The 71,499-nt window shown below is 32.8% G+C and overlaps 6 protein-coding genes and 2 long non-coding RNA genes across 20 annotated transcripts; 5 read left to right on the plus strand and 3 right to left on the minus strand.

Moving 5' to 3' along the window:
* Positions 1-12,262: 12,262 nt before the first annotated feature.
* LOC107945218 (uncharacterized) lies at positions 12,263-15,483 on the minus strand. The gene is made up of 4 exons (XR_001696458.2): positions 15,302-15,483; positions 14,494-14,643; positions 13,379-13,455; positions 12,263-13,295 (listed from the first exon to the last, which is right to left on the minus strand). It is a non-coding gene; the product is annotated as an uncharacterized lncRNA (long non-coding RNA).
* A 1,304-nt stretch (positions 15,484-16,787) lies between these two features.
* Positions 16,788-19,949, plus strand: LOC107945219 (glycine cleavage system H protein 2, mitochondrial). The gene is made up of 3 exons (XM_016879110.2): positions 16,788-17,253; positions 18,856-19,115; positions 19,541-19,949. The coding sequence occupies exons 1-3, from the start codon at positions 17,175-17,177 to the stop codon at positions 19,667-19,669; spliced, it is 468 nt and encodes a 155-aa protein (XP_016734599.1). The 5' UTR covers positions 16,788-17,174; the 3' UTR covers positions 19,670-19,949.
* Positions 19,950-24,760: 4,811 nt separating this feature from the next.
* Positions 24,761-28,910, plus strand: LOC107945220 (chaperonin 60 subunit alpha 2, chloroplastic). Of its 8 annotated transcripts, none has more exons than XM_041108348.1 (9): positions 24,761-24,950; positions 25,028-25,202; positions 25,684-25,805; positions 25,903-26,110; positions 26,188-26,351; positions 26,872-27,181; positions 27,577-27,827; positions 27,941-28,141; positions 28,295-28,910. In XM_041108348.1, the coding sequence occupies exons 1-9, from the start codon at positions 24,909-24,911 to the stop codon at positions 28,580-28,582; spliced, it is 1,761 nt and encodes a 586-aa protein (XP_040964282.1). In that variant the 5' UTR covers positions 24,761-24,908; the 3' UTR covers positions 28,583-28,910. The 8 variants fall into 8 exon arrangements, with proteins under 8 accessions (XP_040964282.1, XP_040964283.1, XP_016734600.1 ...); XM_041108349.1 differs by having other exon boundaries at positions 24,762-24,950; positions 26,875-27,181; XM_016879111.2 differs by having other exon boundaries at positions 24,762-24,950; positions 26,206-26,351.
* Positions 28,911-29,148: 238 nt separating this feature from the next.
* On the minus strand, positions 29,149-30,637 carry LOC107945222 (sulfiredoxin, chloroplastic/mitochondrial). Of its 2 annotated transcripts, none has more exons than XM_016879120.2 (5): positions 30,496-30,637; positions 30,178-30,335; positions 29,755-29,788; positions 29,465-29,558; positions 29,149-29,374 (listed from the first exon to the last, which is right to left on the minus strand). In XM_016879120.2, the coding sequence occupies exons 1-5, from the start codon at positions 30,563-30,565 to the stop codon at positions 29,359-29,361; spliced, it is 372 nt and encodes a 123-aa protein (XP_016734609.1). In that variant the 5' UTR covers positions 30,566-30,637; the 3' UTR covers positions 29,149-29,358. The 2 variants fall into 2 exon arrangements, with proteins under 2 accessions (XP_016734609.1, XP_016734608.1); XM_016879119.2 differs by having other exon boundaries at positions 30,143-30,335.
* On the plus strand, positions 30,612-34,105 carry LOC107945221 (uncharacterized). The gene is made up of 7 exons (XM_016879118.2): positions 30,612-30,907; positions 30,989-31,093; positions 31,339-31,425; positions 31,741-31,888; positions 32,185-32,302; positions 32,387-32,472; positions 33,478-34,105. Exons 1-6 carry the CDS (start codon positions 30,612-30,614, stop codon positions 32,452-32,454), a joined length of 822 nt encoding a protein of 273 aa, XP_016734607.2. The 3' UTR covers positions 32,455-32,472; positions 33,478-34,105.
* A 5,014-nt stretch (positions 34,106-39,119) lies between these two features.
* Positions 39,120-47,874, plus strand: LOC107945223 (uncharacterized). Of its 2 annotated transcripts, XR_005922298.1 has the most exons (4): positions 39,120-39,480; positions 39,599-39,709; positions 45,368-45,452; positions 47,691-47,874. It is a non-coding gene; the product is annotated as an uncharacterized lncRNA (long non-coding RNA). The 2 variants fall into 2 exon arrangements; XR_001696459.2 differs by lacking the exon at positions 45,368-45,452 and having other exon boundaries at positions 39,126-39,480.
* Positions 47,875-51,520: 3,646 nt separating this feature from the next.
* Positions 51,521-52,245, plus strand: LOC107947428 (heavy metal-associated isoprenylated plant protein 47). The gene is made up of 3 exons (XM_016882091.2): positions 51,521-51,572; positions 51,658-51,790; positions 51,881-52,245. The coding sequence occupies exons 1-3, from the start codon at positions 51,567-51,569 to the stop codon at positions 52,105-52,107; spliced, it is 366 nt and encodes a 121-aa protein (XP_016737580.1). The 5' UTR covers positions 51,521-51,566; the 3' UTR covers positions 52,108-52,245.
* A 10,352-nt stretch (positions 52,246-62,597) lies between these two features.
* Positions 62,598-66,963, minus strand: LOC107945224 (coatomer subunit delta). Of its 4 annotated transcripts, none has more exons than XM_016879121.2 (12): positions 66,834-66,963; positions 66,459-66,522; positions 65,753-65,792; positions 65,419-65,642; positions 64,876-65,118; positions 64,625-64,793; positions 64,208-64,512; positions 63,805-64,003; positions 63,559-63,712; positions 63,288-63,350; positions 63,093-63,189; positions 62,598-63,009 (listed from the first exon to the last, which is right to left on the minus strand). In XM_016879121.2, exons 2-12 carry the CDS (start codon positions 66,459-66,461, stop codon positions 62,920-62,922), a joined length of 1,587 nt encoding a protein of 528 aa, XP_016734610.2. In that variant the 5' UTR covers positions 66,462-66,522; positions 66,834-66,963; the 3' UTR covers positions 62,598-62,919. The 4 variants fall into 4 exon arrangements, with proteins under 4 accessions (XP_016734610.2, XP_016734614.2, XP_016734613.2 ...); XM_016879125.2 differs by having other exon boundaries at positions 66,659-66,883; XM_016879124.2 differs by having other exon boundaries at positions 66,644-66,883.
* Between the last annotated feature and the right edge of the window lie 4,536 nt (positions 66,964-71,499).

Here is a 71,499-nt window from a genome sequence, read left to right on the forward strand (position 1 = left end):
GTTGCATATTATTCACATAATTATTCTCGTAATTGCCATTTCATTCTTACTTTTGCTTTGCCTTAGTATTTTCCAATATTAGTTAGCATACATTTCGCACTCAATCTTATTAATTTATTTTATCACTGCATATTTAACTCAGTTTTTCCATAACATAACATTACTCACACTTTATTATAACAACTTGACCAATTCTATACCTAATCTGATCCCTGTGGAGACTAGCTCACTTATCACTTTAATACTTGATTCGACGTGTATACTTGCACAATTCGTTTATCATATTCACACGCGACACGTTCAAACTTAGTATTTTCATTGTGCTCAATTGCCTTACACCGTAAAACCAACTGATCTTCCATAGCTTTCCTCCAAAACCTCCGAATCAATATTAATAAAAAAACATTTGATGTTCTTCCTACCATACGTTACCTTTTTTACCATCAATAATCAAAATTAGGTTATCTTTATCATCAAAAGCCAATTTCATAACTCTTGTATCACTAAGCCCTATAACAATATTACTAGGTAAGATTAGTTGAAAATTAAATGGACCCATACCCTTCGCCTTCAGAAATTGATAATGAGTGACAAAGTTCTCACCCTGACCGCTACTTATCCCTTCCTTTTCCTTATCTAGTCTCTGATCCACGTTCATGTCTACCTTCCTCAGCCACCGACTAATTATTGGTGCCCCTCTTCTCGACGGGGCTCTTAACGGTATATCCTAACCAAATGTTATCTTGGATGGTTCCACCGTTACCTGCAGTGGGCAAAATCTCCCCCATGTCCAAGCTTGCCATAAATGAAACAAAACATACTAAGCTTCTCATACTAAAATCAGGCGTACATAACCCGATTTCCCCCCAAAGAAATCTTTTTCCTACGTTTTAGTGGTAATCAAACATCCAACCTAACTCGTATTTTCATAAACCTTTTCATACTTGAGAGGATTATTTTTGTGTTGTAATCGAGAAAGCCCCCTAAGAAAGTCCCAAACTGTCTCACCATTGACTTTGACATATAAATTTTGCATAAATCATGTATCTAAACCCAAAATTTTGCATAAATTAATGGGAAGATAAACAGATCTTCACCCGACTAGATCTTATACAATAGGAGCAAATGGTTATTAACGAACCATGGTGACCCTTCCAAAACCATGTTCATATCCACCTTATAGAAGAATCAAAATAGGTATCTTTTATCACCAATATCTATGATTGAGATACTCCTTATAGGATGCCATAGATTGGCCACTGTATTCCTCATTGAACGAAAATACATTACACTTGCTGCCAAATAACTCCCCACCAAACACAGTTTATAATCCTCCTTCAACGTCGATTCATCTTCCTGAGCCTGAAATGGATTCTCCTTCTTGTCTATGATGCTTAGATTACCCAACTCCTCCTCCATTGAGCCCCCACTGGTTGGCTAAACCTTGCTAAACAACAGACCAAAGAGTGACAATCGGCAAACAACCTCATGCCAGGCGACAGACTTCTAACCTTAATATATATTTACTTGACTTTAAAAATATTAAAGATAAGTAGCAAAAATTAAATTGAAGTGGAGCGGGGTGGAGTAGGGATAGATGCATCCAACATCCATAGAGGTGGTAGTGGATTTCAAGATTATACATCCACAGTGGAGCGTGGCAGGTGGTGGAGTAAAGCGTGTGAATTGTGAAGCGGTGGTGGATTTAGGAACATCCATCTCTACCTCACTCCATTGCCATCCCTAAGTAGTGGTCAGGGTTTGTTGAAGCCTTTACTTGCATAAAGCTCGTTGCCCCACTTGAGGATCTTGATTTTAACATTTAAATCATTCATGATTTTTAAGCCCCAACTTTCACTTCATTTTCATGTCATCTAGCTGTGACACACTTGAGTTGTCTACACCTTATCCTTAATCCAAGATTCTTCTATCAATGCATTGACCAATATTAAACTTATGTATAATCATAAATTTTGTCTCTTAATATTATATTTTTTGTTAATTTAAATATTATTTTTGTCTAAGTTAAGTTTTACCCTCAACTTTAAAAAAAATCAAATTTTACCATCAAATTTTTTAAAAAAATTGTTGAATTGTCGTTTTTAACATAAATACTAATTAAAACGTTATATTGTTAAACAAAATAGGTTGCATAGCAATCCATGAGTACTTCATTTAATTTTTTTTTAAATTTTTATTTTTTTAATATTTTATTTTTGAATATTTTTATAATTTTTAAATTATTTGTTAACGTGACATATAAGATAAATAGTGACATTCCAACATGAAATAAATGCGGACTACCATGGAGGTATCATGCCAACATTATTAAAATAATTAATGTTTTAGTTTGCATTTCTCTTAAAAAATGATTTGACTCTTTTAAAAGGTTAATGTCTAAATTTAACTAAAAAATCAATTTAACTAAAGATGTAAATATTAAAAACTAAATTTATCATAATACCATAAACTTACTTAACATTTGCTTTTACCTTTTAGAATGTGAACTAAAATATCTATTATCATCCACAAATTACATACTCCACTAAGTTAACTAAGTAAGGTTAAATGAATTTTAAGGTTAGAAATAAAGTTAATTATTTGAGGTTTGAGTTTGACAATAATTTTTAATTTAAGGTTTAATTTTTTTTTAGCTCAAGGTAGTTTCTAATTTTTGTGATTATTTTTATATTGGGGCTTCAACTTGTATGAAACGATAGTTAAAACTCTTTTAAGACACTTATTTGGCACTTGTTCGAACCATATTAATGCTTATCCTATTATATATCATAAACATAACTAAAATATCAAATCCTACTAAAAATTAAGAAAGTAATGGAAGTGTAAATCCCAAAAAAAAAAGTGTGTAAAAGTAATGGTTAACTTAAAGTAAATTCCCCCATAAATAAAATATATGTGGATGACATTGAAAAAGGCTTGGTCCACTAGCTGATCAAGTTCCATGGGACGTGATTGATGTGCGATTAAGATCTTGGCGTCTCTATTCTTGCTGGGTCTTTCATGAGTATGAGTTTTGAGTTATTTTTCATTCCACACATATCTAAATACTCAATTGTTTTCTCTCTCTCTTTGTCTTTGAATATCAACCTCTATTGCCACACATGTAACCTTGTGTCCGCTGTTAGACCTCCCTTGCAATGTTCATTGGACCATTCTTTCGATTTCATTTACATGATACAATAACACTTATATTTTTTAAATAAATTGATTTAATAAAATATCAATTATGTATATTAATATTCTTTGTATATTGTCCTCAACAGTTTTTGCAAGTTAAACAAAATGAAAATAAATGTTCACTCACCAATTATCTAATGTTTAACTAATACTAAACGATATTACGTTGTTGAATTGTAATACAAAAAGACAAATTGTATTAGTAGATAAACCTAAACATGTCCTTAGTATAATTGGAAATGAACAAACTAATTGAAAGACTAATATGCTGTTTATCAAATCCAACTGCAGAGATGTTTTATCTTGAGCATCATAACAGAGGATTCCAAGAAGATAAAGACATATATGTGATTGATTGGATTGACAGTACATTAGATAAGACCCAAGTAGAATAGATCCTAGATCCGTTTATGGATTTATTCACTTGTGACGTTCAAAATGTGGCATGCCTTAATCCTGAGTGGATGATGAACTATGTATGCGTGACTTGTATACTTTGACATAAGTAAAAACCTGATCTCAAATAGATAATGAACAGAGAGCTAGCACGTTGGGTATACGGCTTCTATAATATGTAGCATCATTCACAATAGTGAAATTCATAACCCAACTAACGGGTAAATGATATCCTTTCATCGGCGTTACATGATATATGAAAAGTAAACGTGACCACGAGTCATTTGTCTTTGTGATAAATGCCTTAATTACTATTTGATAGTAATTTACTTTTCATAAAGGAATGTGTAATGATTACTATGAGATAAAAATATGTTTATATTGGGAGAACTAATTTATCCCAAAAAGATTAAGAATATCCTAGAAGGGAAACACACTTATAATAATGTCATTAGACGAACACTTATTAAGTAGCTTTCATAATGGTATATAATTAGAGAGAGCTTAGTGAAGATACTATAGTGGAATGGCTTTGTGACTAAATAAATTTATAATTAATAGGAGAAAAGATGAAACTTAATAATAAATTATTTAAGCCTTAATTATAAATTCCAATTAGTCTCTCTGCTAACTCGTTGAAACTAGAAATGAATTGCGTGTAGGACTAAATGAACATAAAAGAATGAAAATGATGAAGTTATAGATATGAGTTGTACTAACAAATGAATGGAAATGATGAAGTTAGAGAAATGAGTCGTATTCACAAATGAATGCATTTTCTCACTAAGTACAAAAATAACTTGAGAATTAATTTAAGTTTTTTGAATTATTATTTAATTAATTATAATTAAATAACTGAAGTTTGAAAATAGATTTAAATTAATTATTCATTATGAATTCATTGAATAAAGAAATTAAATATATTTCCTCATAAATTCTTTTACGGTAAAGTTGTCATAATTTCAACGAAATTAGAATTGAGTTGAAAAAATTATTCAATTGAGAAATTAATTTAGTTAACTGAATTAATTAATTAATATTTATTTTAGAAAATAGAAAATAAATATTGGGTTGGATTAAATTATAGATTGCTAAGTTAAAAGTCTAGGAAAAACATATAATTGGACCCAATGCATAAGAGGCCCAAAACCCCTAATATCATAATTGAGGGGTGACAACCCTAGTATTATTACTAGGGTGTTAGACTAGAGGAGTATTTTCTATTTCAATAATATTATTTTACAATGGCTTGTTCAATCAAGACTCTTCTATCTGTCCTTATAAATAGATGTCACTAGTTGATCTAAAATCATAAATTTTCATACATCGTTATTCTACCAGAAAGTCATGAGAATTTATTAAATAAGAATAAATTATATTTTCTAGAAATTACGATCTTTACCAGTTTCTATTAAGAGAAATTACTTTTTGTTGAAAGCAATAATATTGTTTCTTGTTATGTGATTGGTTCATGTTGCTCGATCCCACACTCGACGCAATTTAGAGTACAAGGATAGCGGAAAATGTCATTTGGTTGAAAGTCGGGATTGACTTGAATCCGTCTCACACAAAGTTAATGTACTTTTTGCTAAAAAGTTTATTACTATAAATATTACAAACAGGCTTAGTTTTGAAATTTTAATTTTTTTTCTATAACCGTAAACTGTTTTTCTAAATGGATTTTTCCAGCACAATGAAGGTAATAGTAGACTAGGTAATGTATATGTTGCCAAAAGTCACTTGAAAGTTGACTGAGATCTTACAATGAGATACCTCGTAAATAAATCATAAGCAAATATCAAGGGCGGGAACCTCATATCTCTTCGTTCTTTTGTGCACTAGCATCCCACTAGTTCTTATTTCCCACTCGATTTCTACTTCTATGATTGTGGACGATGATGTGTTCTTTGAGCTTTCACTCATTCTGCAATTCACATTGGATTTTATCTTCATCATTTTGGTGTCAAACTAAAATTCTGTTGCGAGAAAATTTTCTTAGCTAAATTTGTAGGAGAAAATAAAGGAAAAATATCTCTAAGACATTGGATCGAATAAATGAGTTTAGCTTTCTTTACTGATAATGAACACGAGAATTATATTTATAAAATGATAAAAAATGACAAGAATGTGTATGTTGAGGCAAGTTTTTCAAGTAGCTTCCTATGTGCTAATAGAAGTGACCACTCCGGTTATCATTGTGCTAGACACATAACTTGCCCTATTTGTTGGCATGTTTGACCGAAATACTTTGAGTATTTACTTGCATCTTTTTGAATTTTGTACAACCAATCTTGTGTTTAGTTTTGGAGAAGAGACTAGATCAAGATTATTTTTCAAAGATTCTTATGTGATCTACTTCCTTTATATAATGAGATATGCAATCCAAGAAGATATGGGTTGACTTTATGATATTTTATATCCTGGATAATTGATAAATTGATAAGATTTGGGCAAATCAAGATGGATTAAATGTTACTTTGTGAAGATGAATTCATACTCTAAATATAAAAAGATTGATCAACCTTGAAAGAGGTTTTATTATTAAAGAAAGTTTTTTTAAGTGGCTGTTGAAGTTCTAACGAAAATGGCCACTTCAACTAGCACTTTGATAGGTAGCATAACTCGCATTATTTAAAGTTGGAAATCTTTTCAACCAAATTAGTTGAGCAATGGCTTAAATATTTTGTGGACGAGTGTGGGTTGATATTTGAATATTCATCTTGTAAAGCAATAAGCCTTTGAAGATTGGATCTAATCGAATCAAAAAATCGAATCCCTTGAAATAACAAGATTAGATCAGAACTACATTGAAAATTTATCTTGGAAATCTTTGATTTATTCTAGACTTTGTGAGGATATTTTTATGGCATCTTAATTGTAATTGACCTTTATCTTAGCAAGTCTTATACTATTATATATTAGAGGCTTTTGTAAGTTAGAACTAACTAGAGTTGATAGCACTTATATTGGTCATTGATGAACTTTCATTTAAGAGTGCATTGAGAGTGTAAAACAAGTTTGTTGTTTCGTTTTACAGCCCAAGTTCTCTACTTAAAGGTGATAAATATAGTTTTTTAGATATAAAAGTAAGGTTGTTATATTGGGGTGTGATAGGACATAAATTGTACAACCCATTTTTAATTTGTGTCAAAAATTTGATTGCATCTAAAAAATAATATTGAAACAAGCATAAAAGTAAACACAAAAGAAAATGAAAACATACAATGCATCAAATTCCACCAAGGATCAGTTTGAACAATTTTATCACGTATTCATGCAAAAAAATACAGTAGAAGAATTAGTACCTTGAACGAGTGTGGTCACCATTCTCATTCAATTATTGCTCCGATTTTGTACGAACACCGAGCTCGATTGTCGAAAACCAACAGTTGCCCAAATATTCAGCCTCTAACGATGATCCACATTAGGAATTTAGAAAACCTTTTAAGATCGAGATTCGCTTTTCAAAGATAGTGCTAGCTATTTGATCACGCATATCCACACCCCTTTCGGTCTTAATCTCAATATTGAAAAGAAAATTAGAAGCAAAAATTCAAAAAAATAATTTTTATTATCTTTTTGCTTTTCCATGAGAAAAGGAGAAACCAAAAGAAAACAACAACTAGATATGTGTGGCTAAGTTAGAATATATAGGCTAGGTTTTTAATCAACTTTTGATTAATAACACTTTGGCCCTTGGATTTTGTTGAACTATTCAATTTAGTCTTTTCTAATTTTAATTTCCAAATTCCATTATCGTGTGTGACCCATTAGACTTCCAATTATGTTGCCAATAATAATTATATTTGTAGATCATGAACAGTACCTAACAACTTGTAACGCCCTCAAATCGACCATTCAAACCTATTACAAGAATTTATTAGCTCATTCGTATTCAACTTGGCCCCCAAGGCTTGGTTCTAAATGGATCGCATAATCTTTTATATACATTCATATCACATTACATATATGCAGCCCCATAGCTTGTTTTATTTTTTTCCAACTTACATGGTGGAAGAAGGTGCTATCATGTTTCCTTCCACTAATGTTATATATATAATTAACCTTTTATTAATCAAATTTAATCAATTTAATTATGTTTTATTACATAATTTTATCTTTTAATCAAAACCAAATGAATGTCATCATTATCATTCACTAGTTATTATTTATTAATGGTTTATTTGTCATTTTGGTTCATTGGATAATTGTTTTTTAGGTCCCCAAGTCTTTTTTAATTAAAACTCAATAGCGATTAAAATTTTACAATTTAGTCCCTTAGTTTTAATTAACTACACTTAATTTCTTAACAAAACTTTAATATGTTTTCATGATAACTCCGCAAATATTTTTATTTTATATTTACAGGCTCAGTTTACAAAAATAGAGTTCTGATACCGCATTTTTCGACACCACTGAAATTTGAGTCATTATAAAAAAAGTGTAATATTAGCTATTTTCATCCTTTTGGTTACAAATGTTTTGTTTTAAACAATGGAAAAGATAATTTATGAAAATTTGATGCCGAAAGTGATGAAGACATTTTTCTTGGATATTCCACTAATTCTAAAGCTTATGAAGTTTTTAACAAGAGAACTCTGATAGTAGAAGAGTCTATACATGTGAATTTTTATGAGTCTAACTCTTCTTTAAGAAATGATTCTATTGATCTTGATGATGTAAAGATTTATCAAGCAGGTCCAAACAAAGCATCACTTAAAGAACCAGTACTAGATGAGATGGTTCAAGAACTCAAAATTGATTATCTATAAGAACCAACTCAACTTGGGAAGGAAACTAGCCACCAAAGAGAGCTATCACATGTTAAAGATGGCCACATTATTAATGATCCTTTTAAAGGGGTAATTACTAGATTTTCAATAAGGAATAATTGTAATTATGTTGATTTCATTTCTTGCATAGAAACTAAAAGTATTGCTGATGAATTGAATGATGATTTTTGGATAATGGCTATGCAAGAAAAACTAAATAAATTTGAAAGAAATCAAGTATGGACCCTAGTTGAAAGACCTGGTCATCACGCAACTATAGGAACAAAATGGGTATTTAGAAACAAACTTGATGAAAATGGAAATATTTTTGGAAACAAGGCTAGTCTAGTTGCTCAAGGATATAGCCAAGAGGAAGGAATAAACTATGATGAAACTTATGCACCAGTAGCTAGGTTAGAAGCAATTAGAATATTGTTAGCTTTTGCATGCTTTCATAATTTTAAACTTTTTCAAATGGATGTCAAGAGTGCATTTTTAAATGGTTTTATAAATGAGGAGGTTTAAAACAAGCTCCTAGAGCTTGGTATTAAAGGCTTTCTAAAATTTTGATTGAAAATGGTTTTAATAGAGGAAAAGTTGACACCATCTTATTTATAAAATCTAAAGGCAAAGATATTCTAGTAGTACAAATTTATGTTGATGATATTGTATTCGGTGCTACTAATGAATCACTTTGTCAAGATTTTTCTAAGATTATGCAAGGTGAGTTTGAGATAAGCATGATGGGTGAGCTCAATTTCTTCTTGGGGCTCCAAATGAAGCAAACTAAAAATGACATCTTCATCAACCAAGCTAAGTACATCAAGGAAATGCTCAAAAAGTTAAAAATAGAGGACTTAAAACCTCAATCAACACCAATGAGCACCTCAACAAATTTTGACAAAGATGAATGAGGTAAATGTATATATACTAAACTTTATAGGTCTATGGTAGGATTATTACTTTATCTTACCGCAAGTAGACTGGATATAATATTTAATGTATGCTTGTGCTTTAGATATCAATCATCTCCTAAGGGTCTTATTTACAAGCCATTACGAGAATATTTAGGTACCTTAAGGACACTCCAAACTTAATGTTTTGGTAACCAAATGATTCATCTTTTAGTTTGCATGCTTACTCCGATGAAGATTTTGGAGAATGCAAGTTAGATAGAAAAAACACTTCCAGGACATGTAAATTCTTATGGAATATGCTTGTTTTTTTGTTCTCTAAGAAACAAAATAATGTTGCTTTATCCACCATCGAGGCAGAATATGTTGCCGTCGGTAGGTGTGCCCAAATTCTTTGGTTGAAGCAACAATTAGTAGATTATGGAATTGACATGGATCACATTCCAATCAAATGTGATAACACTAGTGCAACATGGTTAACCAAAAATCTCATCCACTCTAGAGCAAAGCACATAAGATTAAAAACCAATTCACCCTTTTTTGGTGATTATCGAGCTTAACACATTATGTTTGAGGAAAAGGTAATGATGGGTTTAATACAATACTTGGCCCTAGTATCAATTGTGTGGCAAACTTAGCCACTTTATGTTCAAGTGCTTTTACCAATTTAACCCTTTTTGTTGGTTTATCTACCAGACCTCCTAGTCAATTCCATCTCTTACCATAAATGCAAACACTTGCACCTATGTCTCTTCTTCAGCTAACACTTACCTTCCCTTTAGCAAATTTTTAGCTCCACCTAACACCACTCAGTTTCCTTTCCCCACGCCACTTATTCCGCCATCTAATCCTTCTTTTGTAGCAATTTTGCGTGTTTCTATTGTCTTTGATTAGTCTCATTAGTTTTCCCTTTTCATATACACCACTTAACTTAAATCATCTTTTGGTCCTACACATTCAATTAATATTGTGACAACCTTAGCCACACTAGAAATGGTGTGGGATGTAACTTGGTATCTAGATACAGGGGGCACCAATTACATCACCAGTGACCTTAGTGCTTTGTCCAATAGGTCTTCATATAGGGTCCAGATATGGTTTAAGTTGGAAATGGTGCTTATATTCCTATTACTCATATAGGGTACATGTATGGTTCAAGTTTATTTAGAGTAGGAGACCATGCCTACCCGCACTATTACATCATAGCTTTTGTAGTGGCTACTTGGTCCAAAGGATATGGGAATTACTACCTTTCATAGAAGTCATTAAAGATTGTCCAAGCAGGAATGATACCCTCATTTTATTGGTGTGCTCAATTGTTTAAAGTTTTGCAGATTGTTTTTACTCAAATTTGGATGATTATATCCAGGCATTTTCAACGTATCAAATCACTACTAATGGTTAAGCGTGCAACAAAACATGGCCTTTACCTTGAATTGATGCTCATTTGATCATAGAAACCATGTTAAACCGCTTACCTTTGGGAGGTCTTTAGTAGATCATACTTTGTTGTTTCATATGATGTTGGCCCCTATTCTTTTGGTTGTTTTGTTGTAATTACTAATAGTCATGGATCAATCCTTGTTTTGCTAGTTCTTGTTGTTTGCTCGTTTGGAACAATTCTAGGTTTTGGCCTTTTTGAATCATTGGCATGTTTGTTTGTTTGTTTGTTTGTTTTTTGCAGTCTGAGTGACTAATAAATTTATTTCATGATTGGCAAAAAAAAAATTATCCTTTATTGAAAAAGAAATTATTTGTTTCACAATAGTGAAAAATGTGAATAAGTTAAATAGAAATATTTAATTTAATTTTTATTTAGCATGCTTTGAAAAGAATACCTACTTAACTCGTTAAATAACATGTTAGCTTTCTTTTTTTTTTCCAGGGGTGTTTCAAAAATCTAATAATTTACTATGCATATTTTATCCAAAAAACAAAATATATTCCAAGTAAATTAAAATTAAAATTTGAGAATGTAGAATTGTGAGCTGGTTTCATCAAATTGAGAACAAGGCCCATGTCATATAGTTCATTTGAGCTTTCCTAGAACCTAATGATGGATGGACTTGAACTTATACTTAGATAGATCTCCTAACCCACTACATTAAGGGCACGTTTGGTTCGCTGTAATAGAATAGAGGCGTAATGGAATAGAGGTGTAATGGAATAGAGGCGTAATAGCAAATCAATTGTTTGGTTGAATGTAATGGAATAGAGGCGTAATAGTATTATTGTGTTTGGTTGAATGGAATAGAGGTGTAATAACATAATGGAAAAAACTAAAATGACTAGAATACCCTTAGCATAAATTTGTTTGGGTAAATGATTATTGTTATTGTTATTTAAAATTTAATAAGATTATTAATATCAATAATAAATGATTTAATCATATTTAAACATAATTATTATTAAATATATTATAATTAAAATATATAATTTAATAAAATTATTAATAATCAATATTCTTATATGAATTTACTCAAATCAAAATATATGATACTATAAAATATAATTTAACATAATTATTATTAAATATATTATAATTAAAATATATAATTTAATAAAATTATTAATAATCAATATTCTTATATGAATTTACTCAAATCATAATATATGATACTATAAAATATAATTTAACATAATTATTATTAAATATATTATAATTAAAATATATAATTTAATAAAATTCCTAATAATTAATATTCTTATATGAATTTACTCAAATCATAATATATGATACTATAAAATATAATTTAACATAATTATTATTAAATATATTATAATTAAAATATATAATTTAATAAAATTTTTAATAATTAATATTCTTATATGAATTTACTCAAATCATAATATATGATACTATAAAATATAATTTAACATAATTATTATTAAATATATTATAATTAAAATATATAATTTAATAAAATTCTTAATAATCAATATTCTTATATGAATTTACTAAAATCATAATATATGATACTATAAAATATAATTTGAAATAATTAATATTAAATAATTAATGTTGACAAATGTTTGTTCTCATCTTGGTTACCATCAACATGCCCTTCATCTTCTAACTAATTGCCAGAATACCACTATAAACAATAATTGCAGTCCTTCAATTCAGAAATGAAAATTTCTCCAGCCAAAATTTCTCCAGATACTTTCTTTCTTTTTTTTTTATCTGCAAAATTCATGGTGGGTAAACTCTATACTAGAGGTGCTCATGTGCCGGGCCGGGCCCATAAAAAAATTTTGGCCCGGCCCAAAATATGGGCCTAAGATTTTGCCCAGGCCCGGCCCGAGAAAAAAATCATAAACCCGAGCCCGGCCCATTTTTATTTTAAAAATTTTAAAAAATTAAAAAAGTATTTTAAAAATATTTTAAAATTAAAAAAATTAAAAAAAGTATTTTAAAATTATTTTAAAATTAAAAAGAATTAAAAAAATTATTTTAAAAATATTTAAAAATTTAAAAAAAATTAAAAAAGTATGTAAAAAAATATTTTAAAATTAAAAAAATAAATATATTTATTATATCGGGCCGGGCCGGGCCCGGGCCGAAAAAGTAGTGCCCGAGGCCCGGCCCGTTTTCTAAACGGGCCTCGTTTTTTTGCTCAAGCCCATATTTTGGGCCTATATTTTTACCCAAACCCTCCCATATTTCGGGTGGGCCATCGGGCCGGGCCGGGCCGCCCGGCCTATGAGCACCTCTACTCTATACATTGTTTTTTCTAGGTTTTTGAACATGGCTTTTCCAACTATAGCACTCGGATTTTGCATCTTCATCATCTTCCATGCTCTCACACCCTGTAGTGGAGGTTCCTTCGGTGTTTGTGGCTAACTGGAGAGGACCTTAAGGGGAACCCGACTACGAACTGCTCCCTTTCGAGGATTCTCCAAACTGATCTTGACACATCCATGCATGACCACCACCCAAAACAAGGCCTGATTGATTCGCAGGGATTGTTGTTGTTGTGGTAGCTGGAAGTCTTCGTGTGTGTAGCCAGTATTTCTGGAAATCAGGGAAGTTCTTACATCAATAATGGATATCAAAACTTGAAAAGAAAACCATTAATAACAAGAAAGAACCCTCACCTGCAAATGACTCTTAACTTTATCATTGGTTAAGCCATCTACTTGCATAAGTTCCCTAATCTACTTTGGAGTAGCCACTGCAAAAAAATTTCAAAGATTTTTGACTCAGAAACTTTAAACTAAAAGGACCAAAGAATGAATTGTCACAGAACAATACAATCCTATGATCTCAATTCCCAACAGATCTATGGAATCCCAGTTTCGAATATATTATCATCTATGGTCTCAAACAAAACTAGTTATACATGTATAATTCAAACACATATTGAAAAACATTTGTTGGACTCTAATCTATATTTTCCATCAGATCAAGTGCAAATCCAGTCTTCCCATTGACCAAACTTCAAGAACAGCAAAATCAAATTCGAAACCAGCTAAGTATATGTCTAACTCTCATTCTGGAAATCATGATGTGTGATTAGATTACAATAACTAATAGCAATAAGCAAATAACCATTAGCATCTAGATATCAAATTATCAATGTAAACAAAGAATCAGTAAACTTAAACAGACGGGACTGGTGAAAACTTAAACAAACAGGACTGGTGAAATATAAATGAAAACAATGTCCAATAGGTTCTTTTCTAAAAAGTGAAAATAGATGATACATGATATCTGGTAGTTTGAATCATTTTACAGAAAACTTAAAATTGAAATCAATTATGGAATGCGTTACATTCAAAATAACAATAAACAAAATATGGATATAACACTAGCTACAAAAGTAATTTAACAATATCATGTGGCAACAAGTTCACCTGAAAGTGAGATATGAAAGATATACCCAAATGAAATCATTTATGGCATGAGTTACATTCAAAATAACAATAAAAAAGATGGATATAACACTAACTACAAAAGTAATTTAACAATATCATGTAACAAGTTCACATGAAAGTGCAATATGAAAGACATGCCATTTTCTGAAAACTGACATGACCAGGCTTCAAGCTTATCATACTCTCATTTGTATCCCACATATTTCTAGTACAATATCATTAAACATAATGCAAAGTAAATAAACAAAGCAGCTTACTATGAACTGGGAATAGACCCCTAAGTAACAGGGAAAGGAAAGTATAAAGCAGAAAGTCACAAAGATAATAAGGCATACCGCTGCTTTGCGGTCCCATGATGGAAACCACGGCATATGACAGACCGCATTCATGAAGTTCCACTTCCTTGATAAAACTTTCGATTCCAGTATCATTGAATGAACCATCTCCATCAATAAGTTGAACTGAACAACATTCATCGCTTGTCGCTGAGAAATCAAATGTTCATAGCATGTCAAGGTAAAGCAAGAAAGCATCCATAATGCACAGAACTAAACCGCCCTATTCATTTTTCCTTATTAATTTAAAATTAAATTCTCTATATCAATTAATCAAGGACATTTTAGGTATACCTCAACTAAAACAAAGTCCATTTATCTTTTGATAGAGAATTTTGACGTACTAAATAGCTTTAACAGCTGGTAATTCAAATTCCAGTTCTTTGTTTTTTTATTTTCCTTAGCTTCCTCAACAACCAGACATGCCATAAACATGAAATTCATCCCCGGTCCCGATCCAAACATCACAACGAATTGCAGATTTACACTACTAAAATGAACTTTAGAAATCTAAAAAACAGTATTCAAACCCAAATTTCCACCAAAAGAAAAAAAAAAAACCTCGCATCGCACCCTAAATAATAATAAGAAAAAGAAGAAAAAAAACCAACAAAATTATTAAGGCGGCGCTGCTTGCTCAGCCGCTTTCTTTTGCCATTACTTTACAGAAATTAAACAAATAAATTGCAAAACTAATTGAGTAATGAAAGGAAGAAACAGATCACTGAATAAGCTATAAATAGTGAGGAACAAAAATGCAAAAAGAGAAAAAAAAAATAGATTAGGATGAAACGATTCGAGGGTTTACCCATTGAATCTTATTTGAAATTGAAAGCTCGGAAGATGATGAGATCGACTCCGATGAAAGACAGATAAGAGAAATAGAAAAACAAAGATAGATTTTGCTGATTTCAATTTTACAGAAATAAAAGTTGCAACATAAACATCTAAAGCAACAATTTTGCACCAGTTAACACTCTGTCATGAATTGATACCGAAAAACGAGTGTTGAATTACAGATATAAAACTACAGGAGAGAAAAATTAAAACAGAGAAAGCCGAAGACAATGTTGAAGCAAAGATTCATACCCGAAATCGACCTCCGATGAAGACAATGTTGAGGATTTGTTATGAAAGCAGAAGAAATGAGGACAAATCTGCAATACCAATGGAAGAAGAAGTAGAAATCTATGAGGGCAGAAAAAGGAAACGAAAATAAGAAATAGGTAAGGATTCTCTAATTGGCGCTGGATGGGGAATATCTATTAGGGCACCGGGTGTATTAGAGAAGGAACAGATTTGGGACGTAATGGTAATACAATCAACCAAACAACGGATTAAAGGGATTAGTGGGGCCCATTGATACACCCAACCAAACATACTGTAAAATTTTAATCTATTTGTGAAGTTTTTCTTATTTAATTCCACTTAAGAATCAACAATATAATAATATTCCTTAATTTTTATGATTATTATACTCTTACACCATTTGGACATGTGGTGTCCCGGGAAGTTATTTGAGAAAGACTCGTGAATGGCTACCCATTCCATAGCGCTCGATTGGTCTCCCACCTTGCATCGTCCGACTGGTCACCTAGTGACCAACTACTCGTGCATTCCACTCGCCATCAGGTCACCAACTTTTAGCAAAAACACACTTACCATTAAAAGGGGATGACTAAGGACCGCTGAGATATAACAACTTTGTACTACCCCATCCAAGGGAAAGTCAGAGTAGTACCACACTTGAGGACAACCGACTTGCCACCTGGCTAACCACACGAGTGAGCCACCACCCATACTGTCGGTGATGTGGCACCACCAAGATGAGACTAAGCATGAGATCTTCCCCTATAAATACCCTGAAGAACAATGAAGGAATAATTTTTTACTTTCTCAACATCCTTAAGCATTTATATACAACACTCAGTCTCCCTTGCCTTCAAGGATACTTTACTCCTCCTCTACTTTCTTAATTTTTTTTGACTCTTTATCTAAGTGAATTCGCCTCCTCGTCACCAATTTTCTCTTTTATCCCCTTCTTTATTGTACACTTATATCAGCGATTATTCAGAATAAACGCACAAAGTAACAAAAGAAATTGGTTGGACATGGACATGCGTATAATATATAATAACTTAATATGGCCTTGAAGTTAGATGAAACGCAAGCATAAATAAATAAATAAACCAACACGTGAAGCGGTGTATGGCAAAGAGGCAGAACATAAGGCAAAGCCCAAAGGCATCTCTTAATTCTAAAAAAACTAATAAGAGTGTCAAGTCCACCACCAACCTCCATCAAGTGCGGTTTCTTGTTGATACATTGACTCACTACCATCTTTGATACCGAAGCTGAAACTACACTCTTATATGCTCTCGACGCCCCCTTTCTTTTTTAAAAAAAAATTATTTTTTCTGTTCAATATCGCATGGTTCCCTTTTTATTGGTCTCATAAATATATTAATAAAATAATTCTTTATTTTAATTTTAAAAAAAAACCACGACAGTGGTACACTACACTCCGGACTCACCAACCCCACCAAAAATATAAACAAAACCCTATTGTATGTAGTTGCACTCCATAATACGAGGTGTCCAACACAGAAGCAAGCAGCTAGCAGTTTCCTTTGAATTATACTACTATAACTCCACCACTTTCCACCAGATTTACATTGCAGATGGCTTCATCAATGCTGTGGGCTTCAAGGGCGGCTTCTTACCTCAGGATCTCTGTCTTCCACAGAGGCTTTTCCACTGGTAATTACTTAACTTTTCTCCTCTCTGTTGTTTTCATGGTTTCTTAAATGATCGTGAGGACCCTGTTATCTATAGAATGGTTTTGGGTTTGGATCGAAATCGGGATCTCGTGTCTGGGATTGATCCAGGCTTTACCGTTCAGAAACAAATAAAAAAAATCAAATCGATTTATGTGACTGGCTTTTTCTTTTCTTTTGCTATACATGGTGTCAAGATGTTTTGGATTTATGTTTTGTGATCGATATATACATGTCCCAAATTTCCGTAATTTAGGATTGTGTTTCTGATCGATCATTTTCATAACTTTTTCTTTCGGTTTGATTTAGATAAAAAAAAAACCATCATAAAGATTAAAGTAGCCTAAAGCCTTTCATTTGTTGGGATTCAAACAACCTTTCATAATTTGCTCTCCATGTAGCACTTGTACGGCTAGAGATATGTTTAATACTTGAGCATCAGAGCGTTAGGACTAATAGTGATCTAATGGTGATTACATCAGTGAAACGGTGAAGGGTATAGCGTATAGTGTATAGTGTACAGTGACACCTTGCAACTATTGCTGCAGTTGCTTGAAGCAATGGTGGTTCGTTTCTCATCAAAATGATGATGTTAGAGTTTTGACTGAATTGTTTGCCTTATTTGGTAATGAAAAAACAAAAAAAATGTGAAGAAGTCAGGAAATAGCAGTCAAAATTAAAGAAATAGTATGCGCACCTTTTGTTGGTGTATCAAAACAAATAGAACCGAGCACGAGGATTCGGTATTGCTGCAACACCAATATACTGCAACTGATTAATGGGATGTAATGTGCATGCAGAGACATGGAATTGTTTTTTTTATCCCTCATATTCGTTCTGATTCCTTGTGCTAATAAGCTATGTAGTCCAATTGCCATTAGTTGCGGTTTTTTTTCAAACAGAGACATGGAATTGTCTTGGATTTTTGCCCACTAATAGCAAATTAGCAGACACTGATAGGGTTCTTAGCATGTTTATGTTCTCAACCTTTGGTGGCTATCTTATATGTGATCTTACAGTTCATGGTGATTTTCTGTATCATTGAGCTTCACATCTGGAGCTAATATTAGCAGCAGGGATTTAAATAGCGGTCCGTTACCGAAATAGCGGCCGTTATATAGCGGTAACGGCACCGTCCGAAACCGCTACTGCCGAAACCCGCTATACCCGCAATACACAATAAGTAATGTAAAATTCACGACCGCGATACCTGCAATGACCGCAATAGCATCCGTTATGTCCGCAACCGCGATAAACGCAATGCGACCGAAAACGCGACCGCAACCGCAATTTAAATCCCTGATTAGCAGTATGCAACCGTTTTCACTATGATATAACTTCATATTATGCTTTCTGCGGAAGCATGGTTCCTTGTTCCTTAAAAGAACAAGAAAGCACCTAAGAGGCTAAGACCAGTTATATGATGCCTGTATTTAACTGGATATTCAATTGTTTTAATCCCTTAGTCAGCTGCAATTTATGGTTTAATTTGTGTCTAGAGTTGTAAGTACTTTATCCCATTTTCATTGTTATTGCTTATTGTTTGTATTACAGTAGCTAATGCATCTCTTCCGTTTTCTTCCAGTTCTAAAGGATCTGAAATATGCGGATTCTCATGAGTGGGTGAAGGTTGAGGGTGACTCTGCCACTATTGGTATTACTGATCATGCTCAAGATCATTTAGGTGATGTTGTGTATGTTGAATTACCCGAAGTGGGAGCTGCTGTAAAGCAAGGTGAAAGTTTTGGAGCAGTTGAAAGTGTCAAGGCTACAAGTGATGTTAATTCTCCTGTTTCAGGAAAAGTGGTTGAAGTTAATGATGAGCTCAGTGGCTCTCCTGCTAAGGTTAGCTCTTCCATCCTATCATAGACTATTCCTTTCGAAATTTCATTAATTCAATTATATTAATTGTGTAATGGTGTCTGCTAAACTGGGTTAAGCTTTTCACCGTGTGAAGTGTCCTCCACTATGCATGTGCTTGTGTCTTTCCCATAGTGCCCGTGTTCTTCCATACATCAATGCCTGTTTCATAAGGATGTTAGTACCCAACATTTCATTAATCTTGATCGTGAATGCTACTAGTGGTCCATCCAATACTTCATTCTTTTTGCCTTTTGGTTGAGCTTAACTACCTGCAACTGCCTCATGTTGAAATGTAGCCAGAGTCTTGATTGGATCATTTGAATGTTTCAAGTGTTTCTTTTAATTGCTTTTAGTAATATATCCTTCACTTTTGCTTATGTCCGCAATCTTTGTTCACCGCAATTTAGGTTAACTCAAGTCCATATGAGGATGGATGGATTATAAAGGTTGAGATGAAAGATGCTGGGGAGTTGAAGAACTTGATGGACTCAGAAGAATACTCTAAGTTCTGTGAGGAAGAAGATTCAAAGCACTGAGAGCAGATGCCCTGGCGATGTTGGATGTCGGGTTCTATGCAAAGAGAGATAACCGGGAAGCCGACTGGTTGAGAATTGTAGCTTTCTTGTTGATGTTTCCAAACTATTATCAGACTATGTAGTTTAATGTCCCCGTATTTGGGTTTCGATTTGGTGTCATGTTTTCTTGGAATAAATTATTGGTTTGGGGTTTGGAAATGAGTGATTTAACTATCACTAGTGTACCAAATTTGGGTTTTGATAAGGAAATGACGCTGAAAAGTGAAAAGCATTTCAAACATTTCGAGGTTAATGCTGGCTGATATATTTATGTATCCGTTCAAATTACAATGATGGTGAATGGTTGGGGCCTGAGGTTCTTAACTCTTGTTTCCTCCGCATTAGGCCTTTCATCTAGTCCTATCCATCCAAAGGCAGAGCTATCCATTAGACTTTGAGGTCTTTCATTTTCATCTCTTGAAACATTATCGATATTTAGAAAGGTTAGGATAAAAATGTTAGGCCTTGATTAAAACAAAAAAGAAAATTTAACTGAAATAGGATTTGAATTATAATATTTAAGACTTCAGTTTTGCTTGATTTGATTTGTTATCGATGATAATATTTTACTTTTCCTTTTAGTTTTTATATACATATTATGTAATTTATATAGTATGAAAATTGAATATATAATTTTATAACATAATATAAAATGTATCTTTCCAAACTATGACTTTTATATGCAATTATATTGTAATTATGGATTTTAGGTTTTTTTTGTGAAAAATAAAATTACAAATAATTAGGTTAAAACTCTGGAATAACTAGTAAATAATTCTAATGCTTCTTCTTTGTCGAAGGCCAATTTAGCCATTTGGTCAGCTTCTCTATTTTCTTCTCTTGGGACATATTGTGGTAACCAATGATCTACTGTCTTCTTATGTTGATAAATTCTTCTAATTAGCACTAAGTTGGAAGTCTTCGAGTTGTATTTCTTTATTGCTTCAATGACACTTCCAAGCTATTTGTTTGTAACAAAACCCTGTCACATTGCCTTCCTTGTAGTAGTGATAAGCCATCTAAAATACCCCAAGTTCTGCCTCCACAACAGCACATCTCCCCAACCTTTGATTAAAACCCAAAATGCACTCCCCCCGTTCATCCCTCAAAACTCGCCCTACAATAGCAAATTTCGAATCCACCTTAACTGAACCATCAATTTTCAAACACACCTATTTACCACTCTGATTGTTCTTCCCCCCCAATCACTAATCCACTGTTACAGTTTACATTGGGGAGAATCCCATATTGCTTGGCCCAAGTAATCGACCCCTTGATAATATCTCCTGCATGCCATGGTGATCCTTGAAAAATGTAAAGATTCTTATTTTTCCAAATACACAAGAAGCTAGACCAAAGAAAACTGAGCAATCAACCCCTCCAAATGCCAAGTCTTGGCGATTCTGCAGATTATTAGTAAACCATTCCTGCATATCACCAGAAAAGAAAAACACTTGTTCCTCCACAAAGACAACTTGGGTCCAGACTTCTTTCGCTAACCTGCAATATCTAATAGCATGGATAACATCCTCTGGGCTTGACCCACAGATCGTGTACTTTAACTTTGACCCACAGAAAAGAAAAACACTTGTTCCTCCACAGAGAAAAACACCTTTCTACTTGCGTTAGCAAGCGTTGCTCTAACGCCAACCAGATAAAAAGACGAACTTTGAGGACCCTGAAATTTCCATGATAGCTTCCATAGATCATCCTTGGAATTCCACGTATTCTCCTTGATCACCCTATAGACACTTTCGATAGAGAAGGAACCTAACGAAGTACCCGTCCATGCCACTCTCTCTGGGCCTATAGAAGGATCTAGGGGAGGTATGCTTGTAATCCGGTCAATAATCCTTTTAGGTAGCTAAATCCGGAAGAAATCCAAATTTCAAGAACCGTTCTCGGTGAGCATCTCCCTAAGAAAGCAGTCCTCATCTATGTTATTCCGAGATGGGATAAGATTGATAAGAGGCCCAATTCTAGGCACCCAACTGTCCTTTCAACACCTAATGATATTACTATCTCCTAAGGACTAGAAAATATTCTCACGAAGAATTGGCCAAATCTTAGAGAGGGATCATCATAAGAAAGAACAATTTCCCTTAGAGATACTCGTAAGAATACCTTCCTCTACCCTTTATTTTGTTCGGAGAACCTAAACCCACAGAGGATCAGTGTTTGACAAAATACTCGTTAGTATTTTGGTCTGTCAATTGCCGCAATCCAAGCCCTCCACAAGCCTTGGGTTGACAAACTGATTGCCAATTAACAAAAGCCAACTTATTCCCCCTCCAGAATTCCCTCATATAAATTGTCTAGCAATACATTCAATCTCCTCACAAATATCTTTAGGAATCATCAAGATTGCATAAAGTAAATAGGAATTGTGAGAAGTACCGATTGATCTAATATGACTCTGCCAGCTAAAGATAATTGCCTAACGTCCCATCTCTGAAGTTTCGCCTTGACTTTCTCAACCATAAATCTTAAGAAGCTATTAGTGATTCTTTCATGGAATAACAGAACTCCTAAATAGGATCCAAGATTTTGAACCCGACAAAAACCAAGGACACCATAAAGTTTCCCCCAAGAACGTTATCAATGCCTTTAGAAAAAAAACACATTCGTTTTGCGAACATTGATTCGATGCCCAGGAAAACCACAAAAGTCATTCAGGATTTCCTTAATTATTCTAGCCTGTTCCAACTTAGCTTTACCAAAAATAACCAGATCGCCCGTAAAAAAAAGGTGGGAGAAAGTTGATCTTGATCTTGACAAACATATTCCAATCACATTTCAACTTAAACTTACCATTTTCTTCTATATGCAAATCTTAGCATATATGTATATCATGCACAAATTTAACATGCTTATCTTAATCGCATCAACCAAAGCTAAACCATGCATCATTTAGTATATACACCAAGCTTCACATACAATTCAACATTTTCCACAAGCTCGGCGTACCATTCTAACAATAAAATGACCATTTCCATACACTTTATACCTATTTACATGCCACAAATTTGATAACCAAAATAAATACATTACTACCAATTCGATGATAATGTCAGCTTCGTGATGATCTGGTTTGATGAGTTCCGCAAGGTGATGGTCTACAAGGGAAGGAAACAACTTGAGTAAGTATTAAGAAATGCTTAGTAAGTTCAAATAGAAAATACTATGCTTACGTTGATTTTCCATAAGCATTAAAGCTACCTTAGTTTAGCATAACTTTGGCTAGAACATGACACTCAAAACATCAATAAGGTAAGCATATATCTTTAGGTATGATTATTAGATATTACAAGTAACTTAGCATATCAACTCATTTTACTTTCATATAACTTATCAATATGGTAAATTCAATCAACAAATCATAAGATCATAACAAGCATAAGTGATTCATTTCAATCACCTTTGCTATCAACAATCATAAAGATATATCATTTACAATTCAATCCATTTAATGACTTTTCAATTTGGATATCAAGTCCATTTCCTTACGTTTCAAAATTTTCAATATCATTTATATCGTTTCGCCTGATGAACCCTAGTAAATAGACTTGGATACATGGGTAAACTACACCACATCAGTTGCTCGTCCAAGTTGAGTATATACATATATATATCAGGTTACCTGTCCGAGCTAAACCCATATCATGACACGTCAAGTTACTTGTCCAAGTTAAATCTGTGTCACATAATACCCGAGAATCCGCAATGAATGTTGAATATCAATAACATTTGTAATAAATCTCGTACAAGCACGCATAAGACCCTATTGACATGTCAAATGTATCCTAACCCTTTATTAAGTTCACACAAGCATCGTTTACACATATAAGCATTACATATCCATGTAATTATCCATATTTCATACATGATCACATATTTCATTTACATGTTTGTAATCAATCAAACTTCCGTATTTGAATCTTGTACTAATACATAATAACAAATTATCACATAACATTTCAATTCAGTCCATTTCTAGCTTTTCACGCCAATTCACTAATACTCAAATCACACACACACACACACATTAAATAAAATAGTAAGTTTCATATGGACTTACCTATTCAAAATGTGAATAGAATGAATACTTCAGGGACTAATCTGTAATTTTTACTTTTCCCTTATTAGCTCCATTTGGATCAAAATCTTGATCCATACAATTATTTTATATAATCAGTCAATACCAAATATTCATATTATGTCATGATATGAATGGTCATACATAAACTCATTTTTTGATATCCTTAAAATTTTATAGTTTATTTAATTTAGTCCCTAAACTCGAGATAGTCATAACTTTCAATTCTTATCTTCGAACTAAAATCCGATTTCATAAATTCTCATTAGGGACCTTATACTTTCTAATTCTAACATAATTTTGTGACAAGTTTCACATTTATTCAATTTGGTCCCTAATGTAATAAAGTAAACTAACAAGCTAAATAATTTTAAAATCTGGTCCTTTTCATAATCTAAGCTCAAAATCTATAAATTTCAATCCTAGTACTTCAAGAAATCAACAATGACAACTTTCTAAAACTTTAACAGTTTTACAAATTTGTATTTGGGTTAGCTAAATCAAGTTCTCATAACCTCAAATACATACAAATTATAAGAAAAAGACTTGAATTCAGTTACTAATTGATGGGCGAATGTGTGAAAGAATTTTTAAGGTTTTCCAAGCTCTCAACTATGCTTTCCTGTTATATTTAATTAATTCTTAATTAATCTAAGTTATTTAACTTAATCATGTATACATTAATATAATTCAACTATTAATCTTACTTAATGGTTACTGCCATCACCACCCACCAACTATGAGAAATTTATGGTTTAATTATTTTGATAATTAAAATTCTATAATAATTTTACTTGAACCTTAATTCGATTTATAAAAATCAATTCCAAAATAGTATTTTTTAGTACCACTGTTACAAAAATCATCAAATTATAAAAAAAAAAGAAAAACCTTAACTAGCAAATCAAATATTCAACTCAAACTCAGCTAATAAATAGTGAATTAACCAATTAAAAATATTGGAAAAGCTTGTTCCGAAGGAAAATCTGAAACTGTTGGAAGAAAAGAAAAAGGGATTGACAGAAACACTGTCATTGGACTCGCCCCATAAAACCCTTTTAAAGCCCCTCTAAAGTCTCAGCTAAAAGACTGAATTGAAGGGATATGTCTGTCTCAATCCCTCAAACTGCTTTTTTCTCTCAAACTGTAAGTCTCTTTTTCTCTGTTTATTATTATGTTTCTTCTTTGTTCTACGTTCAGCGAAGATGTGGGTACCGTTGCAGAACGTTAATGGGAGTAGAAGAGCCAACGGGGTGTTAAGGAAACCGCTGATGCTTAGGAGTTTGACGGTGAGAGCTGGTCCAAAGAGGATCTCTTTCGGGGGTGATTGCAGAGAGGCGTTGCAGGCTGGGATTGATAAGTTAGCTGATGCCGTTTCTGTCACCTTGGGTCCTAGAGGTATAACTTGCCTGCCTCTTTTTCTTTTTCCTTTTCTTTCCAATTTCGCATTGTTATAGTTGTTTTTCATGAGCATAGCATTCAAAGTTGGATTAGTGTTAATTGCATTATCAGAGAGAATGCTTTGGTTAATGGGTTCTTAAAGAGAGAATCTTTTACCTTCATTATAATACTAGGATACATTTGTTTGCGTGTATATGTCTTATTTACTTGTTAACTTGATCTTAGATGAAACATTGACCCGAGGCTCATCTCATCTGTCCTATAGGCATCTCAAGCTTAGATGCAGGTGTGTTATTTTTCATTTTAGTTTTAACCCTTAATGCCCTTTGGGAACGTGATATAGTTTACAGTGCCACAGGATTCAGAACCAAGTAAAGATGATTTATTTGTTATTGAATGTGAATGTGTTGTTTTCATTAATTTGGTGATACTGCATGCTTAATATGAGTTGCTAATCTATTTTAGGTGAACCATGCAGGACGAAATGTTGTTCTTTTTGAGTCTGAGAAACTTAAAGTAGTTAATGATGGTGTCACCATTGCTCGGGCTATAGAACTATCCGATTCTATTGAGAATGCGGGAGCAATGCTAATACAAGAGGTCATTCATGGTTGCTAGATCTCCCTTCCTAATCTTTGTATGGTTTATTTTCGGAAAAGTGATCAGAGATATGTAAGTTTTACGTGTTTCAATGCAGGTTGCAAGTAAAATGAATGATTTGGCTGGTGATGGTACTACCACTGCTATTATTTTAGCTCGAGCCATGATCAAGTTTGGATTGTTGGCAGTTTCTTTTGGAGCTAATCCTGTTTCTCTGAAAAGGGGAATGGATAAGACTGTGAAAGAATTGGTTAAGGACCTGAAGAAGAAAAGTTTGCCAGTGAAAGCGAGGGAGGAAATAAAAGGTTGTGTTATTTAGGTTTCATATGGATTTGCTCGATGAGTTTGATCATTTTGAGAAAAAAAATTGATTATATTAAAGTATACCTTCTTTTCATAGCTGTGGCTTCAATCTCTGCTGGCAATGATGATTTCATTGGGAACTTGATTGCGGAAGCTATAGAAAAGATTGGCCCCGATGGAGTAATTTCTCTTGAGTCATCCTCATCATCTGAAACCTTTGTGATAATTGAAGAAGGAATGAAGGTGGTAAAACTGACTCATGCATGCCAGTCATTTTAGAAAGTGTCTAAATGAAACAGTTGATTTGTGCATAACATTGCAAATAAGACTTTTGCTAAAATTGAATATTATTTAGGCTCTATTTGGTTGATTCTTTTACTATTTGCCTGTTGAACTGAAAACAAAGAGCAAATAGCATAATGCAAAAGCACAAACCCAATGGAGCCTTACTCTTAATTTAGAAAAACTAAGGTTTTGTTTTAGATTTATGTCCAGTTTAATCCTTGTCTTGGCGGGATCTCAAAATCATGAAATTTATAGATTAAAATGGTTGAATCTGGTTAAATCAAAAGATGGTTTCATTGTTTGTATAAAAAAAAGAAGATAGTTTCATTTTGTTCTTCAGTTAACAGCATGTAGCAGAATTTTACTTTATGACCTAAATTCTTTGGATATCATTCTGAATTTATTAAGATGATTGGACGGTTGCCAATGCCCAGCTGTTGGAACTTTTTTAATCTTTTCTTTTAATATTTCCTCACAGCAGATTGACAAGGGATATATGTCACCCCAGTTCATTACTAATCAAGATAAATCTCTTGTGGAGTTTGACAATGCCAAAGTCCTTGTCACTGATCAGAAGATTTCAAGTGTCAAAGAAATTGTTCCTTTACTAGAAAAGACTACGCAGCTGAGTGTCTCTCTGCTAATCTTTGCGGAGGATATCTCAATGCAAGTGCTAGAAACACTAGTTGTGAACAAAATGCAAGGCGTAATTAATGTTGCTGTTGTCAAATGTCCAGGATTTGGGGAAGGAAAGAAAGCCCTGTTGCAGGACATTGCCCTTATGACAGGTTAAATTGCTTTCATTTTGTCTTCATACAAATTATCCGATGATCAGTGATGGCTTCTAAAATCAAAATGTTTTGCATGTCTGCTTTATATAATTCCACTTCAGCTAAAATTTTAATCCAAGAAAGTCTTTTGTGTAAAAGGGCTGTTTCAACTCATCAGGGTGCAGTGATGTGTTTTGCATGCTACCTTTTTCTTTTCATTATTATAATGTCTAATTTATATATTGAATTCCCCTAAATCTCCCTGGTGCCTCCTTTTATCATCTGAAATTATGAATTTTTCTTTTCATATGCTTGTGAAGATTGTTTTATATACATTGCAATATGACAAGTGTTTCTTCATTGCTGCAATTAGTTTTATGTGCTGGCAAACTGATATATTTCTGTGTCATTAGGAGCTGATTTTCTTTCTGGTGATTTCGGTATGACGCTTGCTGCTGCAACTTCTGATCAGCTTGGTGTTGCACGGAAAGTGACTATAACAAGCAATTCAACAACCATAGTTGCTGATCCTTCTACTAAAGCTGAAATCCAAGCAAGGATTATGCAGATAAAAAAGGATCTAGCAGAAACTGATAGTGCATACTTGTCAAGAAGGCTCTCAGAAAGAATTGCTAAACTCTCTGGTGGTGTGGCAGTCATTAAGGTTTGCAATCATGACACAGTGTATACTGAAATTGAAATGCATAACTCAATGTTTTACCATATCCACATCTTTTTCTGCTTCAAATTGTTAAACACTTTGCATCACAACTGTAGGTAGGAGCGCATACTGAGATGGAACTTGAAGACCGTAAACTAAGAATTGAAGATGCAAAGAATGCTGCATTTGCTGCCATGGATGAAGGGATAGTACCTGGTGGTGGTGCAACTTATATACACTTGTCAGAGCAGATTCACACAATAAAGAATTCAATGGAAGACTCAGATGAACAGATTGGTGCTGATATTGTAGCAAAAGTATGTGACTCCTTGAGATAACTTTATTTTGGAGTCAACCGTCTATTTGTATGTATTGAGAAGTTATTGTCTATTGATTTTTCATTATCTTTTTGGTGTTATTAGATTGATCACCGGATTAAATTTTGAAATTTTTTGTCTGATGGACTGCAGGCACTCCTTGCACCTTCAAAAGTAATTGCAACTAATGCAGGTGTTGACGGAGAAGTTGTAGTGGAGAAGACTAGAAAGCTCGATTGGAAAATTGGCTACAATGCAATGTCTGGAAGATATGAAGATCTAATCAACGCGGGAGTTATAGATCCTTGTCGAGTTTCAAGGTGTGCCTTACAAAGTGCTGTCTCTGTTGCTGGGGTAGTTCTAACCACTCAAGCTATAATGGTAGACAAAATAAAGACACCCAAGCCAGTTGTCCCTCTTGTCCCAGGAATTCGTCCTTGAATAAAAGGGAATAAAAGGGAGTAAAAGAAGATAGTGGTAGGTTAAAGCTGAAGAAGAAGCCAGCAAAAGCTGTATTTGCAATGGTTGAAACCAAGCTGTAAACTGGTTGGCTTGGTTCTCGAGAACCAAAATGGATTTTATCATGTGAGCCTCAAATACCATGGTATACGAGTGCCTACTGAATTGCTTCCTTGTAGCTGCAGTACGTTGTATTTTTCCTGCATCCCCCGCAGCCAGCAGCTCAATTTATTTAGCTGTTTGTAAATTTTATCATAAAGTAATGTAATAGAAACGTCCTGAAACGAGATGAATGTGAATGTTCATTCCATTGGCGTTGTGAATGGCATTGTTGTTATTGAATGCATTGCAGGGTACATGAAAAGCGGGTGGTTCACTTGGTAGCCTCTCCCATGCCATTTTTCGTTATAATGTTTTCTGGTTTTACAGAGCAACGTTTCATTGTCTTCTTAGTGTTAAAAACCATTTCCTGGCATTCAAAGGGTAAATTCAGTTCTTTTAACAGCATAGGCCTATGGACAACAGATTTAATATGATCATTTGACACATTGCAGGAATGTTCTCTTTACTTCTTTCGACTGAAAGGCAATAATTATGTATACACACGCTATAAATGACTATCGATTATTTCTTGCTGTGAAGTTGTTTGTAACATTAACATACAAACTTGATTATAGGTTGAGAATACACAACTTCCAACCAGCTGAGAAGTGCATAATCAAAGTTGTGAAATGCACTGTATGAGCATATACTTCCATTCAACGAAGATGATGCCTGCAAAATTAAAGATCATGGTTTTTTAGGTAGAGATTCTAAGTAAAACAGATTTGATTTTAAACAAAAAAGAACTGAGCAAAGTAGAACCTGAGAGTTTCTTTGGTTCCTCGTCGAACTTTGCAACGGATTGTTGGGAGTCCAAGGCGCTGGTGAGCTTCATACCGATGACAACCAGAGAAACCTGTACAATTATAATACATGTAACTTCTACCCTCCATGTATTTGATATATTATAAAGTAGTATCCATGGGATATGTTCCTTTATCTCAGTCTTCTTCTATGGTCTTCGTTTTCTTTTGATGATTACTTCCAAAAGCAGCCAACAATAGAGTGGTTTAAAATTTAGGAAATTAAGTACATGAGCATTGAGCACATACCATAGTAAACTCCATCAACTTCAAGCACATCGATCTGCAATTGCATATTATCAGCAAAAAACAAAAAAGACTTGGTTTCAACAAATAGTAGTTTAGTATTTACATGATAAAAGCACACAAGTAATTAGAAAATAAGGAATTAAATTCATAAGGAAAATCCTATTATACATCTATGTACCATTGATGTAAACCAGATCCAGTATCTTATACTTTGTCCAGGTCAAAGTATCCTGGACCTTTGACTCTTATATACTGTGAATTGGGATTCAGACTCAGGTGCGTGTAAAAGGATACTTGGAAGATAGACTCAAGGTGATTATTAGTGACCAGGGAAGTATATATCCTAGAATTGTTCTTTAAAGCATTCTAAGCCATTGCATTTACGTACTGAAAGCAAACAAGAAACCAAAAAGAAAGGGTTACAGGCACTTGAAGTCCAATTTGTCGAATGCTGTCCATGAGTTCCTGGACTTTGTTAGGATCATTTGATCTGGTGCGCATTAGGGGTCTCCTAATCTTATCAAGTGGAAGCTCCAAGATCATTGGCCCCCCATTTTGTGAGCCACTACCCGGAGGAGCCCCTTTTTTCATTCAATTCCAACAAACAAGAACCAAATCAAATACTTGTACAATTGTGAAATGCTAAATACTATTATGCCAACATCAGCAATCCCAAGGCTATTCCTTTGGAAAAGATATGATCTCATTAAAAATGTTGGAAAACAGAGAAAAGTTGAGTACCGTTTGACGAAGAATGAACGGAGAAGCTTCTCAAGTTGCCGGTGGGCAGTCGCAGAACAAATCTGGCCATTGGTTTTTAGCCTCTCAGTCTCAGTTGTAGGTGTTGCCTTGTTGAAATGCTTTTTAGTCTTTTACCCATCCCAGCAAGAAACATAGAATTTAATCAGAGCCACACAAAAATGTCCAAAAAAAATCAGAACCGCACCAACTTGTTAAGCTTCCGTTGTTGGAGTGGCCCAAAAACATTGAATAGCCCAGATCGGGCCTATCATCAGAACCAACCCCTGTTAGCGATTACTTTTCTGTGTTCACTTTCACAGTTTTCCCTTTTAGTAAAAAACACTTGGGAGAAGCAGAAAATGATATCAGCCCAAAAATCTATGGCTGCTTTCACCTCTTACTCTTTTCTTCGGTACTCTTTTATCTGTTTATATTTTGTTAATGTTAAGGACAGAGTGATAAAGTATTGATTCTGGGTATTTGATTTGGACAGTAATTATGCAACGACTGGAAGGATTGTTGCAATTGTGAGAGCCTCACCACGACTCTCTTCTTCTCCCACCTCCATCAATTTTCTAACACCGAATCACTCACGGAGGTATTTTTCTTTTCTTTTTATTTGGTTTGGAAGTTCTCTTATTTCGACATTCATTGATGATTACTATTATTCTTTTCGTTGTCAGTTGGCTGATCAACGAAATGGGGGTAGGGAGAAGGTTTAATTGGGTTCTAATTGTAGTTTTTTTGGTAGTCTAGCCAGCCAGAGAAGTGAAGAAGAGCTGTACAGATTATATGTTGAATTTTTATTGGCCTTTCTTGATACCTTCGAATCACTCTTTGTAGATATCTATGTCGTGCTAGTCCTACACACGATGAAGAGGCTGCGGCAAAGGCAGCTGCAATCAATGCTGATAATGGAGCTCCAACCATGTATGTATCATCCTTAACACCCTGCTTTGAATTCACATTCCAGTTCTAGCCTGGAATTTGTTATGTATTATGTTGTTGGACCTATATCCGTTTGGGATTTCATCTCCCTCTTAATACGAGTTTCAGGAAAAAAAAATCATAACTTTGGGAATAACTTGAGTTTTAAGCAAGCTATTTGTAATTTTGTATTGCTAAAATTTAGACAGAATTGGCTCTACTGATAACTTCTCTATGAGATATTGAAGAACGGGGTCACATTGATTCTGCTGTTTATCATTGTACTGGTTGTTGATTCTTTTTTCCCTTCCCATTCAGATTTGACAAGATCATAGCTAAGGAAATTCCTTCAACCATCGTGTATGAAGATGATAAAGTCTTAGCATTCAAAGACATCAGTCCGCAGGCTCCTGTTCATGTTTTGGTGATTCCAAAGTTTAGGGATGGGTTGACACAGCTTGGGAAGGTGTGTTCTAGGCCTGTTATCTATCTAATTTGTTTTATTTCTGTTGTATAACCTGGCTGGACTGAATGTGAATTTTTCTGTTTGAATTGATTAAGTTTACCTTCACAATCATATATACAAAAAAAAGTTCACCTTTTTCTGCTTTTCTGCATTTTAACCACGTGTAAATGATTCGGATGAACTTAGAGAAGAGCTATCTGCGTACCTGATCCATAAACCTTGCTTTGGTTTTTCTTGAAGCAGTTTCCCTAGATGGAATACTGACCTAGTTTAAATTTCTGGTTACAATTTGTCAGGCTGAACAAAGGCATGGAGAGATACTGGGTCAACTTCTTTATGCTGCTAGAATTGTTGCTGAAAAGGAAGGCATTCTTGATGGGTTTCGGGTTGTTATCAATAATGGTCCTAGTGCCTGTGAGTTATTATCTTGAATCCATAGTTTTGACTTGTTTTGTAGATCAAGCTTCTCACTTGTGTTTATACCTCATTCTCTCTCAGGTCAATCGGTCTATCATCTTCACTTGCATGTCCTAGGTGGGAGACAGATGAAATGGCCACCTGGTTAAAGAGTTGAATTACTTAACGTATGCTTGAAACTTTATGCCTTATATTTCATTTGTTCTATCTCTACCCTCTTATATTCTCATTTCTAGAGTTTGAAATGGCCTAATGTACTTTGAATCTAAAACCTTGGAGAGATGATGAGAAAATTGGGTTTGGTGGTGAAGTTAATTCTTCCAATTCCAAAAAATCGGATCAGGTATGGAGCACTTGGCATTGGCCGGCTCCTATGGTTGGAAACTTGTGACAGGGTTAGACTAGGGCCTGAATTAAAAGCTAGAAAGGTAGAAGAGGATGGTATCATGTTAAGGGTGAGAATACAAGTTTGAAAACCCCTTTAATCAAACCAACTTCAATCTGTTATTGATAACAATTTAGGGTAGAGGGTTATCATATAGCATTGGCTTCAAAATTTAAAATTTAACATAGTCTCCTTGAACATCTTTTTTGATGTCTAAATCAAAAACCAAAAGAATGCAATGAGATTAGACAAAAAACATGGAAGGGGAAAAAAAGAAGTAAAATTTGGGTGTAAAAGCCAACCTCCAGATTTGGATCAAACATATTCTTTAACGATAAGCATTTGCTTGACGAGTGAGAGTTTTTCAAATGAAGATTCTATGTTGCATAGTATTTGCTGATTATATTCCTATATGACTGGTGCACAATAGAACAGACTCTGAACTAGACATGGGGTAATTACCTACCAGACCCGACTACTTGCATCGGGATGATCTAAATACAACCAGGCCCATTTTATAACTAACAGCAAATTTGACTCCCTACCAATGCTCCTTGTCCTCAAAGGATTAAGTGACTGTTGCAACTTCGCAACCGCCTATTAATCTGTTATTGATTTGTTATGCACTGTGTCTTTAGTTTGGTTTTGATTTAGTCTGTTAGGATTTTTGTTTTTGTTTAGGTTCATTAGATTTCAGTTTCCCTACATTAGTCGAGATTCATTAGCTTTTGTTTATGTATAAATACTCAATCAATGAACTCACCACCATTTATTCATCATATTCAAGTCCTTAGGTTGGGGAAGGTATCGGTCCATCACACTGGTACTTCAGTTACTGCCTGATTACTACGTTTTTTGGTTCTTGCGAGCTAATATTTGGGCAGGCTCTTTAGCCAAAGTTTATCTATTCAGATTACAAGAAGCTGATTTTAAGAGGGACCTGTTCTTTAGTTGGGATACATGACATATAGTATTCACACGGGACCCCACTAGAAGTTGCAAGGTGTATGCAATCTCTCCCACTTTGGCTATGATCTGCTCAGGAACAAAAAGCTTAGGTCACAAGTTCATGCAAGACCTTGTAGCTACCTGTTTGCTGCCTGTATGATTGAAGTTTTAAATAAATCCACTCTCCCACATGAAAGAAAGACTGTCAGATCTCCGCTTGTTAGCCAAAATCTTCATTTTTGTTTTGAACCCCTTGCGAGTAAGCTTAAGCATCGTCAATGCAGCCTCTCTAGCCACTAAGGCTCTGTCTACAATGGCTATCATCAAGTCCTCCCTAGGTAAATAGTGGTAATCAAGTATAAGGGTGAGCAAAATTCGATTTGACTCGAAAAATTCGAAAAGAATTCAAATTTTAAGTTATTCGAATTAATCAAATTATTCAAGTCAACTCGATTTTTTTTCTCGAATTTCAAGTTGGAATCGAGTTTGGTTTTCAAATTCGAATAACTTGAATAATTCGAATAAACCGAATACCAAATTATAATATTTTACATTTTTATCTCAAACTTCCAAACCATTTTGCTTTCCCCACAACTTTTACTTCCATCCCATCCCCTTCTACCCCAAACCCATCCCCCTCTCCCCCCAAATTTTGTTTTGAATATCCCCCTCCCAAATTTTACTTCCTCAACCCTCAAAACTTTTTATTTTCTCCCTAAACTCTTACTTCTCACATTTTACCCCCAAATTAAAAATTAAAATCATCTAAAAAAAATCCCTAAACCTAAATAGTAATAAATTTATCTATATCTACTATTTATATTATTAAATTAAATTTTACATTTTGTACTATTTATATTATTGAATTGCTTAATCATATTAAATCTTTATAATTTTTTGTTAAAATTGATTTATTGATGATGCCATAAAATATTTGTGTTAAAATTTTATGTTGGTATCAATTTCATATTTTATCTTTAAGATAACTTTTATTAAAAAAATCATATTTTTTACAGTTAATATATTTTTTAATTTCAAAATACATAGTTACAAGAATCAAAAGATGATTAAAGCAACTAAGCAAACAAAGAAGCTAACTATATATAACAGATTAATAAATAAATTATGAGGGGTTGAAAGTTAATAACAAATTTGAATATGGTGGGCAAATTTGATTACGGTGAGTGATAAGGATCAAAAATTATTTTTTTAAAATTTAACTCGAACAAATATATTTGATTCGATTCAAACTCCATCTCATTCGATTCGGTTTGAAAAAATTTCAAATCGAATTAGGATGATAAAAAATGATTCATCAACTCGATTAACTCAAATTTTTCATTCGATTCGATCAAACATTTATCCTTAATTAAGTAGGTGGGGACTGGCCATAAACAACCTCATAGGAAAAGGCATTAATAGAAGAATGAAAGGATGCCAATTGAGTCTTAACTTATTGGTATTAGTATTATTGTCAATGCAAGAGGGCATGGGTTTGAATGCACTTAAGCATTTATCATCCTATTTAAGCGTCGAGAGGGTATGAATAGTTCTATGCCATTTGTATGAAAAAAATAGAAGAAAGAAAGGATGTGTTGTATCAGTATATTAGCTTATGGTAACCACTTAGCCCATTGAGTTTTACCAGTCATGCACACCTATTGACCACCTCAATTTGGCCATCAATATAATATGAGAGTGGTAAGATGGTGACAGCTTCAAAGTAGTCTCACACACACACACACATATATATATTAAAATGTTCTTGCCAAAAGGTGATAAGAAACACCTTGTCCTTATCTGAAACTATAATCCGGGGTAAACTATGCGGCTTAAAGATGTGGTGCACAAACATTTGGGTGATAGATAGAGTTATAAAAGAAATGTGCATACTTTGGCTGTCTATCCATAACTACTAAAATCACATTATAACCATCAGATTTTGAGAACCCTTTTACTAAGTCCATGGTGAAGTCTTACCAAATCTTGCTAGGAATTAGTGGGTGCAATAACCGTAGAAAGCCAAGTTATCATAATTTTGCCTCCGACATATGTTGCATTCCTTTACTCGCTTCTTGATGTCCTCACCCATTCCTTTCCAATAAAAGGTAAGCAGCAAATCTATTTTAGTAGAGTGGACTCCAAAGTGACTCGCGGTAGAACTTGAGTGGAAGTTGTCAGTATGCTCATCCATAAGTTCTGCCTTGTTGCTTGCCACTAGTTTTCCTTTACGTTTCAACAATCCGCCCAGCATGCAGTATTTTGGATACTTCTCAGCTTGCTAAGGCAGCTCAGGTAGTAGCTATGTATTTTCTCTTCATCCAACCAAAAATCCTGTTCTTTTTATAATAAATCAGTACCAATGATTTCACTACATAATATAACTTAATATTAGTTAAACATTAAATAATCAATTATTCAACATTTGCTTTACATTTTGCTTTGCATTAAAAAACCATTGAGGACATATAAAAATGACTTTAATGTATAATGAAATTTCATTTATGCCAATCTATTTGAAAAATAACAAGTATAAGTCGATGAATATACTACACTTAGGTCGGTAGATCATAATAGTCATCTCCTGGTGGTTCCCAGTGGTCCTTAAAGACAGTGTTCGTACTTGGACGAGTGTTCAGACTAAAAAGCAGGTGACCAGTTCTGGAAGTTGAGTAGTTGAGGACAGCCCAATAGACGGGAGGTAGAGAATTGTCTTTAGGCATCCACCTGATGCTTTCTAGGAGTGTCACGTTTCTAGCCAATAGCAACTCAACAGGTCTCCTGCAAATTGCTGCTCATCATTGCTTCCACTCCCCAAGCACAATCAATTCAATCCAACATTTATTGCAAATGTTCTAGAAGCCTTCATGCACCTTTTCACATTAGGCAACATGTTGTAAGTAACTCTTGAGCTATCCATTGTCACACCTCTAGATCATTTCACCCCTCGCACGACTCGAAAGCAAGAACGTTTCAAGACAGACCACTTTGTAATCTACCTTTCAACTGGGGGGAACAATTGTTATACCCCTACTCAGGCTAAACATGTGGCACTCCTAGAAGGCACTGAGTTGCTTAAGATCTCAGAGTAGCCACTCGCTTCTTAACAACCTCGTTATTCCTTAAAAGGAATAACAAAAGGGAGTCCATTATGCACATCCCTCAAGTACTCCATGATGATAACTACATTGCCACATAAACCACTACTAGGCAAGAGGTATCTTCTATAAATACCCTCTTTAGCGAAGAGAAAGGGACCTTATTCCCCATTAGTAACCTTGAGTACTTACTCCCTTACCTTCATAGCCTACTTCCTCCACCCCTTGTCGTTCTTCGACTCTCCGCCTGTTTTAGGTAAATTGGTCTCCTTTGTACCACCACCTTCTCCTCCCTACCACTTCCCTTGTTGAGATTTTTATCGACAAAAATAATAAAATATCTTAATATAATAATTTCAATCCAAAGACCATTATTCAATCTCACTTTTCATCCAGATCTATTGGCTCAAATATTGTCAAAAATTCATGATTTAATAAATATAATAAGTATGACTTATCTTTAATCTAAGTCCTCACATTAATTTACACTCAATCAAGTAATTCAACATGCATGTTTAAGAGCATTTTCATAATATTACCAAAAATATTCACTTGGAAAATAACCGTATTGCCTTTTACAATCTTGGATATTCACATTTGAGCCATTTTTCACTTCTAATAAAATTGTAAATCTAGTCCTATTGTTTCCCACTAATTCAATTTAATCCAATCATCTTTTAAATTTTACAATTTGACCCTTTCACTTTTCATAATTTTACAATTTAGTCTATACCCTGGATTAATATCTCACAATATATTATGTGTTTCAACTTTCTTCGGTATCTAATAACCTTCTCTATTAACACTGATGTATCGTATTTCATTTACAAGAAAAATCTACTATGCATATTCCTGGTATAGCATCACTTCAATCATAGTGGTTTGTAGAGGGTGTTACACGTTTAGAATTGTTAATTTATGACATACCTAAATATAAAGTATACCATTTTTTTTTCAAAATTTTAGATATTACATATTTAATTAGATAATAATTACAAAAAATAAATAACTATCTCTAAGTAAAATAAAATTATTATTTGCCAACAACCTCTTGACTTAGTTATAAGAACATCATATTATAAGCATGAAAGCTTGGGTTCGATTCCAATCAATCCTATTCCCCTCTCCTAATTATCAAAATAAAATAAAATAATTATTTAATTTTAATTATGTATTATGTTCAATTGTTAATCAAACATAAATACTTAAAAGTCATTGCATGAAAATGAAATTTGAAATCCCACATATAAAACAAACATAATTTTAATTGTTTTATATTTTAATTTAGTTTAATTTAATTTTAAAATAAATTTTTTTATCCGAGTTTTCAAAATTTTTACTTCACAAATTATAAACTACTAAATCTTTAATGTTTATGTCGAAGTTGATAAAAATTTGATTTAATTTATTAACTTATTAAACATATTTAACTTTTTTTAAAAGAAAGTTTGTTAAATTTTAAAATTTAAATATTATGTATTTACTTATCAAATATATATACCAATAGATTAATAATTACAGATTTTTTTTATTTTTATTTTTTTCTAACATAAAACTCTTTTATTCTTTTTTAATTATCGGCATAATGATAAATTTAGCAACGTTTATTTTTTTTTATCATTTTGGCACCTATTTTGGGGGGGCATTTTGGCCCTCAACCTCTAAAATTTAGTCAAACTGCTTGCTTTTGGACGAAAAACTGACTGAATTATTAAAATTAGGTGGACATTTGTGTAACAATTCACATATAATTCATAACAATTAAAAAATACAAAATATTTTAAAAAATTAACAAATTTAAAAAAAAGTTTATAAAAACTTTTAGAAATTTTATCCATATTAGCAACTACCATGTCAATGCTATTAAAATTTTTTAACTGTTCAATCAATTTTTTGTCCAAAAGCAAGCAATTTAGCTAAAATTTAAAGGTTGAGGGCCAAAATGACAAAATGAGTAAACGTTAGGGGCTAAATTGATCTTTATTCCTTAATTATTTAGGCTATGTTTGATAAAATGAAAATTTAAGTGCTAAAAAGTCATTGTGTTGAATTTAAGTTATAAAATATTTTTGGTATTTTATTTAAAATTAAATATTGAACATAATTAGAGTGTTTGATAAAATATAGTATAATCTTAAATGAAATGAAACAAAATAAAATAAAATAAAAACCATTAAATTTGTTCTCTATTAAGTGATTATTTTCTAAAAAAAAAAATCTAGTAATTTTCATTCTAAGTTATCAGTCATGTTTAAAAAAAATAAGTTGCTGAAAACATTAATTTTTAGTTGAAACATGACCTACTCTAGATCATATTTGATATATTTTGTTTTGAACAAAAAAAATCGCATTGATAATAAATATTAAAAAGAAGAAACAACTGTTTACACCCCTTGTTCGACATTTAAACCTGCCTTATCCTTATTGGCCAACAAGGCCGGTGCCCAAATTAATTCATCACTAGTGCAAGATCAACCAATCCTAAATGCCCAATCTCCCTTTGCATGAACAACCGATGGTCCTGATTGTATTTTTCTGGCTGATCATAACTCATTAGAGCTTTCATAACGTCTTTCCCTCGATTTCACTCGAAACTTCCCTCATTACCTTCCAATTGCAGTCGTCATCTGTCTTCCGAGCCAACTCTTCCACTCTCGGTGGGGCCTCTTCAATCTAGTATTTGGCCGATTCAAACTGCTTCCCTTCTTGAGCTAAACCATAGGCGACTGCATTCACTTCCCGAGGTATATAACAAAACTCTATTTCTTCAAATGTCTCAACTTTGTCTTTACTAGCTCTAATCACCATACCTATTACTGATTTATCCTCATTAGTCGATTTCATCTTTCTAATTACTGTCAGTGCATCCCCCTCCACCAAAATCCGTCGAAAACCCAAGTCCTCGGCGAACTGTAAAGCTTGTAAGCATGCACGCACTTTTACCATTGTTGGATCCAAAATGTGATCAATCGGGTAAGTACATGCACCCATAATTAACCCTTCATAATTTCTAATGAGGACTCCTTGTACCGATTTCTTTGTGGTCTGTTGAAAAGAGGCATCGAAATTCACTTTCATTATGTGTTCCTATGGTGGCCTCTATAATTTGTCCATATCCCTCTGCATATTTACTATGAAACTTTCCATGCCATTCGCTCCTGCTATATATGCTTAAATGAAAGATGACTCCATAAGCATTCTTCTCTATATTCTCATGATACCTTTTGTTACGATTATATCATACTGCCCAGAATGCTATTGCTACGGTCTTACATATTGCTATATTTTCCCTTGTAAAAGCAATTGTTAACCACATTTTCCATTCTTGTTCATTGTTGTTTGTTGAGAAAGCTACCCCAAGCCCTACATAATCTGCCCTGTAAAAGAGCAATCGTGAAACTCATGCTTAACTGTCTCTTCCCTTGCTTCACAAATAGGACACTGGCTCACCACTACAATCCTTCTGTTTTGTAATACCTTTAAAATAGGCATGTAACTATTTACTATTCTCTGCAGTGTAATTTTTGTTTTGGTAACAGCCTGTAAATTCCAACGCTTAGTGTAGAAAACTTTGGGTAGTGTATTCTGTAATGCTCCATCATAATTTAGAATGTCTGTATCCTTGGTCATAATCCACTTGTACCCACTTTTCACTGTATATACCCACTATTGTCGCCTTTCCATACTCGCTCATATACTTGCACGCTATTGGATAACATAATTGCCAAGATCCTCTGCACATCATCTTCTTCAAACTGACTACGAACTACGTCTACTTTCTAGTTACACTCAGTTGCATTGATTAGATTTGATATTGTTGTGTAACCAATATTGATTCTTTCCACTTGTACCCTCCCTTGGCCAAGTTCTGGAAACCAGACATCATTCCAGATGTTAATTTTGGTTCGATCCCCTACTCTCCAACCAGAACCCTACTTTAGCAACTTCCGTTCGCTCTAAATACTCTTCCAAGTAAAAGAAAGGTAAGAACCCAAATTAGCCATCATGAAATCCCCACTTGGATAATACTTTTCTTTCATTACTCTTGCTAACAAACTGTTTAGATTCGCGACTAACCTCTAACCCTGTTTTGCTAACTAAGCCACATTAAACTTAGCTAAATCCCTAAATCCCAATACCATGCATCTTTAGCCTACATACTAATTTCCACTGACACTAATGAATCCCTTTATTGGTATTAACATCACGCCACCAAAATCTAGAAATTAAGTTCTCAAACTCATGACATGTATAACCTAGTAATAAAAAATATTGCATTGCATAGATTGGTATTGCGTGCAAAATGGGCTTAATAAATACTTCCTTTCCTTCGGTCAAGAGTTGTCTTGTACTTCAAGTCTCCATCCTCCTAATCAATTTCTCTTTAAGCCCTACAAAAGCATCTCTCTTCCGACATCCTACCATAGTTGACAACCCAAGATATTTTTCAGGATTGTTAGAAATCCTTACTCCAAGTACCCTACCAATTTGATCTTGCATCTCAACCAACACATTTCCACTAAAATAAATAAGGGGCTTATCAAAATTAACGAGCTGGCCTAACACCCTTTCATACTACTTCACAATCCTCTTAACTGCATTTGCCCCTTCTTCATTTGCTTTGGCAAACAATATATTATTATCTGCAAAAAATAAGTGTGTTACCTTTAATATGCTTCGTCCCACCTTTGGCCCCCTAATCAAACCATCATTTTTTGCTAGATTAAGAATAGGTTGGGCTTAACGAATCTCTTTGTCTCAACCCCCTAGAAGGTCGAAACACCTTTCTTTGAACCCCATTGGGCACCATAGAATAAGACACCAATGTTATACACCTTATTACCAAATTAATCCACTCCATGCAAAACCCCATTTATGTCATCATTCTCTCCAGAAAAAATCATTCCACTCGATCATAAGCCTTACTCATGTCTAACTTTAAAGCAAAATACCCTTTAGATTCCATCATTATTATTTTTTAAAGAATGAAAAAAAAGAATGTAGCAGTTCATATGCAATCAAAATGTTAGTTGTACTTTGTCCTCTCGACACAAAAGCATATTAGACTTCATCAATACAAATGTTCAATACACGTCAAAATCTAGTGACCACCACTTTAGAGATTATCTTATATAGCACATTACAAAGACTAATTGGTCGCAATTGAGTCATATTAGATAGCATATTAACCTTTGGTATAAGAATAATATTTGTATGATTAATCTTACTCTTCTCTATTATTCAAAACATCAATGCAAAATTTTGAAATATCCCCTTTAATGATGTCAGTACTTTTGATAAAAAAAAGAACCAGAAAACCATTCGAACCTAAAGCTTTCAGTGGAGCCATACACTTAATTGCATCAAAGAATTCCTCAACCTTGAACTCTACTACTATATCTTTATTCATGCTTTCCATAACACATTGTCGGACCCCCGTTAAAACGTGACCCTAGTCTTATACCTCTCTAGTCGTAAACAAATTCTTAAAGTAAGATGTTGCCATTCCTATCATCCCCTTTTCATCCTTAACCCATTCTCTATTCCTATCATCCGTTAAAACTTACCTCCTGCACCCTCTTTACTTCCTCTTTAAAATCTTCCTTTAAAACCCAATTTGCATTAAACCGAGATCGATGTTGCTTTGTCACCCACCTATTTTTACTCATGTCGTCTGTATCCGCCAATATTGGGCAATGATCTGATATGGAGTGAATAAGATGCTTAACGTAATAACCAGGAAAGATACTTTACCATTTCGGATTAGCCATTCCCAAATCCAACCTTTCCTCTATATCATTCTCTAGAAAATGACCTCTTTTCCATGTAAAGCACTGACCAGAAAAACCCAAATAAGCAAGTTGACAATCCTCTAATACCATCCGAAAAGCCAACATATTATTCTCATTTCGAACATGTCCCCCTCTATTATCAAAAGATAAAATCATTTCATTAAAATCCCCTATAACTAACCACGACAATGAGCTATTACCATTTAACTAACAAACCAAATCCTACGACTCCTTCCGACACCTTTCATCTGATGCACCATAAAAATCATTCAATCTCTATGAAATCATCCCCTCACCTTTACATACTTCCACATCAATGTGCGACTTCGAGTAGCTCCTTAGTTGAACATTATAGTCCCTTGTCCAACCTAATGACAAACCTCCTCGCATTCCGACGGCTTCAACCTTAATTTCTTTGATAAACCTGCATTTCTTTCTGACCCTTTCCATTCTCCTTGCACTTAATTTTTTCTCTATAAGAAACAAGAGATGGGGATTAATATGTCTTAGCTTAACTGTGGCTGCCAATATTTCAGAAGGAATTCCCAAATCTGTTGAATCAACATTACTAGAAACAACCAAATTTACTTAATTTATTGTTTTCCTTTTCTTACTATCCACTATTTCAATTGGGCTATCCTCCATATCCGATACTAGTTCTATCTGCTCATCTCTATCTAACCCAGATGTTGACCTAGATTTTCTAGCCTAGCTAAAACACTCATGATCAAATTACAGTTATTCCCTAACTTTTGTATTTGGATAAAGTTAACTTTTCCCACCCCCTATCTGATAAGACCAACGTGTTTGGATATCTCCAAAATTCGTCCCTCCCTTATCAACATCCACTTCTACTCCTATCGGAACGCTTCCATAACCATTACCCCTCAAACACTTACACACCTTCGACAAGGCCCTCCTAGGCGCTACCCTTAACGAAATATCCCAATCAAGATCCACCTCTTATGATTTTAGTGTTAATCTAATTGGGCAAAAACCTTCACCATGCCCCAACTTCCCACACAGAAAACAAAGTAGTGGTAGTTTTTCATATTGGAAATGTAACAGCCCGATTTTCAATGGTGATGGAATAGTGGTTCGGGACCACAAATTTCCATTGTATTGACTCTTAAATATTATTTTTAGAATATTTATGAAGTCATTAGAGTCTTAATAAAATTTGGTTCAGAAATATTAATGTTTAGATAAATAATTAAAGAAAAAATAACTAAATTGTAAAAGATGCAACATATAGTAATTATAGCGTTTAAGTGATCAAATAGCTTATTAGTTAAATGAGGAAGGACCTAAGAGGTAATTTAACCTCAGTTAATTTGTTTGGACGGCACTAGCATTAAAAAGGATAGAAATGTTAAACATTTGATGGCAATTTTGTAATTATAATAAAATTAAAACAAAATTAAGTAAAGAAAAGAAAAGAAAGTTTTTTCATTTTTATTTCCTCCATAGACGAATCTATCAAAAACCAAGCTTGGAGAATCGGTCAAGCTAATTTCTTTGCATGTGAGTGATTCTCTTACCCGTTTCTTATAATTTTATATTTTTGAGATTGTTGCAACTAGGTCCAATTATCCCGTACCTTCGTTTTTGATTCTATTAAAAAATTTTGAAGTTTTCATTGATAAATCTTGAATGTTTTTGATGAATACCATGTATTTGAAGTTTTTATTCTGCTGTTTTATGATTTTGTAAAGTGATTTTGGTTAGATTTTGATTTTAGGATTAAATTGTAAAAATATCAAAATTTTAAGGTTTGATAGTGAATTTAATGATTCATTAGGGACAATTTAATGGCCTAGTATATTTGGATGAAATATTTACTTAAGAAAAATGGTTAATTTGATGAATTTTGGGTTAAGGGACTAAATTACAAAAATTATCAACGTTTGGAATAATTGTGTAAATTCAAAAAATAAAAGTGTAACAGCCAATTTTAAGTGAAACCGGAACAGTGGTTTCGGGACTACAAATTTGAGTTAAAAAGAAAATTTATTTTAATATTATTGTATGGTCTGCATTATGATAGGAATGATGTCTGAAAATTTCGATAAAAAAATTTTATCGATTTCATGTTTAATTATAGAAAGGATCAAATTGCATGAAATGCAAAAGTTGAATTCTAGGAGCTAGAAAGATCAAATAGCTATGGAATTCAAAATTTGAGATCCTTATATGAAATTAGACCATTAAGTGTAGTTAGTAGATAAGCATGCTTAGTCATCTATGGAAAATTAAATAAAGAAAATGACTCAATTAGAAAGATGAAATAATAAAAGATAATATTTTAATTAAATAGAAAATATCATCATTTTATATCTTCTCCAAAATTTTCTATGGAAACCCTAAATAAGAGAGAGAAATTCAAGCAAGCTTAATTGTGTAAGTAATCATGTCCAGTTTTTAGTAATTTTTATATTTTTGAGATCGTAGTAATCTAATCTATCTATTTTGGGGATTAATTTATAAAGTTATTAAAGTATTAAAAGTTTTCCATTGATGAGTATGCTGAAAATTTGAAATTTATGATAGAAAATGAAAGGTTGTTAATAGATAAACAACTTCTATAAAGGAAATTTTCATGAAATTATGATTTAGGAAATTTCTAAATTTTATGAATTGCATGGGCTGTAAATGCTATATGAAAAATTCATCTAGGCTTGGAATAAGAATTAAATTGTATGAATTTCATTTTCTGAGCCTAAGGATGAAATTGGAATTAATTAAAAGTATAAGGGAAAATGATACTTTTGCCTAAAATGTAACTTGGATTGCATTGAATATGAGATGTGTTAAATTGATGTTAAATTCATTTATATAGATCCAAAAAGATCAAATAAAGAGTTAGATCGAGGAAAAGAAAAAGTATCGGATTAGTAGATTTTCGTATACGAGCAAGTGACGAGGTAAGTTCATGTAACTAAAATGTAAGTTTATATGTTTAAATTGAATGTTATGATTGTGAAATGTATGATTGCCATGTATAAACATTAATCACATATCCGATAATGTCCGACAAGTGCTAAGTCCTCATTTGAATAAATGAAATTCGATTGATACAGGATTTTCCTTATTGGTTGTGGTCTTGCATATGTTGCAGACAGACCATAGCTCTTACGAGCATTCTGTTATAAACCCTCTCGAGCTTCCCATTACATGGTTCCTACGAGCATCCTGATCAGTTTGATCCTGCATGTGTTACAGACATACCACAGCTCTTTGTGAGCGTTCTGTTATATGATCGGTATTGATCCTGGATGTATTGTGGACATACCGCAGCTCTTTATAAGCGTCCTGATATAGGATATTTGTGAGCTTCCTAATATGACTCGCTTGAACTTCCTGTTATATGGCTATCTAGAGCTCCCTGATAATATCTCTTCAGAGTTAGCTGTTAAGCTTAATGAGCTTCTTGTTTTAAACTCTTATGAGGTTCCTGTTATAGCCCAGATAAACTTCCTGTTACATGGCTCACATGAACATTCTGTTATATGTCTCGAGAGAGTGCTTCCTGATTATGTGTCCTAATGGGTACCCCTGAATATAAGTTGATGGATTACAATTTTGTAAACTTCGAGTGTACTACATGTGTATCTATCGATATTTCAAATAAATTCAACGAGTAAAGTTCTGACATGGTTAAACTAAACTTAAGATGATTTGTTATAGAAATGCACATGTTATATGGAAATAAGATATGAAAAGCACATGTATATGAAAGTTATTATATAATGAGCTCATCCTTGATTTTTTATGTTTACATGTAATACATGACTAACAAGTTTCTTGATGTTTAGGCAAATTGATGGTTTGGTCATGTGTCTCCTGCAACTTAAAAATTTGAGAAATAGAATACTTCGAATTGCTCACACGGGCAGAGACACGGGCGTTTGTCTCAGTTGTGTGTGACACACGGCCTAGCACACAAGCGTGTAACTTGGCCGTATGACCCCTGCACTTAATTTTCAAAGATTAAATTGTCCACATGGCCTAACACATGGGTGTGTGGCTAGCCGTGTGACCTAAGTCAGAGAGTTACATGGGTATGGACACAGGCTGGGACACGGTCGTGTGTCTCACATCGAATGCCCACACGGCCTAACCACACAGGCGTGTGTCCCCTGTACTTTGGAAAAATTTTGAGATTTTGCGAAAAATTTCCTGAGTTCCCGATTTAGTCTCGATTTGTTTCAAATGCATAAATTGGACCTCGAGGGTTCATTTAAGGGATAGCATGATTGGATATGATTAATTTTGGATATGAATAGTAAATAACATGAATTAATTGTATTTATTCTGTAAATTTCGATAATGCTCCGTAACTTTATTCCGGCGACCGATATGGATTAGGGGTGTTACAAAAAGGGTATTAATTGTAAAATGGATTGGAATGTAAAATATAAGTTGATAATTTAGGAATTTTATATTTTAGATCAAAATCTCATAGATGCTCGTAGAAAAAAATTACGAAATAGTCCTTAAACTTTTGCAACTACTATAATTCAATTTAGGTAAGTTTGTACGGTTTAAAATTTAATATTTATATGAATTGTTGAATAGTATAACATGACACAATATATATATTCCATTGTTGATAATGAATGATTATTTGAGATATGATATTGAATTTGATGTTTGAATTGGATTGAACGTAGGATAAAATACAGTCGTGATATGGTTGTTGTGGGGGATTAGAGTGGAGATGGTTTTGGAGTGATGTATATATATTTATCGAGTAAACCGAGATTTAACATTTATTGTGAACTCGTGTTATACACTCTGTTTGGTGTGTTTCGGGTGAACTAGCTCTTATGAGCATTGGTGTGTTTCGGAGGGATTGGCTCATGTGAGCATCTGGTATTTTTTGGATGGACTGACGATGTACTCCTATCCGTAAGTCATTTTTCGAATTGGAAATCTTGGTAAGGTAATTCATTTAATGAATTTGATAGATTTAATATATACTTGAGTATTGAATTGAACGTCTATAATTTATCGGTTGAGATTGTGGATGACAGGGAACCTTCATGGTTGAATTGTTATTGTTTGAATTATTGTATTTATTTCGGTAAGATTTATCATTTTAATACGTCGAACTAACTAAGCTTGGTTGAGCTTACTTGTGTTATTTAATGTTCTTGTAGATACTCGGAAGGTTAGATGATCAGATAGCACTCAAGTCACACTATCCAACATAATTTGACAGTTTTTGGAATATTTATTTCAGATTATATGGCATGTAATAGGATTGAATGTTGATATTAATGTTTTGGATATGTAAATAGTTAAGTATGATCTTGAATGTATTAGTTGTTTTGGTTGATACTCCTTTTTAGTACTTTTGGTGCCTTATTAGTATATGTTAATGTGGCTATATTTTAATGCTTGTTTGAATGACCATAATGGTTTGTGATGAATTGGTTTCAATATGATTAAGAAATGGTATGTTTTTGAGATGGTATTGAACTAGATATGTATGATTGAAATGTGATAAGGTATATATGTTTTAGTATGTTTGAATGTTTGCAATTGAGGTGCCTTGAATGACATATTGGTTGAATGATCTTAGACTATTGAATTGATCATTTCATGTAGGTTTTAGTCATGTTTTGATGCCTTGATGATATGTACAAAAGGTCTTTAGGTGGTTGCATGATTTGGTGTTGAGAATGGCTTGATTTTGGGCAAATTTATGTCCACACGATCGTGTGTTCCCTATAGGTTCCATTGTATGCAAGTCAAGCTGTTACAGGGCCTAGCACATGGCTTGACACATGAGCGTGTGAGGCTATTTCGAGAGTTACATAGCCTGGCACACGGGCGTGTGACTTGGCTGTATGACCTAACTCAGAGAGTTACACTGGTAATGACACAGGCTAGGACACAACCGTGTGTCCCTATTTCGATTGTTACACGGCTTGAGACACGAGCGTGTGTCTTAGCCGAGTGAGTCACACAGCCATGTGACCTTTGCTGTCCAAATTTTCTGGCTTTTTCTTGAACTTTCCAAATGTTTCCAATTTAGTCTCAGATTATTTCTAAAGTATTTTTAGGGACTTGAGGGCTCGATTAAGGGACTTTATGGATGTAATTGAATGTAATTAGATTATGCTTTCATTAATGTATGAAATGAATGATTTAATATTCTGTTTGTACGGTAATACTTCGTAACCCTATTTCAGCGACGGATACGGGTTAGGGGTGTTACAGAAAAATTGCATATGACTACTGATTCGAACTTATTGCTATTCACTTCTTCCTCTTCAAAGGTAGCCTAACATCCCATCTAACTCGAATTCACATATACTTTATTTATTCCCCTTGTTACAAATCCAACATCATATTCAAGAAACTGATTAATAAAATTACCAAATTGACGCGCCACCCAAAAATTTGCAAAAACTGATGGAACTTGTAACGGACCTTCCCCCTATACTAACCGATGAAATAAAATGAGATGCTTGTTGAAGAACCACGACATCCCTTAGAGAACTCTCTTCATATCTAACTCATGATAAAACCGGAACATACTTCTTTTCTCACTAATATTTGTAATAGAAACTCCTCCCATTGGGTGCCACAGATCTGCCAAAGTGTTTCACATCGAAGGGAAATGAACCACACTCTTTGTCAAAACCCTTCCAACGAGACATAACCTAAAATCTTCCTCCACTACATGTTCATGTACTTGGTTTTGCATCAGATCTTCCTCATCATCTGATATGCTCAAACTTGCCAATTCTTGTTCCATGATTCCTATTCACATATCTCTTCCCTCCCTAGTCCATGTATCAACAAGAAAACACTAATCACCTTGCCAAACAGTAGACAGAGAAAATAAACGTGCTAACAAGCATACTACTTTTACTTTTCACTAATTATTTCTGATTATATTTGATATTTAAGTTTAGGATTTTAGTGTTTTTTTGTAAAAAAATTAGTTTAATTAATTTATATTTATTATTTATTTATATTTTCTTTTTTACTTTACAATTTTTATTTTTTTGTTTGTATTCATAAATATCACATTTTTTAAATCTCGAATAAAAGTAACATTTAATATCATTTCAATGTACTTTTATTCACTTTAATTATGCCTATATAAATATTCAAATATAATCTGTACTAAAATAAAGAAAGAAGAACATGAGAGTTTTACCTTAAGAAACTACAATATGTTTTTTTTAATATTTCACATTTAGAGAGATGATTTTTCAAAAATAACTTATTTTATTTTATTTATATAATTGCTAATAGTAATAATATTAATTTAGTTTGTCTCATGGTTAACTCAAGAATTAATGTTAAAAATAAAATAAAGAAGACTCACCGATATTTTTCGTCTCAAGCCCTTTATAACTTTCCTTTAATCGGATAACAATTGTTACGCATATTTAAAGACTTCATTGAGACTCTGTCTCCAGCAAAGAATTCTCGCCAAGACTCCACCAACCTTCATGCACCACCTAGGACCAAGTCTACTCCAAGCCCAACCACCCCAACAAAATTGTCCTCATTACTCCATTATCGTACCCTATAATTCATTACATAAGTCACATAGTCAACTTAACAAGGCACCGATGTTGAATGAAAAGTTCACCAACCAAATGAGGACATGTGGTACATAAATGTTCCCCTTAAATTTTCCTGCAAACCTCATAAAAAAGGAGAATTCTTTCTCTTATCTCTGTGTCTCACTTGAGTTCCATAGAATCTTTTGTCCTCCAATTTGATCTGGTTCTTGATCTACTGGATGAACTGCTTCTAATTTCATCGCTATCAACAAATTTCAATTTAAAATAATTGGAAGAGTGGAGTTTATTTAAAACAACTATCCCATAAAACAAAGGAAGAACATCATAAACACTAGACAAAATTACAGTTTAAGCCAATACAATTTATGTTATTTAATTACATTAAAAACATTACAACTTTCTTTTATCTACCCATAAATATCATCACACGCAAAAGATATAATGTATAAAAACTCCTTTAACCAAAGTGTTTGGGTTCCATAGACTATATAGTATTTATTATATGTTTTATCTTCACCTGCAAGTCATGTGTTTTGAACTAGTTGCTAAAACAATGTATCAATGGTGAATCTGGACGTAGATTTCTATACAACTTACGAATTTAGAAATGCCAAAAAAATGTTCCAGAATCCATAAGCATCAATAGGTCATTTAAAATATCTGACATGTACTACTATGAGGAACCAATCATCATCAAAGTCAAAACTAAATAGATTAAACTATGCAGTAAGTCTTTGTCTTTTGATAAATTTTAAGATTTAGGCCTTGTACTTAAAAAAGCTAGAAATTAAGTTCTTTGATTATTTTGATTTAAAATTTTCAGTCCAATCATTAAAATCACAACTATTTCCAGTCAAAAAGTTTCAATTTGACATGTTGATTAAGTTGTCTGTAATATGATTGATGAAAAATAAATATGCTAAATTAGATTAGGATTTTTAAATTGAAAAATATGAAGATTGAATTTTTTTACTAAGCACAGAAACTAATCTCGAATCCTATAAAAGTACAAGGACTAATAGCATATTTTAAGAAATGAAATATGATAAATTAGGGACTTGGGTGGTTGGGTTTTGACTTATATATGTATACAGATTTAAAAAGTAAATAGCGTGTGGAAGATTGAGTAGGAAGACATACAAAGTATTAAGGACAGGAACTTATATGATATAATATCATAATTTAAAGTGATAGGAAAATTAATTTAAAGCAAAGTTGGTTTTAAGTAACTAACAAATATTATAAAATAAAAGGCATAGTTTGGGGGAAGTAGGACGCATGGAAATTGATCTTCTATTTCAACTAACTGCTTACTGATTCAAAGTTTGATATACCATTTGGTAAACAATTATTAATGTCGCTTTCTGATTGGCTTGTTAGGTATGCTGAGACTGCTATAAAAACCGCTCTAATTGCGGCTCCTTCCTCATTATCGAATTACCAGCCCCTTGAAAGGTTAACCTACGGTACGTACCGTTTGGAAACATGAAGGTAAGTCGCAAAACGTGCAGCATGCAGGAGCAATCATGATATATATTTGTAATAAAGTTGATTTAATGGTTAATTTGTTGTGCAGCAAAAGATAGTTATTAAGATACAAACGAGGGGAGGACCCAAAGGGTGTCTTTTGGGGTGCATTTGGAGGAAGCGTGGTGATGAGGGAGAGGGGTTTCAGACCAAAGTAATGAAGAAAGTAGCTGAAACACGTGGTTCTTTTTCTGATATTAAACTTTCTACTATTTTTAAACTATGCATGTTCGTTTGTTGATGTTAATGTGCATGCATGTATGTATCAATAGGTGTGATATCAGTGGGTATACAAGGAGATGACAAAGATAAATTAGTGGTGACTGGAGATGGAATTGATTCAGCTAAGCTGATCCAGTGTTTGAGAAAGATTGGTGAGGCCAATCTACAGAGTTTGGAGGCAATAAAAGAAAAAGACGACAAAGATAAACCAATTGAATGTACTTCAGCCTACTGCTACCCACCTGAGTATCCATATCCATTGTATATATGTTACTAACTCACCATGTTTGATTATAGTTTATCATCTTCCCAAGCACTATCATTTTCCCCTTTTCTTTGCTTCCCTACATATGTCACAAGCAATATACAAATTTATTTATAAAACTTTTATATGGTGATGTGTTCCAAACTCAAATTTATTATTTTATTAAAAATATACTCATATTAAATTTTATTAGACTTATAATCATTTCTAAATTAAGTTGATATATTCATGACATCTACTCAATATATAGTTTATATATACTCAGTTAATAAATTATAAAAAAATTCAAAATAATACCATAAGGTACAAATAATTAAATCTGATATTTTTAGATAGGAATCTAATATTCTTATGCATGACAACAATCAATTCCATCTATGGTTAAACTCTATTATAGATTTTGACCATTTTATATAACTAAAAACGATATAAAAGTAATTTAATAATTTTAAATTATATTAGAAATCCTATTACACTCGTATGCGTGTGGAAATTAAATATTTAAAATATAGATGTTTATTTAAAAGTAGCATACAATAATTAATGAAATGTATGGTTTGAAACTAATTAATCATAATAACACATGAAATATTTACGATATTAAAATTAAAAAAATTAGATTAAATTACGAGACAAGCGGAATTTAAACACATAGATACAATAAATACTACTAAATGCACTACATTTGTTTATCATGGTTTTGTTATCAATTATGAGTTAGTGTCGAATTGAGTTGTGACACTAACTCAATCAACAACATTATTAACATATACAAATTATAGAGATAATAAATTATATATATTAAAACAAAAATAAAAAAAATTATTTAGTGCATGTTCAAATCCTACAATTTGCATATTTTAATTAGTTTTTATTAAAATGAAAAGACTAAAATATCTAATCGAATAATATATATTTTAATTACGAAAAAACATTTCCGTAATTTTTTGATTGAATTGATGACCCGATTGAATGTTACACCAACTCAATCAGGGATTTTGGTAAATATTATAGATATTAAAGATTAAAAAACAAAATAAAAATAAAAAGTTCCTAGGTAAATTGAAAAAATACAAATCCACTCCTTGTAAACCGGCCACTATTTTCTCAACATGATTTTTTTACTAATTTTTCTCTTTTGAAATATAATATACATTATAAAAAAAATTAACACATAAAATTCAACATTGTTTTTTTTATTACTATTTTTACTCTTGTAAAACATAATATACATTGTAAAAAAATATTAACACATAAAATAAAGACAACTTTATTTTTTTTTTCTTTAGGAACAATTCCATTCTTGATTGGAACAATTTTACAAAAAAAAAAGTTTGAAAAATAAATTAATTTCCTTTAAATTTATATGAAACAAATTTTCTAAAATAAAAATATTATTTAGTTCATATTTTTAAGGCTTAATATATAATTTGGCATACAAATTTGACATTTTTTTTCTAATGTAGCACTTGTGTTATTTTTGGGGTTTAATTTTTCAAATACGTCAGATAGATGAGATTTAATTTGATTATCAAAAGGATACATAATATCTAAAGAATATCACTTTCTATGTAATCAAATCATTTAATAAGAACATAAATTTATTTTGATTATCTGTTTATACTTATAGATAGAGCACAATCTGACTTTAATACTAATTGTTGGAAAAACAGGTCTGGAAAACATAATGGAAAATAAATTTAGGAAACAACTGGATATAGCCAAGTTGATTGGATATTTCTTGTATACTTACCTTATGTATGAAATAACGGAAAGTTAATTTCTTGTTATACGAACTTACTAAGTTTTAAAGCTTACTTTATTTTATTTCCCTATTTTATAGTAATCTCGAAAGCTCGTTAAGGTTGGAAGTTGGTCAGAGCCACATCACACTATCCATTGGACTTTTTGGCATATATAGCAAACTAATTTTGGTTATAATGACATGTATAGGCTAAATTTGGCAAATTATGTCATATAAATGTTTTGGTTATAAATAGCCATTGGAATGACTTGTGATGGATACATCTTGATGTATATATATATGTGTGTGTGTGTGTGTGTGTGTGTGCTCTTATTATGTATGTTATGTGTTTGAAATGGTTGAATGATGAGTATCTAATAAGTATGTTGAAGATTGATTTGAGATAGCATATTGGTAAAATATGCATATAAGTATATTTGGTTAATTTGATAAATTTGGATACTTGAATATATGTGGTAATATGTCATGTCTAAGACATGGTTTTGGCTTGTTTTGATTGCTTTGTTATTTCTTGTTAATGTTTTATAATGTTGGTTTAGGTTGATGCCAAGTTTGGGTAATGTGGCATTGGAAATAGCCTATTTTCGTCCACACAGGCAGAGACACGGGCGTGTGTCTCAGCCGTGTGTGACACACAGCCTAGCACATGGGCGTTTGGTTCGGCCGTGTGTCACCTGCATCTTTAAAATTTCATAATAGAATGCTAAAAATATCCACATGGCCTAGCACATGGGCGTGTGGCTTGGCAATGTGACCCCTGCACCTTAAATTATGCACGTTAGTATGCTCACACAGCCTAGCACACAGGTGTGTGGCTTGGCCGTGTAGTCCAAGTCAGAGAGCACCCTAATTTGGACACAAGCTGTGACACGACCGTGTGCCCCCATTTCGAATGTCCACACGGCTTGAGACACAAGCGTGTCTCTTAACCGTGTGAGACACACGGCCTGACCACACAGGCATGTGTCCTTTGTACCTAGGCAAAATTTTGATATTTTTTGAAAATTTTTCTGAGTACCCGGTTTAGTTCCAACTTGATTTTAATGTATATTTTGGGACTCGAGGGTTCATATAAGGGACAACATGCTTGATTTTTATTAGTTTCTAATATGAATATTAAATGAGATGAAATACATGTAATTGATTTGTAAATCTTGGTAATGCTTCGTAACCCTATTTTTGCGATGGATATGAGTTAAGGGTGTTACAACCTCATCACATAACAGAAAAGAGGAAAATTTAAAATCATAATCATGATGTCTTCCATTCATTAACCATCCTATTCTAATGCAAGGAAATATAGTCCAAATCTGACTAGACTAGTTCCTTCCCAATTAATTCCCAACCGGCCACACTATGGTTCAATAATTAAGTATAATGCTCATTTTAACCTAGAAATTTACAATTTAGCTGAGATAGAATGTCAAAGGATCAAATTAGAAAATTTAAAATAAACCAGGGTCTTTGATTCAATTATGACCAAGTTCTGGTTAAAAATTCTAGTGCAACACCAGTGCTCGGATTTTTAATTTTGTGCACAAGTAATAAATAGTTTGTGAGTTCGTGATCAAGCAAAATCATTAAAGAGTCTCTGCAATCCTTATTTCATGAAAAGAATTTACACTTAGATTAGCCTTGACATGTACTTAGGATTTGTTAATTGGTCGATTTGGGTACTTTAATCTTTATTTTGAAACTTATTTGATTATTTTATATTTTTTGTGAAATGATTCATTATTTGTGTCATAAATATTTAAATTTTACGTGTTAATTTGTAATGATTGAGCGATTGATTGAGCGGGTCGCTCCAGCGATCACAATGATGCTCCGAATCCGATTAGACTTTTAGGTTGGATTTTAGAGTGTTACAAGCACAATATCATGTTATGAAAACTTATTTAGATTTATGAAAGTTATTCACATTTTATTAATAACTTATGTAATTTATTCAATTACAATTATGAAATTTAACTATTATGATGCCAATCATTTAATATTATCACATGCAATATTTTTTATTCATAAGTTTACTTTAATAAGGATTTGTATTCTAAGAAAATGCTATGTAGACTTAACTAGGTAAAATTACTTTGGAGGTCATATATTAGAAGTCAGATTGCATTTTAACTTTTTTACTTAAAAAATAGATAAACTAGTCCCTATATGTTAGAGCAAATTGGTCTTTCTGTCAGAAATTACATTATTTCTATTGTTAAGTGGTTGAAGGAGCAACTAGACGGTGACATGTGACGTGCCATGTGTACCTTATGTTAATATGATATTTTGTCATGTCAATAAATATTTAATTTTTTTAAATCATCAAAATAAATATTTTTTAATAATTATTTAAAAAACCACATCTTGGATAAATGGTTGTTTAGGTTCAAATAAACTTGGACAAATAGTTGTTTAAGTTCCTTCCAAATGTGGTTTTCAAATAATTGTAAAAAATAGAGAAACTGATTAAAAATTATAAGAAATTATTTAAAATCTATTAAAAACTTGGACAAACAGTTGTCTAGGTTCATCCTAAAGCTTTGACAACTAGTTGTCTAGATTCATTTTGGATGGGTTTCATAAATAATTATTAAAAATAATATAAATTATACAAAATTATGGAAAATTATTTAAATCTTATTAATAATTATAAGAAATTATAAAAATATTAATTTTTTAAAAAATTAATAGTAAAAAATTATTATGGAAGGTTACTATTGTATATATATTTTGCTACATTAAGTTGTTTGTTTGTTAAATATGAAAATTGTAATGGAGGTGCTTAACTATAATGGCCACTACGACGTGACATTGCAAAAAACTGTGCAAACAAAAGAAAAAAAATCAAGGATTTGTTTATGCAATTTGGTTACCCTGCATTTGCAGAGCCTAGCTCATTAAGTAATTCAACTATTTTTAATCACAAATACAACAAGTGATTCACATTCTATCATTCCCCAAGTATAGAAATTTCACTTTTGTACATAAAGACTATAACACTCACGTTCAAAATCTCTTACTGAGAACTTGAGCTATAAACACTCAACAATATTTACAATAGTTTGCATTCTATCACAAAAACAACAAATGATTGTTGTATCCTCCATAATAGAAAAACTTCCTCCATCTTGGAAAGACTTTAAAAGAAGTCTAAAACATAAAAAAGAGAAAATATCTCTTGAGGCTTTGGCAAATCATCTTCGTATTGAAGAAGAATATCAAAAGCAAGATTAGAACCTAAATTTTGAAAATGCCAAAGTGCATGTTACGGAGGAAGTACAGACTACTAAACCATTCAAGAGAAAGTTCAAACAGACTGATAGAACACCTAAGTTCAAAAAGAAACAAAAGGGCTCATGCTATCATTGTGGTAAATCGGGACATTTCAAGAATGAATGTCGATTTTTAAAGAAGAATTCATCTTCTAAAGCTGATAATAACGAAAATATGGCACAAGATGATAATACATGGTAGATTGATACTGGAGAAACCAAACATTTGTGCAAAGACAAAAGCATGTTCACAAAGTTCACACAATGTGAAAATGACAATTTCTTGTACATGGGAAATTCTTCCACAACAACAATCAAAGGCAAAGGGTCTATTGAACTACAATTCAATTCTGAAAAGGTTTTAACCTTAAATGATGTATATTATGTACCAGAAGTTAGGAAGAATTTAGCGTCTGGAAATTTTTTGAATAAGTTTGGTTTCAAACTTGTTTTTGAGGCAGATAAGTTTATTTTGTCTAACGGAGGAATTTTTTTAAGGAAAGGGTATATGCATGAGAGTATGTTCAAACTCAACATTATTAATAAGTATAAAAATACTATTTCTGCTTATATGGTTGAATCTTTTTGTTTATGGCATTATAGATTAGGTAATTTGAATTATAGAAAATTGAATGACATGTATAAGTTAGATTTAATTCCTGTTTTTAATAATAATATTGAAAAATGCAATACATGTATGTTGACTAAAATTACAAGAAACCCTTTCCCTAAGGTTAAAAGGAAATTGATTTGATACATAGTGATTTATGTGACATACATAATACTCCTACATTAGGTGGAAAGAAATATTTTGTTGCTTTTATTGATGATTGTTTTAGATATTGTTATCTATATTTATTGCATTCAAAAGATGAAGAGTTTGACAAATTTAAAGTTTATAAATCTGAAGTTAAACTTCAGTGTGAATCATTTAGCAAGTGCTTAAGATTGGATAGAGGTGGAGAATACTATAATCCAAGTTATTTTGAATCCACTGGAATTTTCCATTTTAGCCCATTACACGCCACAACAAAATGGTGTAGCTGAAAGGAAAAATAAGTCTTGACTAAAATGGTAAATTCAATGTTATCATATTTAGGTCTTGGACAAGGTTTTTGGGGAGAAGTTGTTCTAACAGCTTGTCATATATTGAATAGAGTTCTTAATAAATAAACTAAAATAAACCCCTATGAACAATGGAAAAAAAGGAAACCAAAACTTAATTATTTGAATGTTTTGGGGTTGTATAGCTATTGTCAAAGTTTTAACACCTAAACGTAAAAAGTTAGGTGAAAGAGGAATTGAATGTATATTTATAGGATATGTACATAGTTCATGGTAATTGAACCAAATGATTCAAGTTCAATTAATACTATTATTGAATCAATAGATGCTATTTTTGATGAAAATAGGTTTAATTCTATATTAAGACAATTACAACCACAACTATTGATTCATTCTTCAAATGAGAATGAGATTCCATTGGAACAAATTGATAATAATGATGAATCTTGTCAAGAATTAAGAAGAAGTAAGAGGGTTATAAAGGTCAAATATTTTGGACTAGATTTCATTATGTTTCTGGTAGAAGGAAAGGGTGAAAGTATATGCAATAAGATACCTTATTGTTATAATGCGGAATCTGATCTTATTACATTTGAAAAGGAAATAAAATCTAAAAACTCTTATTTTTGGAAAGAAGCAATAAATGATGAGATGGATTCAATAATATGAAATCAAACTTGGATCTTAGTTGATCTTCCATCGGGTTCCAAACCAATAGGTTGTAAATGGATCTTCAAAGAAAAAATAGAGGTCGATGGAACCATTGATAAATTTAAAGCAAGGTTGGCAGCCAAAGGTTTTACACAAAAACAAGGTATTGATTACTTTGATACCTATGCTCCAATAGCAAGAATTGCTACAATTAGACTCTTAATATCACTTACCTCTATATATAGTTTGGTTGTTCACCAAATGGATGTTAAAATTGCATTTTTAAATGGTGAATTAGAACAGGAAGTGTACATGGAACAACCAGAAGGATTTGTTATTATAAGACAAAAGCATAAGGTATGTAAGCTTGTTAAATCTTTATATGGACTTAAACAAGCACCAAAACAATGGCACCAAAAGTTTGACAAGGTTGTTTTAACTAATGGATATAAAATAAATGAATCCGATAAGTGCATATATAGCAAATTTGATAATGGAAAAGGCGTCATAATTTGCTTATATGTAGATGACATGCTCATTTTTGGCACGGATTTGGAACAAATAGAAAACACAAAGAAATTCTTGTCAAACAACTTTGCTATAAAGGATATGGGTGTAGCAGATGTTATTCTTGGGGATTAAAATAACCCGAAATGAAAGCACTATAGCTTTATCACAATCACATTACATTGAAAAGGTGCTTAAAAAGTTTGATCTTTTCAATTGTATACCAACATCTACACTCATGGATCCTCAAATAAAATTAGTATCTAATGCTGGTAGGGAAATTGATCAATTGAAATATGCAAGTCTAATTGGTTGTCTTATGTACATAATGACTTGTACAAGACCAGATATTGCGTATGCTATTGCAAAATTGAGTAGGTACACAAGTAATCCAAGTAGTTTGCATTGGTAAGCTTTGAATAGAGTACTTAGGTACTTAAAGAAAACTATTAATTATGGATTATGTTATAATGGATATCCTCTAGTTTTAGAAGGGTATTTGGACGCTAGTTGGATTACAAGTTTGGAAGATCATGCACCTACTAGTGGATGGATCTTCTTTCTTGGTGGAGGAGTCATTTCTTGGGGTTCTAAGAAACAAACATGTATTACTGATTCCGCCATGGCAGCAAAATTTATTGTATTAGCCACTACATCTAAAGAAGCAGAATGGTTAAGAAATTTTCTTTATGATGTACTTTTATGGTCTAAGCCAATTTCACCTATTTCTATCCGTTGTGATAGTGAGGCTACTCTAGCAAAGGCATATAGCCAAGTATATAATGGAAAGTATAGACACATTGGATTAAGACATAGTTATGTTCGACAATTAATCTCTGATGGAGTGATCACTATTAATTATGTGAGGTTAAGGGAAAATTTGGCAGATCCTTTGACAAAAAGTCTTGCTAGAGATGCAGTAAAAAGGACCTCAAAAGGGATGAGACTCAAGCCCATTAATTAGAGTCACCCATGATGGAAACTCGACTCAACGCTTGGTATAACGCCAAGTTTTGAGTTCAATGAGACAAAGCACATCATTAGTATGTGACTATTAGCACTATAAATAAATCCATCCTAAGATTAAAGTGTTAGGTACTCCTAATGATAAGGGAAGGATGAGTAATGTACTCTTAATGGACCCATAACATAAATATGTTAGGGTGTTATAATTATAGGAATACTCTTGATGGGATCTACCTATGTGAGTGGAAGTGTGGCCGCTTCTAAAAGCTCAAAGGCTTCGCTCTGACAACACTCATGAAAAGAGGACACAGACACATGGCCATAATAGTGTCCCTAGATACTATGCATTGACTGATGTTGAAATCATTGTGTGAGATATGGTCAGTTAATCAAATGGACTAGTTGGTTTAAAGCTTAGTCTACCATGCAATTTCGATTAACTTTAACATGTTTTCACTAAGTGAAGGTTCAATTGTAAGATACCTTCATTTATGCAAGTTGATTTCCAAGAATATCAAAATCTAAAATATTTTGAAAATGAGGGGAGATTGTTGGAACATTTTCAAATATTTAGTGTTCCAATAACTATAAATGAATGGGTGTAATTAATCAAAAGTTATATTATTTAATTTTTTGAAAAATAATTATAACTATTTAAATAATATTATTTGAATAGTTATAATATTAAATGAATAATTATGTGTTTATTTTAAAGACATTATTATTCAGAAAGACACCTATTAAAAGATGCCTCTATGAAGAGACATGAAAATTTCTATAAATAGGAAAGAGATTTTATTTGGAAATCACACCAACAAATTCTAATATTCTTTCTTTCCTTCATTTTCCAATATTATTAGATTATTCTATAAGGTATTACTGCAGAAATCCTTTGTAGAAATTAAGTTTCTTGTTATACATTGCTCAGTTGTAGTGGACTATTCTCGTCAGTGCAAAACGCAAATAGTCATTGGCTTAATTGTATCCTCGAGGTTAATTTGCTTAGAACTTATTTGCACACTGAAGATAGGTGGGGACGAATATAACCTTAAAGATAGTGACTTGATACACGCCTTGGAGCCTTGTCCTATTTCTTCTTTTTTTATTCAAGTTCTGTTCGTGTGTTCGAGATTTTCTTCACCGGAGATTTGTACTAACACATATCACTTGTTTAGTTTCTCATTCGAAGACCACTTAGACAGCCCCCATCTTGATTCATTCCGCTAGTCACTATTGGGTGACTAGCCACTTGGGCACCTCATCCTCCAAGCCACCTTCTTTTAGTGGGAACTTATTTACTTTCAAGATAGATCATCAAGGCGTAAAAACCTTGTACTATCTCAATAAGAAGAATGTTAGAATAATACCACACTTGACAAAAACCTATATAAAACGGCCTTGCCACCTGACCGATTGCATGACCACCATGTTCTGAATTTGTTGGTGACGTGGCATTATTGGGCACGAGACCTCCCTCTTTATAAATACCCCGTAAAAGGATGGAGGGATATTTTGCCTCCTCTGCATCCTTAAGCCTTTACCTCCACTCAGTCTCTCGTACTTCCTTATTGCTCCCTAACTTAGCTCTTTCTTTGGCAGTGACAATAGGTGAACAGTACGTGAGGCAAAGGCAGGCTGCTCGGTGGAGGAGCTTCTCTGGCAAAGGAGCTTGTAGAGGTGGTATAATAATATATTATTTAAATTTTAATTAAGAATTTTTTTTAGTAAAATATAAAAAATTAAAAAGATTCATAAATTTAATACAAAAGTGAAATAAGTTTGATTAAATACTTTATAAAATTATTTTAAAAGAATTTTAAAATGATAAAATATTTAAAAGATATTATAATGAATCACTTTTAATTATTTTAGTTGCGAAACGAGATATCAAGTCTGAAGTATGATGTTGAAGAAGTTAGTTGTAGGTTCTAGTGCTGCCTGAGAAAACCCAACTTGATTCAGAAACTGGTGTGGTGAGCCAGCAAATTCACGCCGTTGACTTCGCTTTGGGACTTAAATATAGGTGTTTTTTTTTGTATTAAAAGATATATCATATTATAATTATTATTCATAATAAATAGGAATATTAAGTTTCAAATATTTCCTTTCAAAAAAAAATGTTTTGAATATTTATTATATTAATTTATATTACTCATGCGATTATTATATTTGGATATGCTAATCCACGATTTAAATTTGTTTTTGCAAATAATGGATTAGAATGTTTATAAATATAAAAAAATTGTAAAATAAACGGAATTCGGGCATTAAAAAATTCATTTATTCATCAATAATATTATTCAATTTAAATTTGGATCCAAATAATAATACTTAAATTTAAAAGAATAATAATAAATTAATTTAGTAGTAAAAAAAAACTTTTAAACCATCTACGCAATGTAAGAGCGGATGGAAGTAGGGATTGACTTAATATAGTTGCAGCTGAGAAGGATCCAGGCTAAGGCTGATGTGGATATTTTAAAGAATAACCCAGTTATGAAATCAATACCGTGAAGTGAAGTTGGTAAAATTATGCAAAAAGAGGAGCTGCTGGCTGAAAGTGAATCCCAGCCTATTATTTATAGCACTTTCCACTATCATTCACATCACTTGGTAATTCTCTGTAACCAAATTTGTCCTCTGGGAGAACTTTGGAGGAGCTCCTCCTCTCAGGGGAATAATGTTCACTACCTGCACCAATCATATTCTCCCTATTAACACCTCAATCTGGATATTAATTAGAATGCTTAACACAGCAATTTAGCTCATCAAACCTTCAGGTCACTGTATGTACTAGTGGCTGTAAACCGGACAGAGATGGGGAAGAACACTGATGAGTCTGCTGGAGGCACAACAAACTCCATTGACCCACTGCCAATAGCTCAGAACAAACTTCTTCTTATAAACCAATACCATATTTAAAAATCTCCAACACACCAAATTTAGTAGTGTTAAAAGATTGGACTGACCTGCGGTTAGAGTTATCAATGAGAACTATTGACCATTCTAAGATGGAATTCCTGGAGTCAAACCTACAACACAAACAAGTAAACATTAAAAAAAAGACAAACTGTTTCGAACTTTTAACATCGTATATTAACAACATTATGTTTTCTTATAATAAATATATCCACAAGTTTGTTAGAAACATCCTATGTAGACATATCCATAATCTCAGAGGTTGAAACATCACAAATTTGCTTCCATCTAAAGTAACATTTTCACATGATTTCTATTTACCTCCATTCACCATCAATCTGCCTGATACTTGGTGCCTCCCGAAGTGCTGGAAGAGGGATAGAAATCACAACATTTTGCAGATCAAACATGGCTGAAGCTTCATATTCAATGCTCACATAAGTTTCATTTCCAGAAACTGAAGGCCAACAGTTGACTACAACGCACAGAAAAAAAATCAAATCAACCATCAGAGCAAACAGCAGCGATTACATACCAACAATAAGCATCAGTAGATATGAAGCCCACTGGATAATGGCACCATTGACTCATCTGCACTTTGCATTCTCCACTTTAAAAGACCAACACCAGCTGCATCCCCAGCTGGACCAGTGGGGAAAGGCCTGTTAGGGTCCTTCAATCCCAAAATGTTCTCGTTGGAAAACAATTCCTTATTCATGTTAGGATGCGTCTTGAACAGAATGCCAGGATTTCCCCCAGTTTCAATCTGAAAATAAAGTATGAAAACTGGTTAATTCAATTTGAAAAGATATTGTGACAAAGAATCAATCTGAAAATAAAGCATGAAAGAAAAACGGTATATTCTATGCTGGAAATGAATTAAGAGGTATATTGAACTTTAAGGACAACATGATTACTTGATGTGATTGACTGAAATATGGGGAGGATAAACACAATTCCAAAGGATTACCTGAACTTGGATAAGACCATCTTCCTGATTAAGAATTTGAAGTGACAAAGTCCCTTGAACATCAAAGTTGCTCATTCCACCATCTCTTTTCAGTGTGACATTAAGTTTCTCCTCAGCGGTCAATGTAATGGGATCAGTAAGTAGAGCTGTGGCTGCTTTGGCCTGGCCTGCCTTTGGCTTCGCATCTTCAACTATCAGCTCACCTTCTGCTTTCAGGGATTCCAGGAACTGGTTTGTTTTTTGTGATTTACCAAGCTGCATGCCAGAACCTTTAGGAGGAGCAGTTGCAGATGAAGGTTGGCGGCCTAATAATGTGAACGTGTTGTCAGAAAATGTTTTCAAACACATTAGATATGAAACGTGTCTGAGAAACAAATAAAAATCCAAGGCATGTGGTGCCATACTAATATCACTAACCTTTAGACTTGGTCGGGAAGGAATCAACCTCATTGATTAATCCACCAAATCCAGAACCACTTCCAAAGCCACTTCCGCTGCTAGGAATGCTAATTTCACTTAAGCTAGTTTCAATTCTTCCAGAGCCCATTGACATGAACCCTCCCTTGTCACCTCTATTCTTATCAATCTGCACAATCCGCAGCAAGAATCAATAGTGTATAACAGAAGAGATTGATTAGTATAAGGGCCAAGAACATTTAAAAACACACCTTGCTCTTCTCTATCTCACTAGCTTTACGCTTCATGACATCCTTGGTTTCATTAATCTTGCTCTGCAATACCAGCTTGTGCAACTTCTCTTCATGACTCTCCATTTCACAGTATTGCTTAACCTGTGCAACAGTCACATTTTCCTTGTGCCCAAGACAGATGACTTCATCAAAAGCAAAGATCAGTTCGAAAGCAGTCTTGCCAATACCCTCCTCATCTAGAGAGACGGAATACTCAGGTACCTAGAGAAATATAAGGAATCAAGTAAATGCTCTCTGTTCGACATAGCTGAGACTAGGACATCACAAAGGCTAAAATTTAAAAGTGCGTCAAGTAACGGCACAACTTCATGAGATACAGATGTAATAAGGAATGAGAAGCTAAAGACATACAGGTAAGACGACTACATTAACAAGTCAACTTGCAACTACTCAAGGTAGATCAAAGAAATAAATAGAATCAAGCACCTTATCTTACATAATTTATTATGTTCAAAGCTTTAAATAGGATAGAAAAGAAATTGTCGAGAAGGTAAAGCATACCAGCTTAGAAAGCAGTCTTAGAGTCTCCAAATCTTCAAGAATGTTGCTCTGTTTGTTTGTTACAAGTACCAAATAAAGAGCTTCTATTGGTTGATAGACATACCGCACATTCTCAGTCTCAAAGTATGTGTGTTGCTTTCCAGTGCCCAACAACTTGGGAAATGCTGCAAGAAGGCCTTCAATTCTTATGCGGGTCATTTCCACGAACTGCCTGGAGACGAGCACTGAAATAAGAACCAAAAGAATGTGAGTGACGCCCCCAAGTTTCGCACTTCAACTATTTAATTATCACGACACAAGGAAAACCACTAGAACGATCAAGCATGAAACTCACCTTTTCCAGACTTGCTTAAAATAGAAGCAGCAAGTACAACCTAATTCACAAAAATTAAATGTCAAATCAGGAGCAAAACAAAATATGAAAGATGAAATGAAATGGTGGAGAAAACTTGAATAAGCCACAGAAGAGAGGTTTCAATAACAATGACGATGGAAGTACAGATCCAGTTATTAGATGGCAATGAAGCAAAATAGAAGGATCATGTCAAAGTAGAAAACATAAGATGAACGTTCAGTGTTCATCTTCAATTACTCCAAAACCATTACACGGTTCCTTTGATTGACAATTCACAGAAGATATATGATAAGGAATTCTTCAGTTATGCAGGGTTAATGGAAGAGTTGAGAATTGGGTACGTAAGCAGGAAGGGCAAGCATTGAGTTTCATTAAACAGCACTTTGCATGAATTGCTCCTATATATCATATATCGATGGAGATAAAGGAAATGGCATTTGTTTAAAAACATGGGAAAGACAACTGCGCAGGTGATTGATCTTGATGATTGGAACCTTAATTCTGCTATATCAGAATAGGGCGCTGCTGATAGAAAGAATATTCTTCCATTGCTTTTGTATTTGATTGTTATATTATTGCATAATTCAGTTATCTTTGGATCAATGAAGTTTCAAGAATATATTCAAAGTTACAATTCTACCTAAAAAGAGCAATTGAAAATGAAAATAAGGGACAAGATATATACCATCTTGGCTTATGGAGAAGCAAGCTGTCCTGATAATATCAAATTGAAGCTTTTCTCAGAGAACCTAGTATACAATGAAAATTAAGCCAGGATAAAACAATTAACAACTGGAATCAAGTAAAAAAAAAAACAGAGCGGATTTAAAAAGAAATAAAACGTAACAGTAAATCTGAAAAAAGAAGAACCAGAATGTCAGTCACCAAAGAGATCGGCCTAACATCGGTACAGCTATATGCAAAAGGATGCAAACATAAATAATCAAATCGCGGTGTTTGGAAGGTAAGAAAGTGAGAGAATGGCAGGAAAGCAAAGCTAAGCGAATGCGAAGGGAATAAATTTCAAAGGGAACATAAAACAGAGGTGGAGATTTGATACCAGTAAAATTAACAATGGAGATGGTGGCGTTTATAGATCTTAGCTTTAGCGCCTAGATGTAGTTTCATGCTCAAACTCTGTGGAGCGCAACTTCAATACTATTATTATACTAAAATAAGAAGACGGTTATTGTAATTTTACACTCAACTCGGATTTTCTTATTCAAATATTATTGTTTTTTATTTATCTATTCTCAAAATACATATCTTATATAATATTACTTAAACTACTTACTTGGTCACCCAATTTTTAGAATACTTTCATTTTGATCAAATTTTTTTTTACAATTTCATCACTATTACTGTAGAAATATCTTATTTTAGACACCCGATCGAGAACTCCACAACGACGGCTGACTTGGCACATTACATCATGTTCACATGCGAAATCCTCATTCAACAATTAGTTTCCACATAATTATATATATTTTTTTGTTAATCCATGTTTTTTACTATATTTGTCGTGAAGTTAAACCTTGAAAATAAAATTGATTTCCACTTCTTTTGGTTTATTGTTTGCCTCACTTGTGGGAGAAAAGGGGAAGGAGATTTGTCGATCGATGACATCACTGGATGTACCTAATATAATCCAAGTATGCTATTGTGGAATGCCAGATCAAAATAAAACTATTGGGACCTTAGTTGTTTGAAGTTTCTCCTCATGTTCGAATAGTTCCTTGAACTAAATATTTAGTCACTATGTTTTATCTCTTGTTCGAACAATAGTTTGGACATGTCTTCAGGACAACCCAAGTGCAGTTTTGAGTTAGCATTTTTTACTTAGTTATGCATGGTATGTTACTCAATCAGCAAATGATCCTTAAGCTATATCTTTAATATTTCTACAAAGTTGCTAATTGATTTTTGAAGGATTGAAGGAAGGAGGATTGTCACTTTTATCACAAGTCTTATCCTTATCCTTTTACTTATAGACCAAACTAGTTATTTCACTTTCATATGAAAGAAGCTATGGGATAATTATTGAAGATATTTCAAGAGATAACTTCAACCTTTTACTAAAAATTTTAAGCTCAAATGTTGCTTAAAAGTTCTTGCATCAGCCTATATATATGTTGTTGGTCAACTATATTTGGTGTACCTGTTCAGTGCATTTTGGGAGTTCTTTTCGGGTGTTTCATTGATATTTTGATTTGTATTTTTGTCTATTGTGTTAAGCATTAGCCATTGGTATATGAACTAAACTTATGAATAAAGGTCTAGATAAGTGGTTCGAAGGAGACAAAAGTAAGTAGGGATTGAAAGATTTCTCAAAAAGGTATATTAATGGAGTGTTGAAATATTAATGACAATGTAAAGTCTTATGGACCGAGTCCAATAGAGTTTATGAACTTGGTTAACTAACAAAATAGAAGTATAAGGATTCTATGTGCATGTTAATGGATGCGTCTGTCTCTGAAGTAATTTGTAGATGTGCTACGACTAGGAGTTTAGACCTAATGGTCGGAGATTCATAATGAAGTTTGTAACAGTTCATTATTCAGTGGTGTCGAAAACGATGATTTCATAATCTTATTTCCATTGTTCAAGTCCGTAAATATTAAAAATTAATATTTACAAGGTTAATATTAAAGTCTATTAAAGTTGTCCCTTAATTTTGCCAATTTGATAGTGAATTAAGGTATAAAGACTAAATTGTAAAATTTGTAAAAGTTTATCGCTATAGATTTTTAATTAATCAAGGGACCAATTGAGCAATTAGACTCATTTTAAAGTGCCAAACAGTGGTGGATGTTGATTACAATCCACTAAATTTGTTAATTTTGATTAAGGACATGTTAATTAAGCTTTAGTTAATTAATTAAGATTAATTAATTTTATAATCAATGTATAAAAGACAACTTAATTGTTGTCATCTTTATTCTTTCTTTTCTTCTTCAATCGAAACCACCAAAGAAAACCTAGAAGCCATGTTCGAAAGCTCAAAACTATTTCGTCCTCAATTTTAAGGTATTTTCAAGTTCTTTTCTTATCATTTTTATGTTTTTGAGGTCATGGGAGCTTGATTTAGCTAGCCCATGTATTAATTTGAAAAATTTTTAAAGCTTTTGAAAGTTGCCAAGGTTTATTTCTTGAATAAATTGATGTTAAATTGGTAGATCTTAAGCTTTGATGTGAAAAAGGACTAGATTGTAAAATTTAAATTGTTAGTTTTGTCCAAAAGGACTAAAGTGTATAAATTTCAAAATTGATGTGAATTTTTTATAATAATAGATAATAGAGGGCCATAAAAGTATGGGTGAGCATTCGATTGAATCGAATCGAATGAAGAAAAATTTTGAATTAATCGAGTTAACGAATCATATTTTATCACCCTAAATCGATTTAAAATTTTCTCAAATCGAGTTGAGTGAGATGGAATTCGAATCGAATATATCTATGTTCGAGTTAAATTAAAAAAAATTACTTTGGATCCTTGTAACCACTATCACCCACCGTAATCAAATTTGTTATTAACTTCCATCTCCATATAATTTATTTATTAATATTTTATATACGGGTTAGCTTCTTTGCTTGCTTAGTTACTTCAATTATCTTTTGATTTTTTTCACTATTTATTTTGAAATTAAAAAATATATTAAATATAAAAAATATGATTTTTTAGATAAAAGTTATCTTAAAGATAAAATGTGAAATTGATATCAACATAAAATTTTAACATGAATACTTTATGGCATCATCAATAATTCAATTTTAACATAAATTTATAAAGATGTAGTATGATTAAAAAATTCAATAATATAAATAGTACAAATTGTGAAAATTAATTTAATAATATAAATAGTAGATATAAATAAAATTAATACTTTTTAGGTTTAGGGATTTCTTTGGTTGATTTTTTATTTGGAGAAGAGTGAAAAGTAAAAGTTTAGGGTGGAAATAAAAAGTTTTGAAGGTTGGGGGAGTAAAACTTTGGGGGAAAGTAAATGAGGGGAAAATATTAAAAAAATTGGGGGGGAATGGGTTTAGGGTAGTAGGGGTGAGATGGGAGAGCAATAAAAGTTTGGGGGGGGGGGAAGTGGGAGGGAGTAAAAGTATTGGAGGAAAGTAAAAAGGTTTGGGGGTTTGGGGGTCTGGGGTAAAAATGTAAAATTTTATAGTTTGGTATTTGATTTATTTAAATTATTCAAATTCAAAAATTAAACTCGATTCGAACTTGAAATTTGAAAAAAAAACAAGTTGACTCGAATAACTCGATTAATTTAACTCAAATTTTATTTTTTTTATTTTTCTGAGTCGAATCAAGTGTTGCTTACCTCCTACATAAAAGGATGTGATTGAGATTGGTTTCAAAATCAAAGTTCAAAATTGAAAGATATTGTAATTTATATTTTAAGGGCTAAATTGAATAAAATGCAAAAATTTAGGGGCATTTGAAAATAATATTGAATTCATGCATATAATAGGATTTCATAAAAATGTTTGATATTGATAAATTGAACCGAATTATTATATAGATCAGGAATTGAACCAAACAGAGGAAAATTGGGAAAAAGGTAAAATTATCGATTAGCCCTTACAAATTCAACTTGTTTACTGATTTGACCAGGTATGTTCATATGGTATAAATGTGTTTAAGTTCTTGTGTATTTGATTTGTGATTATATATGTGTGTTTTGTTGTGAATTGGTATGCCCGGGTGAACTTAGTAAACGTTTCATGCACACTTGTACGGATAGATTACCGATGATTACTGAGATCCAGCATTTGATGCGGACTCGAAGATACATGTGACATAAGTTTAGCCTAGACAATAACCTGATGTCATTTTAAAGGTTTAGCCTGGACTAGTAACCTTACATGTATATTTTCAGCTTGGCTAAGCAATTGAATGTGTTATTAAGTTTTAGCCTGGACTGACAACCTGACATGAATATGTTTTCAGCTCAGACAAGCAATTATGCTTACCAGAGATATCTGTGTAATCGAATCCGTTTACTAGGTTTCATTGGGTGATACAAATTATATGAAATGAGAATTTGAAATGGAATGGGATGAATTCAGTATTTCAATGATGAATTATTGAATGTTGTGAAAATAAAGTTTATAGCATACATGTGAATTTATTATTCCAGATTGGAATGAGATTTAAACTTGTTACCTATAGTGACATTAATGGTATGATAAATACATATGTTATTCATGGTTTGATGTTGGTATAATACCCTTATTGATTTTTGTGATATGTTATGTTTAGCCAAACTATGCCTACATTTTGGTAGCTTTTTGTATGTGATTGTTTGTCAAGGTAAGTTTTTGATTTAATGCCTATGAACTTACTAAACATTCACAATGCTTAGCCCATTATTTTCCTTTTCGCTGCAGATTGCCAAGTTGTGGAACGTGTCGAATGGATCTACGATAAGCTCACACTATGTTGTTGTTGATTTAATAGTCTTTCAATTGTTTAAACTTGGTTTTGTAGCATGTATATAAGTCCACCCACCGTCTTTTCCCTCCACACTTTCAACCATTGCAAAAGTTTCTTATATCTAAAATTTAAGAGTTTTCTCTCAAATTCTTTTCATCCTTTCCTAGCATCCAAATAACTTTTTCCTCCTTAATTTTAAAAGAAATCCACTCTTTCTTTTTTAATTTTTCATCAACACTTGGCTCATTTTTGTTCAAATTAATTCAACTACGTGGAG

The sequence above is a fragment of the Gossypium hirsutum genome, chromosome D12 (genome assembly GCF_007990345.1).
Source record: "Gossypium hirsutum isolate 1008001.06 chromosome D12, Gossypium_hirsutum_v2.1, whole genome shotgun sequence".
Taxonomy (NCBI): domain Eukaryota; kingdom Viridiplantae; phylum Streptophyta; class Magnoliopsida; order Malvales; family Malvaceae; genus Gossypium; species Gossypium hirsutum.

Bases quoted from the DNA above. Each gene is read 5' to 3' on its own strand.
- LOC107945219 (XM_016879110.2), top strand. From the start codon at position 17,175: ATGGCTTCATCAATGCTGTGGGCTTCAAGGGCGGCTTCTTACCTCAGG. The intron at 17,254-18,855 runs GTAATTACTTAA...GTTTTCTTCCAG, and splicing joins CCACAGAGGCTTTTCCACTG to TTCTAAAGGATCTGAAATAT. The intron at 19,116-19,540 runs GTTAGCTCTTCC...ACCGCAATTTAG, and splicing joins TCAGTGGCTCTCCTGCTAAG to GTTAACTCAAGTCCATATGA.
- LOC107945220 (XM_041108348.1), top strand. From the start codon at position 24,909: ATGTCTGTCTCAATCCCTCAAACTGCTTTTTTCTCTCAAACT. The intron at 25,203-25,683 runs GTATAACTTGCC...TGAACCATGCAG, and splicing joins TGTCACCTTGGGTCCTAGAG to GACGAAATGTTGTTCTTTTT. The intron at 26,352-26,871 runs GTGGTAAAACTG...ATTTCCTCACAG, and splicing joins TAATTGAAGAAGGAATGAAG to CAGATTGACAAGGGATATAT.
- LOC107945222 (XM_016879119.2), bottom strand. From the start codon at position 30,565: ATGGCCAGATTTGTTCTGCGACTGCCCACCGGCAACTTGAGAAGCTTC. The intron at 29,559-29,754 runs GTATGTGCTCAA...ATAATTGTACAG, and splicing joins AGTTGATGGAGTTTACTATG to GTTTCTCTGGTTGTCATCGG. The intron at 29,375-29,464 runs GTTCTACTTTGC...TTAATTTTGCAG, and splicing joins GGAACCAAAGAAACTCTCAG to GCATCATCTTCGTTGAATGG.
- LOC107945221 (XM_016879118.2), top strand. From the start codon at position 30,612: ATGCTTTTTAGTCTTTTACCCATCCCAGCAAGAAACATAGAATTTAAT. The intron at 30,908-30,988 runs GTACTCTTTTAT...TGATTTGGACAG, and splicing joins ACCTCTTACTCTTTTCTTCG to TAATTATGCAACGACTGGAA. The intron at 31,426-31,740 runs GTATGTATCATC...CTTCCCATTCAG, and splicing joins GATAATGGAGCTCCAACCAT to ATTTGACAAGATCATAGCTA.
- LOC107947428 (XM_016882091.2), top strand. The intron at 51,791-51,880 runs GTTCTTTTTCTG...ATGTATCAATAG, and splicing joins GAAAGTAGCTGAAACACGTG to GTGTGATATCAGTGGGTATA.
- LOC107945224 (XM_016879121.2), bottom strand. The intron at 63,713-63,804 runs GTGGGCTTCATA...TGTGCGTTGTAG, and splicing joins GTCAATGGTGCCATTATCCA to TCAACTGTTGGCCTTCAGTT. The intron at 63,351-63,558 runs GTAAATAGAAAT...TTTGTGTTGTAG, and splicing joins CAGATTGATGGTGAATGGAG to GTTTGACTCCAGGAATTCCA.